Here is a 72,089-nt window from a genome sequence, read left to right on the forward strand (position 1 = left end):
AATTCATGCATCATTAACATATAACATGCCAAAACTCTTCCTCCCTCCCTTTAATCTATTCTCTAACGAACTTGGCCTAAGTGGACTAAGGGTCCCCTTTTCCTTTCTATACAATGGTTTGTCTCATTTACTTATTGTTCACATCATAAACACATACCCCAAGGTTTATCAAGTATAAATTCAGAATTTCTTTTCCTCCCATTCAACCCTCACACGGCGACCACTCATGTCCCTTGGTCATTGATTTTTCTTTGGTAATTTTGCACAATTTTCATGTTCAAAACAACTTATAATAGTTTAATTAACTTCATTCTAGCAAATTATGCAATTCTCCCAATTTTCACTCAAGAACCCTAATTTACAAAATCTGAAATTGGTGCACAATTCCTAATCAAATTTCAAATTGGTTTTCATAATTACATCTAAGGTCCTTACCTTGAGGAAATTTGGATTTCAACTCAAATTTGGTTAAAGATTTTTAGCTTCTCCTTCTTTGTATGCAGTTGACCCTCTCCTTCTCTTTTCCTTACAATTTCTTCACTTGTTGATTCCTTTGTCAAGGAGTATTATCTCTACTTAATAGTTTAAAGTTTGTGTAGTCCTAAAAATTTTGGTGTTTTCCCCTCAATTTTGGTGGACAAATAAATTAAATTGCAGTTGGCCACATGAAGGAGAAAATGGGGGTATTTATAGTCCCATTCTCTTTTATCTATACTTTTGCCCATTCTTTCCTCTCTTTTCTTTTTCTTTTTTTTTTAAAAAAACAAAACCCTAGCAATTTAATTTATTTAAATTTTTTTTGTAGAGTTTTATTCTCGGGTTTTACACGGGAAATTCATACCAGAAAAATTTCTGATCCCTAATTTATTTAATTTGTACATTAATTATCTCATTTTCCTTTTTCCATCTATATTATTTTCAATTTATGTAAAAGTTTATTCTCGAGGTTTACAATTATGCTCCTTCCTTTGCAATAAAAGTGGATCGAAATGGAAAGCATCCATGGAGTAAACACTTCTCTAATCGCAACACATCAATGTTTTTGGTTTTGAAGTTGAAAAATATCACGTCAGGAAAATATTCTCCCATCAGCACAACATCAACATTGTAAAAGGCCAATGGACTTACATGAGGTTTTTTCCTTGTTAAAATCCCAATGTTTATTGAATGCCTTTTGTTCCATTGTTTTCCATTATAATCCTTCATGACCCATACTTTCATGAAATCACTTTTCCAATCCATGTAGGTTATGGCAAGTTTTTTTTTTTTGTATTTGACAAGTCCAATATCTATGCTATCATTGCCCTCAGAGATTGGTAAAGGAAGTGGAAACAAGCAATAACCTTCTCTTTTCACATCAAATGCAAATACATTTCTTTTCCAAGTAAGCCAGTGAAGTAAACCATTCACAGATACTTTTGTCATACGATGAAAGGACTCCTCTTGTAGCAGCTTCACTTCATTTAATAGCTTTTATCTCCAATTCTTTGAGTCAAACAACTCAGCTCTAATGTAGTGGTACATATAGAATTCTTTATCATGCGGGTAGAACTTGAGCTTTAAGAATCTCATGATCTTACAGTGTAAAGGCTTTGATCTTTCAACCATCATGTCAAATTCCATAATATCATATTGTGTATATGGATTCGAGATCCTTTTCCATTATTTGGTATTATGGTTGTACATATAATAGCATGGTCCATTATATGCATGGCAAAGTAACACTCCTTGATTTGTTGATGTCATAATCTGCACATAGCTAGGAAGGAAATTAAATGACATTTTAGGATGGTGCATTGAAGTGTCAATTAAAACAAAGGAAACCTGATATTCATTTTTTATCATGCTTTGTATAAAGAACCTAGAGACAGTGTTGATTCTTTGGTTGTGTAGATTTGTGAAAGTGAATTCATAAGTGGACTTGTTGCACTATTTGGAAAGAACCCTACATTTCCCTATAGTTTTCATTGATGAATACGTTAAAACTTTATAGATGATATTCGAGCATAGGTCATGAGCTGAGTTCATGATACAGCAAAGTTGACATTGGCAACTCTTGACTCTTTAGGGAAAAACTAGATTTAAAGGACTTATATTTTAACTTATGAACATGCATGTAAAATGGAGACTATGTTTGTGTTCATATGATAAGCTCACCTTTTAAAGGGTGACACATGATCATTACTCTTGCATGATGAATAAGAATTTTGATTCTTTCCCAAACTCTACATTGAAAATGTCTTGAGTAGCGACCATTATGTCACTCGCAATTCCTGAACTCAAGATGCTATATAAAGGGCTTGCCTTGATGTAAAACATGTGTAAGGAGTGGAGCATACACCCTAAGGATAGGTTATAGTTCTTTTACGTGAGACAAATGGTAAGTTTACTACTTGGTCTCTAAAAAGGGTCTCTTGTTCTCCTAGTGATCACCTTTGTGAAGGTAATATGAGGGCTCAGTAGGCAATGTGATGGCATGTGTATCAATCATTACCAATCTAAGCACCCAATGAAAAGTTAGGGTTTATACAAACTTAAACCTTGACTAAAATGCATAAGGTAAGCTGTTAAGCCCCTATTTAACCTAAAGTTTCAGTGTGTGCTCTCACAAATAATATAAGTGACACATGAATGCCTTTCATCCTTATCCAATATACTATGCATGACAAGATGTAAATAGAATGCAAGTTAAAGCTCTTAAACAAAGTAAACCAATCATAGAAGAAAAATAAACAAACATTGGTTTTCATATAGCATAAACAAACAAAACATTAGTTCAAGGGTCCCCAGTGGAGTCACTGTCTTGTCGTACCTTCCTCACGAGGGTGTGACGTCGCGACACACTTCCCACGCGGTGTTTTGGAAGGTTTTTAGTTGGATAAGGGAGTCGTCACTTAGTATTATGATTAATAAGAACCCTAACTGATCTGTCTTTTAGATATTCTAGGCAAGAGACTAGTTGCATAAAAGGAAGATATTAATACCCTTAATACTCTTTACCTAAGGTAAGTTGCATTGTTTTTTCTCTTTGTTTGCTATGGTGTGATGATGTTTCTATTCCTATTAGCTTACTATGATAGGTTCGCTATAGTGAATAAACCCTGGTTTCCTTGGTCAAGAACTTGGTCTGGAATGGTGAATTATCCTCAATTATTATTCAGACTTCTTTAGGGATAAAAATGGAATTTTTAGCTATTGTGTCATTAAAAATAATATTTCATGTTGCTACCAAAATTTTGACTTTTTTTCAAAAAAAACCAACAAAAACCCAAAATATATGTTGACATATTTGCATTATTTTCAGTATCTTTTCTAAAGAATTTAATTTTTTGAAAAAACATTTACTTTCAAACGCGTTCAGTTGTTAGCGTGTTTTTTTTAAGTCAATGTTGATGTTGCCTTTAAAAAAATCAAAATACAAAAAAATAAGAAAAATTAAAATATAATAAATGGGCAAAGGGACCAAAAGTGAAAAGGAAAAAAATAATGGACTAAAGAAAATTTAAATTGCTTGGTGACCAAGTAATTAAGGGGAAGAAGACAAAAAAATTACTTATAATAGGTGGTTATACACACACAAAATATGGGGGATTTTAGGGAGTCCATTACATAAAAAAAAAAAACCCTCTTTCTACCTCACATACCAACACAACACAAAAATACATAGACCCTATCTTTACAAAAACACTAAGCCGCCAACCCCAATGACTAAAAACATTCCCAAAACAGCCCTCTCTCCCTCAATCCAAAGAATGGAAAAATAATTAACTCTTTTCTAGCCATTTATCTTCAACTTGAGCCTCCCACAAAACCTAAATAAACAACCAATCTTCAAAAACCCATTTCCTTCTCCCTCGTAATCTTGAAAAACACACCATATTGTCCTTTCATTTTCAACATTTTCCCAACTAGAAGCCTCATCAACACATATACCTTTTTCTATCAACAACAACCATCAACCCTCTCTATCATCTACCCCAAAATTTTTCTAACCCTGTTTGCTACCTATCTTTTTCTCCCTTGCTTCTGGCCACCAGCAACAATCATCAACGAATGTAACCTCACTTGCCCCACATTCCTCTACCTACAAGCACCAGCTCCTCAACATCATAGCAACCTCCGCTAGTAATAGATTCGATAACGCCAGCTGTAGCAGCATCATCGCTATGAATACCAATACCAACAACTTCTTCTCTCTTTCTAGCCGTGAATTAATGAACTATCAACAACCACTAAACTGACCCTCTCCACACACAATGCTCCACCCGTGGTAGCAATGACAATGACCATTTAAAGAAAAAAATAGTGAGAGATAAGCAAATCTAAAAAAGGGAGAAGAAAGAAAAAAACCGAAGTTTGTTGTGTTTGTTTCTTGTTTTTATTGGAGTGAAGAGGAGAGGAAGAGCTGCCTAATCCACGATATCACATGCCTCCAAAGATGCTGGAGCATCACTTGCACGAGCAACCAGTGGCAGTGGTGTGTGAGACCCACGCATCAATACTGTTCCGACGATCCTAGAATCTTTCAGTGTGCTTCCTGAGTTCCCAACAATCTCTCCAACTTGTTTCCAATCTTTGGAAGGACTATTTTGCATATATTTTTTTAATTTTTAGCTTGTGATTTAAATTATTTTTAAATTTTGAATTTTTGTGGCTTGTAAACATGTAATTGTGGGGGTGTGTAAGTACAAATATAGTTAAAAATTATGTATGCATGTTTGCATTTTATTTTATTTTGTGTTAAATGAATGATTAAAAAAGGAAAAATGATAAAAAAAAATTAACCAAATGTTTTAATTACATATGACCTAAAAAAGTAATTTTTATTTGTTGCATATAGCTCAATTCTTATAAAAATTACATTTTTATTTATAAAGAAGAGAAAAAAATATTTTAGCATTGTTTTAGAAAGGTTTTTTGTATTTCTTTGTATTTTTGTGGAATTTACAACAAATTTGTAAAATTCCTTAAGGATTTGGCCAATATTTCAATAACCCTAAGTTTTATTTTTTTCTTTCTCTGAAAATTAATAGTCAACATTTTGGTATAAATGCTGGACCTATAAAGAGGCTGGTATTTAAATATCAGGATTTGACTAGAAAATTCTCATAATTTTTTTAACATTTATCAATTTTAATGGAAAATATTTTTCATCATAATGTATGAGTTGTGAGAAACATTTTCGCCTTCCAGGATAAGTGAACTCTGTTAGGGCACCTATATGGACTCTTCCCATAAGAATTTATCTGGGCATACGAGCCTATAATAAATTTGAAATGCCAGATTTATTCATTTGAATAAATCTTTATTCTGAGCCATAGATATACCATCGATTATAAATCCATCATAACACAATATTCTCACACTTATTACCCACGATATTCATGATATGCATTATATAACACAATATCATTATGGATGAAAATAAAAGTAAATACTTAGACATGAAAGATGGTTACATGAACTACAGAGATTAAGTTCATTCAATCAAGTTTAAACATTAATTATACAAATTAAGTTATACAAACATTTTCATGTTTACCCCTTGTAACCTAAATTACAAGAAGGGAAACATAAGCTAGAATCCACTCCTGTCATGCATATGATGTTCCTGAAACAAAATACATATTATTGAAAGGTGACTATCACATAAAAAGAAATAACAATATGAAATCAAGCAATTTTAAAAGGGTAACATGCATTCATATTTTGTTCCCTTCTCCTTTCTAGTTTTCATTAGAATCTCTTCCTTATTCAAACTATTAATAATTGTTCCCTCTTTCACTATTAACCTCCATTCCAGACTTTATAAGATCAAACATGTTTATCTTCGTTTAACCCTTTTCTGATACCCCTTTCACTGGTATCATCATCATCATCCTATAGGAGTCGATGTAGGGTGATCCCCTTACCCGGGATCCTAACATATACTGAATGTATGCTAGCCGAAATATGACGATCCCCTTATCCGGGATCCTAACATACACTAAATGTATGCTAGCCCAAAACATGACGATCCCCTTATCCGAAATCCTAACATACACTGAATGTATGCTAGTCCAACCATGGCGATCCCCTTACCCGGGATCCAAACATACACTAAATGTATGTTGTCCAAACATGGCGATCCCCTTATCTGGGATCCTAACATACACTAAATGTATGCTAGTTTACGCCTCAAATCACACTTCTCATATTTCATTTGTTAGTGATAATTTCATCACTTAGTAATTCACACAACAACCTTTCCCCTTGAGTACACATACATTCGGTAATTCACATTTCACATCAATAATATATATTAAAACATGGAATTTACGTAGAAGGTAAAGGTATGATTTACCTACCTGCAATAGAAGGTAAAGGTATGATTTACCTACCTGCAATAGAAGCTCTACTCGTGCTCCCTTGCTGCTGTTGTTGCACCACGCCTATGGTCCCTCCTGCAAATCACAGGTTTATCTACATTCGGTAATTCACATTTCACATCAATAATATATATTAAAAACATGGAATTTATGTAGAAGGTAAAGGTATGATTTACCTACCTGCAATAGAAGCTCTACTCGTGCTCCCTTGCTGCTGTTGTTGCACCACGCCTATGGTCCCTCTGCAAATCACAGGTTTATCTCATAAATTTTCCCCACTCAAGGATATGTTTTATAATAACCATATCAACAACCAATAAGTCTTTCTTTCAGTCATTTCTTAGTACTTTATGTTTTTCTCATTTCACTCATTATTACTGTCGTTCTTTGTCCAATCCTAGTTATCATTCCTTTCTTTATATTTGGATTATCACTGTCCAACTGTTACTGCCTCGTTTTTGAACTGTTACTGTCTGACCTCTCCTCAGATTTTTAAATATATCTGGAGTTATAGAACTTCGATTTAAGCGAAATTTATGTTGTTAGAAAGGTAAGACATGAGGCTTTGAGGAGAACCCAGTTCTACCTCTAAGATAGTCAAAATTGCTCATCAACAAACACCTGGATTGTTACTGTCCATTTTTGAACTGTTACTATCTGACCCCTCCTCAGATTTTTAACTATATCTGGAGTTATATAACTCCGATTCAAGCAAAATTTATGTTGTTGGAAAGGTATGACATGAGGCTACAAGTTCTATGTTTTGAGGAGAACCTAGTTCTGCCTCTAAGATAGTAAAAAATCGCTCATCAACAAACACTTGGATTGTTGTTGTCCAACTGTTACTGTCCGTTTTTGAACAGTTACTGTCTGAGCTCTCCTCAAATTTTTAACTATATCTGGAGTTATAGAACTCTGATTTAAGCAAAATTTATGTCGTTGGAAAGGTAAGACATAAGACTACAAGTTTTATGTTTTGAGGAGAACCTATTTCTGCCTCTAAGATAGTCAAAATCGCTCATCAACAAACACTTGGACTGTTACTGTCCATTTTTGAACTGCTATTGTCTGACCTCTCCTTAGATTTTTAACTATATCTGGAGTTATAGAACTCCGATTCAAGCAAAATTTATGTCATTGGAAAGTTAAGACATGAGGCTACAAGTTCTATGTTTTGAGGAGAACCCAGCTCTGCCTCTATGATAGTCAAAATCACTCATCAACAAACACTTAGACTGTTACTGTCCGTTTTTGGACTGTTACTGTCCGTTTTTGGACTGTTACTGTCCGTTTTTGAACTGTTATTGTTTGACCTCTTCTTAGATTTTTAACTATATCTGGAGTTATAGAACTCCGATTCAAGTGAAATTTATGTCTTTGGAAAGCTAAGACATGAGGCTACAAGTTTTATGTTTTGAGAAAAACCCAGTTCTGCCTCTAAGATAGTCAAAATCACTCATCAACAAACACTTGGACTGTTACTGTCCAACTGTTACTGTCTATTTTTTTGAACTGTTACTGTCTGACCTCTCCTTAGATTTTAACTATAGCTGGAGTTATAGAACTCAAATCTATAATTTAACATCCAGGCATCAATTCATAATCAACTTTAAAACAACTCATAAGACAATGTTCAGAATATCTTACCCGATACGAATCAAGGTCTCGATCCCCTATTTTCTTTCTAATGACAGCTGACCCTCCCATCTTCTCTTCTTATTCAATTTTTTTCTTGTTAATCCCTTGCCTACCAGTGTTTATTTTTTTTTTACCTATAACCCTAAATCTTGGATGGGTTCTTGAAATTTGATGTTTCTTTCTTGATCTGTAAAAATAGATACCAAAACTCCCTCTCTTCTTTCTTTACGATAGTTACAAATCTGTTTTTGGTAAGAAGAGTAGTATTTATGCTCTATAATTATTCTTATTTGCATTTAGACCCCATTTTCTTTAAATGTATTTGTTTTGCCCCCACTTCTTTTTAATTTAGTTTATTTTCTTTAATTTAATCCAGCCTTGATTATCTCGGGATTTATAACAGTTCATCCAGGTCTTCTAGTGACCCGAAACCAAACAACTAGATGGCGACTCATCGACCCCGACATCTCGTTATGCCACTTGCCCACGTGCAACATTTTAGATAAAATTCATTGTAGTCTTTTATCCTTATATTATGAGTGAATGAGTTGTGTTATTCTTAATAATATCGTGGATATTAACCTCATACAAGTTTTTAAATCCTTATATTAAAGTGAGTAATAATATTATTATCCTTAATAATATTTTGAATATTAACCTTTTTTATGTTTTTTTATCCTTATATTAAAAGTAAATAATATTTTCTTGCCAAAAAAAGTCTAGGACAAGAGTTGCGCTACCTCTTCTCCTTCCCTATTGTAAGGCAAGGCCCTTTCTAGTAGTCATCTACGAGCCCTTTCTGATATTCCTACAGGTACCCCTAACACATAATCTCTCACTTTAGTGCATTTTCTTTAATATACATCTTCAACATCTTGTCACTTGAAGGAAACTAATATTGAAGAACATATAGACTTATGGTAGTTCTGCTTAATCGGTTATGTTGCTGGGAAATTCCCAGGATTTTCATCTCTATCAAAATTCATTACCAATTCCTGGAAACACAAAGCAAATGTTATTATGCCTGACTCTGGCTGGCTAATTTTTGCCTTTTACTCTAAACTGGAAATGCTTGATATTCTTGGTGACGATCCCTACTTTGTCTTTAGCCGGCCTTTCATTCTGAAGGTTATGCTAGAATTCTTTGATTTCACAGCCACTGATATGATGCATATGCTGATTTGGGTAAGATTTTCCAACTTACCTCTCAAATGTTGGTCTTAAATCTGTCTTTCAAAAATTACTAGTATGATTAGGAAGCCTGTTCATTGTGATGCTCCTATTGCCTCTATGACTCGGTTGTCAGATGCTAGAATTCTCATAGAGGTTGACCTGCTTGTCGATCTACCTACTTCTATTAATCTAGTCATGCCCAATGGTTCCCCTTTATCTCAGCAAGTAATGTATAAATCACTACCTCGCTTCTGCAAACAATGCAAGGTTCTCGGGTATACAATCTCTACCTGCAATAAAGGCACTAGTCACAAATATAAGAAGAGGTCCCATGAAGCTCTTGTTTGCTCTGGATGCTCCAACCCTTCTGCAGAAACTATTGTTGTTAAGAAACAACAACCATACAATGAAGGCCTTCATGATGAACCATCCATTGATCTAATATCTAATGAAGTTTCCACAACTGTGGATAAGAGACTTGTATCTCTTAGGAGCAAAAGGACCAAGATAGCTGAAATAGGACATTTTGGTGCTAAACACCCTACTTCCTCAAATGTTGTTCATATCTCTGATGATCAGAATGTTATTACAAATGTGGAGCCTCCTAAGAGGCAATATCTAACTCGTAGCAGAGTTGCTGTGGCCACTAGCTTTGGCTAGTAGGGGAGAGTATCCAAGCCCTCTGTTGCGGCTGATTCAAGGCATCAGAGCCGCTCTGATGATTTTGTTGCCTCATCTTCTCTTTGATTTTCTCTTTTTCTTTATATTTGTGGATCTCTATTTGTAAGGGAGCTTGTTCCTTCTGTTATCCTTTTGTGTCTCTTGTATTGGCTTTGTTGTGCTGCTCGTGATCTTGAGCTGATCAAGTCCCTACTGCCCTTTGTTTTGGTTTTTAGTTTTTTCTTGCTTCTTAATAGGTCTGTTCTGCTTTTTGCTGGCTTGCTGATGTCTTCATACAGCCATGTTCTCTATACTGGTTCTTCTTACTTGCTTTCCTTTCTACCTTGTGCTGGGGTTAGCCTATTGTTACGTTACCACTTTTGTTTTTGTGCAGGCTCTCTGTCTGCTTACCCTCTTGTCTTGTTTACTTTCCTTTAGGCCTTGTGCTGGGGTTAACTTGTTGTTGGGTTTGCCATTTGTGTAGGGTTCCTGCTTGTTTTCTCTACAATCAGGTTTTGATTGTTGTTGCCGGCTGTGTTGGTTGGTTCAGTCTGCTGCTGGTTTTGCTGTTGCTTTGCCCGCTTGGTTCACATATAGGTGTTGCTAAATGGTTGTGCGGCTGGCTGTGTTGGTTCTGCTGCTTAGTATAGTTGTGCTCTTGCCTATTCTGGCTTTTAAAGCGGAGGCTACCTTGTCGCAGTGTTGCTGGTTTTGTGTTGGTGCATTGCCTGTTTGCCTCCTCAATTGTTGTTCATAGCTTCAGTTGTAGTCTAGCAGGGCAGTTGCTGCTTGTTTAGTTTCTAGTTTTTTTTGTTTAGGGTTGTTCTCGGCCTCGGTAGTAGTTTGTTCCCAAACTATGTTCAAGGGAGCATGTTCCCTTTTCCTATTTATATCTGTATATTCTTGACTTACTGGTTCTCCAGCTATGTTTCATTTGATCTATAAATTACTTACATTTGATAAAAAGAAGAAAAAGATAGGGTCTAGGTTTTTTTTTGTGCCCGGGTGTGTGTGAGAAGGGATCAGAGAATGTGTGCGCCTTTTTCTTTTTATTATTTTTGTTAGTTTTTTTAATGGTCTCTCCCTTTTTTATTTTTTATGGCTCCCCCTCCTCTTGTGTGTGTATAATCACCTATTCATACATAATTATTTTTTTTATCTTTCCCCCCCAATTGCTTGATCCTGAAGCAATATAAATTTTCTTTAGTCCTTTATTTTCTTCCTTTTCACTGTTAGTCCTTTTGCCCATTTATTATATTTATATTTTTTTATTTTGATTTTTTGAAAAAAAGCAACTTGAACGTAGACTCAATAAGAAGAATTAATCAAAGATTTTTAAACAAACACGTTAAAAACTTAAAGCGTTGAAAGTAAATTTTTTTTAATTATAATTTTTTTGAAAAAGATGCTAAAAATATTGAAAATAATGCAATTACATCAAGAACATATTTTTTTTGGGGTTTTTGTTGTTGTTTTTGTTATTGTTTTTTTTTTCAATTTTTTTTTGAAAAACAGGGTCAAAAATTAGGTATCAACAAATATAATATATTTCTTGTACTCCTTTTAAAATTGAGTTATTGTATTGTAAGAATGTGAATGATATTTTAAATATTTGAAACTAAGTAAGTGCATCTAAAGAGTTTGCAAGTTTGAAATCGAATAATGTAAAAAGTACGATATTTTTCTTAAAGAAAACCTAATTAGTGGGCATACAACTTGAGAAAATAAAGTAGACAATTGATAATGAACTATTATAAAATCAACGTTTTCAATTTCTTTTTAATTTCCAAACAATTTTGATCATTTTGGTGGTATTAATAAAAAAATATTGCATGGTTATATTTTATGAAAGATCACATGTTATTGGGTTAATTAAAAAGAGAAACTATATATCAAGAGTTGTATTCTCTATCTCACATAAACATGAGGTTTGTTATAAAAATTGTTTATGAGTCTTATTTTTATAAAAAAGAGGGGAGTACACTCCCAATATTGAATAATTTTCTAATTAAATAGTCATTAATATACTATTATGAATAAATTATATTTCTATAATTTCTATTGGATAAAAATCATATAAAAAAACTAAAAAAATCAAAAGTTTTTTATGGTGCTTCATTCTTCTCTCTTATTCTTTAAAAAAAATTTTCATTTTCATTTTTTTTTCCCATTTTTTTCCTCCAACTTTTTTCTTTGATTGAATCCTTTTATGGCCTAATTAAAAGAGCTTAAGTTCGAAATTATGATAGAAAGATCAAATTAAAAGACAAAGCTATGAAATGTAAAGCATAAAGAATACATGATAATCCCAAATATGTGACAATTTTTTATTTTGGTTCAGAAGTTCATTTTATTTATTTTTCAATCACTTAGCTTAAGAAATGAGAAAGGAAGTCGTTGAAAAATAATGGGAAAAAAAGTTATTATTTGTAATGAATAAGGCAACAAAAATGGCCAAGTTTGGTCTCAAAATATTCTATTTAACGAGAGGAGTTTTATGATGGTAGTTTTTGGCCTTCATTTAAGGTACTTTTTAGGTGTTTTTATATGAAAAATTAATTGAAAATAGGGTTTTTTAGTTTGAAAATTAAAACATAACTTTCCAGCTAGTTTTAAGCCACCTTAGAAGGTAAAAAAACTATGTAGTAGATAATGTGTTACATGCTTAATTTTTGTTTTTGAAAATAAAAAGGGTGGACCTACAAAAAAACAATATAAACCTCGTTACTTGGCCTTAGGTTTCAAGACCCTATTATCAGTAGTTTTTCCACAATTGATTGATTGATTTATTTTTTAAATTTATTTTATTAAATTTAAATGACTTCTTTATATTTCTCAATTAAAAAACATGATATTTCAATATGCCATATAGCTAATCAGTTGGTTACACGTGGTATTATTATGTTCGTGTACATACATATTTATTATTAATAGAAGCTTAATTTATCTTTAATATTCATATAATATTATATTAATAAATTTAGAGTAAAGATAAAGTCCAAGAGACAAAAAATAATTTGCAAAAGAAATTATAAAGTTGTTATAATTATAAGATTCTTATTGTCTCAAAACATTGTTCCTAAAATATTTTTGGTCGATGTTCTCTTAAATATTGAAAATTTATTAAAGTCTTCGAGATTGATAAATAATATGTTCTTTCTTTTATGAAAGGAAATAATTGTTCTTATAAGCTAATGTATAAGGGATACTTGGAACTAATATATAGGTGTTTGTTATAAGAAATGTACACTGAAATGACCCGCATAAGAATTCCATATAGAAAGATCACCTATGCATATAGAAAGGCTCATATGATAGTTGTGTAAGTGATCCTTAAACTTGAAATCACCAAGTTATCTTATATAAAAATATTATGTTTTGATCATGTTGCATGCTATTTTAATCGAGGTAACGAAATGGTAGACATTAGATATAATATGAACTATATGAAAGTACTTGAGTGGTTAAGAGTATATTCATCATCCTAGGTGAATGAAGGAAAATATTTCATCTATTCTCAAATAGTATTGACTAAGAAATCCTTGGCCAAGTGGAATGAAATTTGAAAAGAGTTTTAAATTTTATTCAAATAATCAATGATTATTATGTAGAGAACAAACATGATTTAACATGAAAGACATATTTTATGCTTTAATGTTAAATCAGAACATTATTGTTGAAAGGATATTAGTTCCACTGAGAAACCGATCACTGAAAAGTTAAGTCAAATCACTAATGACTTTTTTAATATTTGGGGATCATGACACGTGCTAAGTGATACACTTGATTTTCAAATATTAATCAATCAATTGTTGAATTATTAATAAATTAAATTGTTTTATTTATTTAATTATATTTAATTTATATTTGAGTCTACATATTAAAAACCTAATGGATCATGCACATTAAGAACCATTAGTTAGAAATTAAACCGGGATGACTTAATTAAGTATGACTTGATTAAAATATATTTTAGAAATTAAGGTCTAGAATATAATTAATATAAGGATTATATTCCTAGAACTAGAAAAATCAAGTAAGGACTTGATTGAGTTAATTTTTAAAATTATTATTATATATATATATATATATATATATATATATTATTCAGAGGGCAAATTGATATATTTTTTTAATTTATAAAATTTTTCAGATTTTTTTATAAATAGTAAGCTATAGCTATACCTCTTATTTTTTAAGTGTGACTATCTATTAGACAGAAAAACTATATAGGTCACAGAATAAAGAGTTAGCACTCTAAACATAACAATCCATCTATTCTAAATAAGGATTTAAGAGATTTCTTATTAGTGATTCGTGTTGATTACTGTTGGAGGCTGGACAATTGAACAACTTGTGGTTTATGATAATCTAGCATTTAAATAATTATTTAAAGTCGAAAAAGATCAAATCTTCAGGTAATAAATTCTTTAAACAACTCTAAATTTGTGTAATAAGATTTTAAAGACTCATGAATAATTTTATTTTATTATTTTTATTGCTATGACATTTGAGAAACTTAATTTATGATATTATAATAGACATGCATAACATTTATATATTTTTATGTTATGATAAAAATCAACTTAGAATCTTATGTATGTAGCGTAGGTATTAAATCTAGTAATTATAAATAAACGAAACATTTAATAATTCTTTTTAGGTAACAAAATAAAATCTTAAATTTGGGACCCGGTTTGTTTTAAATCCCGGTCCGGGTTGCATTATTAGGTTTTGGCTTTGTTGAGTAGTCGGCGTTAATCTTCAATAGCAAAGAAAAGATAGCGACGGCCCGCTGGAGAAACTGAGATACAGAGAGAGATTGACATTCAATAAAAAAGCAAATTATCGACCATGACTGGTAATTTCCTTTGATTTTCTTAATAGGTTTTTTTGAATATATTGTTTATGATTACATATATTGATTGGTTGATAATCAGTTCCTTCCCAGTAGAGGAGTGCTGTGCTGCGCTGCAGCAATGGGGCATGTTTATATCTATGTGTTAAGAACTGATTGATTGATTGAATGAAACGAATTGGCAGACTATGGACAGGAGCAGGAGATGGAAATTGAAGCATTGGAAGCCATACTCATGGATGAGTTCGAAGGTACCTTATTTCTTTCTTTCTTTTTTCCCCTAGTAAACAAACTAATGATATGCAATGGCAGAAATTCATTCTAGCGAGAGTGGCTTAAATACTTCTAATCGTTGCTTCCAAATAATAATTTCTCCACAGGTTGGTTGGTTTGTTCTTCTTACTTTACATCCATTCTATCAGATTGGATCACTCTTTTAAGTTTTTTTTTTCTTTGTATTTTAGCACTGGCTGGAAAATATTAATTTGTTCGTTTTTCTTCACGTGTAATACTTTGCTCTGTGGTCAACAGGATGATGACACGGATGAGTCTACTGACATTCCAGGTTATTCTCTTTATTTTGGTGCAATAAACATGTTTTGATTTTTGCTAGATCAGTAAATGAAGGTTATCCCAGCTTCCTACAGACTTTAAGAAACTGCCATAGCCATCCTGTTAAATTCAACTTCATGTTTTGCTTTTAGGACTGTTTTGGTGGGTGCCCTCCTTTGATCAGACTTGAGTATTTATTTATGAAGTTCTTTCCCATTTCTTTTGCAGTTCAGCTAGGTCTAGTTTTCTCCCACACGGTAAAGTATCCAGATGAACCACCACTTTTGAATGTGAAGAGGTTAGTATGTACATTTTGCAGACATTCCTATTTGGAGGTGTTCCTTTTTTGATTTAGTGTTCTCCTTCTCTATTCAAAATTAAAATGTATTACTTGAAAGAAAATTACTTTTTTTTTGTCTGTGGAGCTCGACTTTGCTCTCTCAGTGCTTTCCTTGATTTGTTAAATGCTTCTCAAATACCACACAAACATGTAACAGCAAAGGACCGCTGTTTTCCTATTGGCTACCTTCTTCTGAAATCCAATTGAGTTGAAAGATTAAAAAAGAAGAAAGAGAGAAATAAGAGAGGGGGAGGCGAAGACATTAGAGGCACACGTGCCTTGGACCCAGATTATAATATTGAGAGTTTTGCCATCAAGGTTTTGAGCAAATAACTAGAAGGCTTGAGTATTTATGGACATTTCGGAATGCTGTATAGGAAAGTTTATTGTCAATATCAAGACTGACTTGGACCTAGAGAAATTAAACCTCAGATTCATAAAACCCTTAGAAAATTGACCAAAGTGCCAAAATACAGAAGGAAATTGTGGTCGCAGAATTACCAAAAATTGAAACCTGAAACAATAAGATAATTTGATCATGAATCAGTAAGGTAGTGACCTTATTGAAAGACTTGAAGCTTTTTATTTATGATGCTCATGTGTACCACTCACCACTCACAACTCACAACTCATAAGGAGAAGCTGCATTTGCCAATCTGAAAATTGCAAGAAAAACTAGCTTCCTTTTTCCATGGTTGCATCGACTTGTGTACATGTCTCTGCTACAATGTTGTTTCCACTGCTGCGCTGTCATCTCCAAAATCTAGTTACAGCCAGCAGCTCGTGAAAAGGCCTTTAATGAGAGTGGTGCAGCAACCAGGTTACCTGCAGCAAAAGTGACTAGATATACAGTTATTGCATGCTACTGGTTTCTTCATCTGTAGAGTCTCCATATCAACCTTGATATTTCTCTATGTTGACAGTGTAACGGAAATTCTTTGTAAATTCATTGTGGCTTGTGCATAGATTTTCATTAAAATGCTATTTTCATGAAACCATAGAAATCTTAAACTTAATTTTCATGAAACAGAATCCCTTGGTGTTTTGCAAGTAGACTTTTTTTTTCACATTTATTTTCATTATTTTATAGTATAAGCACTGACAGGATATCAATTTTGAAGTGCAAGCCATAGAGGCAGCTAATCTGCACTAAGTGCTATTTCGAAAGTATTCTTTTCACTCATTAGAAAGTCTGACCTACCAAATATAATGATCATAGAAAGGCTGTTGAGTTCTTGCCGCTTTGCTAAACGTTCAAATGCACCCAGAAAGTGTTTAAACCACCTATCTTGTTAAGTCAGTTGATGGGCTGTGTGGTGCAAGAGCTGGGTGATACTTATGTAACATGTATCAAAATGACTACTGTGAAGTGATAAAAGTATGAACTATAATTGGAGTATTATATAGATGAACCATGCCCAGAGACATCTGATTGTTGTTCCTCTCTGTTCCAGCATACGAGGTATCCAAGCAGATTATCTTAAAATTTTGAAAGAAAAGCTTGAGCAAGAGGTAATTACTTGAACTCTATATTTTGATTTTTTACTGTACCTTTTAAGAATGTAGTCAAGCTATGGAGGTATAATTCATATGATGGAGCTGTGTCTAACAATTTCTCATGCTTGGAAATGCTGAGGAATGTTAATGCACTCTCTTCATGATGTGTTACCTGAGACAGTGATTGGGTAAATACAACAGAAAAAGCCTCAAAAACACTTAAGAAGAGCAAGAACTGAGATGACATGGGGCACTACAAAAGTGTAAATTCTGTAGAGCAGCAAAATATTCAAGTCTACATCCTTGATTCCCTGAGATAAGGATAGCATAAGAACTAAAATCTATCCTCTAAACGTATAAGCTGTTTATTTTGGTTTGGTAAAATATGTTTATACCATAAAGTGAATATACAATTCAGGAAACTGTGAGGTTATGCTAATAATTTGACTTGATAGTCATTCGAAAATCTTGGTATGGCGATGGTCTACACGCTAGTTACATCTGCTAAAGAGTGGCTGTCTGAAAGGTATTGTCAAGATGCTATCAATGAGGACATTGAAAACGAAGAGGCAGCTAAAGATGATGTATGTATTCCTCTGTGAATTTTTCTTTTTTGTTGGCTGCATTCTTACTAGATTTAAGTGAAAACATAATTTAGCATTCCAAGACATGTCCACTTGATCTCAAAAGCTTACCAAATCACTGTGCATTGATAATTTCAGATGTTTGCTGATGTCATTGTTATTTTCTTAAGAAGCCACTTCTTGCTCGTTAATCCATTTACAGGTAATTGTCCCACATGGAGAACCTGTTACTGTCGAGACATTTCTGGCTTGGAGAGAAATATTTGAAGCAGAGTTGGCCCTTGAGCGAGCCAAGTAAGTCCTATTATTCGAACACTATATTTCAGGGTCAAGGTTCCATTTCAGTTCTGTTATTTGGATATGTTTCTAACCTTGAAACCTTACCGTCCACAGTTAGGAAACAAAATCATCATATTTATTGTTTGTGTTTGTCGTTATTGTGTCGTGGTGTTTTCCTAACCCTAAATAAAATTTGTTATTTGGCATAGCTACCCTTTTTTCATAGGGTCGCCTATCATGTTCATGAGGTTGACTTGGAAGAATTTAATAATTTCTGTGAGGCCGACTACCTTTGTCTAGTTTGATGGTGGGTTTGTCTTGACACAGTTCAATTGCAAAACCTGTGCAACGGATTGTTGCTACAAACTGATAGTTGAATGATTTTAAAACTTGATGGGTCTAAAGCTAACTATTTCTAATTGAGATAAGGTTGCTGGTTCTCAATTTGCTTTTTTGTTAATGTTCACTTTGAAAACAATTCGATAGAGGGAGGTGGTCAAACCTTGAAGAAGTTAGCATCATTTGCTACTTTTAGGAGGGAACTTTCAAAATATTTTTTTGCTCTCATGTGCAAGAGAATTGTTGACTTCATGCGAAGCAAAAGACTAATCATACAGTAGACTTACCATGCATTATAGGATGGACAACCCACCTATAGGTTCTATTTGCTTGTATAAAGAACAGGAGAAAAGAAGAGAATAAAGGTGCTTGTTCATCGGAGTTTGCCAAGACTAGTTGTGGAACTTCAACAAGAACAGGTTTCATTTCGAATACACTACAAGAGTGAATTGGTTTGTTCATCTCATTGAAGAAGCCTTCTTTTATGTTTATACTACCCCCAGTGGTGTCTTGAAATTACAAGCACTTCCCAAAGCTTGAATGTTTGATAGATGTCCCCTTCTATATTTTAAATAAACAACAAAAACGGCGTTTCATATCCAAAATGACCTTAATAGGTTTAAAACTACCCTATTTGATGGTATGAGCATTTTGGCATAAAAGGTGATTTGTGTAATATTTTCTTGAATGGGGAGGAGTTTCTTGTCAAACTTTGAAACTTTCAGGAGGGGGGGAGCGGTATTGCAATTTACTCATTAATTTAATTTGTCAATTTTCTATTTAGCACTAGGTTTAAATCACAAACAATCTAGAAGCCTTTTTTTTTTATTCCAAGTGATGTTCTTCATGTTATGGGCAATATATAGTTGAGTCATTTGTTTCATAGATGTCTTTTTACATTTTATATTAGCAAGCATGTGATGCTACCGTGTAAGGAAAAGTAGATATGCAGTTTCAGATGATTTTCTTGTACATCTCACCTCACAAAAAACCATGTGCTGCATTTTATGTAAAACTCTTTTTTTCTTAGATTATAATCGGATCACTGGAATAAGTTTTTGTTCAACCATTAATTCATGACTAATGTCTAGGACCATTTTTCAGGCTGATGCCGGAGTCTGCCCTCACAGCCCCAAAGGAGAAGAAGCTTACAGGCAGACTGTGGTATGAAAGTGGAAAAGCGGTATGCTATCCCTGACTTTTCCTCCCTCTTATAAAGTGGATGCACAATTCAATTTCCCATGTTAAGATTTGATGATATTCCCAAAATGTGCACTTAATAGACTGCTCTAAACCATAGCATCTAAAATATTTAGTATCTCTGATGTGTATGGTTTCTTGGTGGCTGAGCTGTAGCAGTCATCCTGTTCGCTAATAATGCTTCCCTACCTGAGCTGTAGCAGTCATCCTGTTCGCTAATATTGCTTCCCTACCTGCGTTAGAGATGATATCCCATTTGCTCAATTTCAACTAATGATACAATAATGTTTAATCAAGTTTGGACTGGATGATTAAATAACATTACTCTTTTCCCCCCAGTGCTAGCCCTTGGCTGATGAAATTTTATTTTAGATCAAGAATATGGATCAAGAATATGAATCAAGATGAACCATCAATGCTCTTAGACGTCATTAATTCATCCTTTCATTGAGTTGGCTATTTGATTAAAGGCATTTAGTAACATTTGAGGTCAACTCTGATTTAGATTGTTAGCACTGGGATGGCTCGATATATTGATTGTCATTTTTACTGGCCACTCTAAATCACAGACCCGAGTCCATAAGATAAAAGCAATATAGTTTCTAAAATAATTTGAATTCTCTCATACATCTTTTGCTGGCACATCTCAATAGCAAGTTGGGTTCTACTCTAGATGTCTATCATAGAGAAGGGTTCATTTTTAGATAGAAATTGCATTCCAATTTCTAACTGAACCTCTTTTATGCTAAAAGGTAAATAACATGTTGAGTCCCTTCTGCAGAAAGGTGCAGTAGCAGTCAATGAAGGATCTGACGAGGAAGATGAGGAAGAAATTGATTTTGATGACGATGATTTTGAAGGTGATTCTTTATCTTCTTGGTCTACAATTTATAGTTTTGGCATTTTATTGGCATGGAAATTTTATTTGGTAACTTGAATTTCAATGTTGGAACTTTATCACATGCATCCTTTTGAAGTATGTCCTTTCTTTGATGTAATGGCAGATGATGAAGAAGATATGCTTGAGCACTATCTGGCGGATAAATCTGACTCTTCTCACGCTTCAAGGAGAGCTGCATAAATGAAAGTATTTGGTGTTGAAATTAAGGTTGTCGAAGGCAAGTGGATGGGCATTATCGGCCGAAAATTTAATTTCTTTCTGGGCATTGTCCTACACGTATTTATCTCCTTCTCCCCTATATATTTATTGAGTGAGGAAGAGGGATGTGTGGATCCGAGCGATTTCCTTTTGTTCAAGGGAGGGGCAGGAGGGGTTAATGTAGAGATGCAATCCAGAATTTAGAACATGTTGAGAAAAATCTAGCACATGAATCGAAGTACTCTATTTGCTGAGTTAATCCATTACCATTACATGTGGACATTGTTAACGTGAAAATAAAGTCATGGTAAGGCGTGACATATCCAGCCTTCCAAGCCTCTCACAAGTCTCAATCCCGAGCTCCAGCACATAAAGGCTTCATTCCAATAAATGGAAACCTATACTGAAGATGCAGATATGGCAATGGCTGACAAACAGCAAGGATCTGTTCGTTTCTACTGTTTGAGATGGGGCTCCGATGGATGGATGAAGGAGAACATCAGATACATGTAAATGAGCATTTTTCGACTTATCGAGCTGGTTAAAAACTACTCCAGCATGACAAAATTCATGAATTAAGTGTGTTGTTGATTCTAAATCCATGAGTTGAAAAGATCAGAATATAAAGCAAAGGAGAGCATTTTCTCGGAATAGCAACGATGAATGTTTGATTTTTTTTCTAATCACAGTATTCTAATATTTCACGAGACTGCAACATCTGGATTGATTAATGGGTCCAGAATAGAACAGACACCCCCTCGGGCTCTGGCGTCCTATTCTCCACAAGAACTGCGGATACTTTGACAATAAATATGTTGTAATAACCCCCCACCGATTACCTTTTTGTGTCTCAGTTGATACTACACAAGTCGAGATACAGATCTTGGACCTTCCCTGGCATTAAGGATCCGCACGGTGCACATAATGATCAATCATCTTTATGCCAAGGAGTGCCCTCTTCAGAGATCATACAACTTGCTTCTATACGCATCCTTGATCAGACATGGCTTGAGCAATGGTTAGAAAAGCAGAGAAGACAGCTCCGTGCACCAACGCCCTGAGAAGAACAGAGGATGAAAAGGCAGGTAAGGAAAATGATAGATCTCTCGTGATGCAGACTCAAAATAATTTCATGCATCGCATCATTTTGGCCTTCGGTGGTCTGTAGAATCTCCCTACAACGATACAAATAAAACCAAACACTGACGCGTCTAAACTAATTTCAGTGAATAGGCTTTTTAAACCTATCACACTTGTTACACTTACAAAGTCACTAGACGTGTTCTCAATTCATGAATTTGTGGACTGTAAACAACATCATGAAAACCTTCACGGATTCAACTTTTGAAGAGCGTAGTAGATTGAACCAAGTCACCAGAACATCAACTCTTCTAACCATGGCGTCTCAAAACTGTACTTGTTAGACTTAGACTCTTAACGGAAAACACCTCAATAACTAGTTTCTGATACATAGCACACCGTGTGATAATATCATATAGTAAGAAACAAAAATCAAAAACTCATTGCATAATAATATAAATCGTGAAACATGAGAGCTCTCAAGTTGCTTTACGTTGGAATTTTCAGACTGACACTCGTTCCCCCAACTGCTTGCTATGGGTCGCTTGGATCACAACTCATATAGACATGATAAGGCGCTTACTCGGGACTCTCCTTTTGGTAGCCAAAATCGCTTGCTGCTTTCCGGGCTCTTTGGTAGATCTGTTTCATTGCTTCCTACCATTAGGAGGAGTAATTGGAAAATCCACATAAAATACATCAATAAAAAAGAAAATCCAACCAAACTACAATGTATAATGTTCATGAGGTATATTTTCATCAGTCATCAGAATGGAGAATATAGGAGTGAAGTCCAACCAACAACCCACAAAGAGCGGATCCACCTACTGAACCCCAACACAGACCTAAACACTAGTCATTATGTAGTAATGTAGTGAGAAGGATCCCTTAAGAACACTTCAGGCCACTTCAAACATTATAATCTAATTTGCTGTCTGGTCCAGAAATAAATATTTTACAACTTTGAGTTGATTATTTTGGAGTCATTTTAGAAGGAAATCTGAACAAGGTGGTTCTTGCAAGCAGATGACATAGCTTCTCAGTTTGAGCACAAAGCTCCAAGCTTCAAGAAAATCCCATTCCAGGTAGAAAATATTCAAAACATGAAAAATATAAAAGCAAAATAGCCTTACCTGCAATTTAGATTCAAAGTCCTCAGGTGACCAGTTCAGCAAATTGCACTCATGGTTTAATTCAAGCTCCCCAGCAACAACCTGCGCCCAGGTGTATTACTGATTTAGCACATATAAATAGGCTGAATAAAATTGTGAAGACTCAAACCCATCTTGCACAAACAATGATAAACTGACCAGTCTTTTCAATCCACCTTCAACTTTCTAACATAGATTGCAAGTGCAACACAGCTTTGAGACCATATTTGGCCACAGCTACGCTTGACGAAACTAGTCAACCCTAATTCTGCAAATTACAAACCCCGGCTCACCACAACCCTTTGTGGGACAAAAATCCAAAGTAGTCCTGCATCAAGCCCTGAAAAATAGCACTCTTCAGAGAAGTTGGAACTATGACAACTATTCAAGTTTCAATGATTTTTGACACCTACGCCCCTGGACTTCTACAATCTTTTGAATAGTAGCAGAGCCTTCCCCATGCAAAAAAATAAAGGAAACAAGCCTACTTCATAATCATGATAAGATGCATTTCTTTTCAAAAGTTATTCTTGGTCAACATTCATCCCCAGAGCATGGGGTGGAGTCATAATATGTCAAACATAAATTCATGTCATTGTTCTTTTTCAACGTGTATTGAATATTTATGGCGTCCAAGTTAACTGGAATAACCTATCCCTCCAGCACCAGTTTGAAAGTCATGAAGGAGGAAATATTAATTCCATAAGGGATTACGCTGGTAACTCCTACCTTGTACAAGGATACGACAGCCTGAATTAACCAGATTAATGGCATCAGATTGATCGATTTCATTCTGGTAAGTGGTAACCACAAGGAAATGCAACATCACCCCTTACACTCCAAGGTTTCGCTTCATCATAGTACTTTGATCGAGCATAATTAGTCTTTGAGTAGTCTCTGCAGGTTCCACATTTATAATAACACCATAAAATGTTAACAAATCACCCCAGCAACAAGATTAATGATGACTAAAGAAAACACACCGCAAACTTCTCTTGCAAGTCTTCTACATAAGATGGAAGAAACACTTTTGAGAGATGCAGTTGAAATAGAAGAGCCTTACATTCCTTATCAACTAAAACTCAAAGGTCATATAGATATTGTGAGTTGTGATGATCAACATAGCTTGTTCTTGTTGAGGTATTTTGACTTGGGAACTAATTTGACATGCTGGAGCCCATCACTCAATTTGATTGTATAAAATATTCACGGACAACTAAATATACCTGATACTGTGATTGGAAGAGCGCCATAACCAATAAGCTTCTCTAGAACAAGCATTGTAATCTTTCCAGAACCACTTACAGCACATCTGAAAGGGAAATTAGAAAAAAAAAAAAGCTAAAAATTTGCAAAAGAAGCTCAGCATCAACTGAATGCTTTATGTAGTATATTAAGCAGCTAATAAACCTAATAAAGGTGAGAAATATTCTGATATTTGAAAGAATCAAACGCAGTCATGTCTCAAACACAATACATCTCACCGTGCATTATGGAGAATGTAAGAATATATTTCTATAGGCCTATACTATGCCATTGGCTTGAGGGATACTGTCATCAACAGCAACAAGTTTTTGGAGTCAAGGGAGGAACCTTAGTCCTTTGATTTCTTTATTCATGCCAGCAAGCATAATAATAAGTGAAAAATACCCTTGGCCCTGTAAAACTTCCCTGCATGAGTCGGGCATGAATATGAAAGAGGCACAGATAAGTCTCTTTCCATGATGAATACTGACATAACAATAAAATTCAAGCACTTATAATACAAGGTGGAAGATACATTAAAACTTCTGTACAGGAAGCTATAGGAAAAACAGGAAAAAGGCATCTCACATAATAAAATGTCAGTATGGTTAGATTATTTAGAACTAGCTACCTTCAGTTCGAGACTGTAAGGCTCTCTTTTATCCCAAGAAGAGCAGTATTGGCAATTTGATTTTAAAAGGAGAAAAGTAGTCTGTCTGAAGGTAAAATACAAAGGTCCAAGATTTTGAATCAATTAAAATAGACATGGGCATGATATAAGATTCTGACAAGAACAATTCTCAGTCCCTGTTCATTGTGAACTAGAGTTCCTAAACAAAGCTATGGGTTAGAGAAATCATTTCTTTCCTGTGCGCTTACATTTAGTCGTAGTTCAATGAAGTTCCAGAAATAGAATTTTTTCAATTGAAACCTTTGGTCTTTCTCAATCTAATTTTTTTTCTTTTTCCCTAAATCTTCACGACCTCATATTACCCTTACAAGTTTGAATTATTGTGGATTTGAGTCCAACCCTTCCATCAATTGAACCCCAAATGAATTTCATAAATCTTTTTTTATTTTTGAGTTACAGATAATTCTTATAAACTTTTTATAATGCAGAGCCTCAAAGGACCCTCATAGATTTTTCTTAACTTTCGAGTCGAAGACTCTAGCAATTTCTTATAATTGAGTATCAATACTTTTAATTTCTCTTGTATTTTTTTTATTTGATTATTTATTAGAAGACTCTCTTTAATCTTTCTTTACTTTTGAGTCTTAGAAAACTCCAGCATTTTCTTCTACAATCGAGTCTCAAAGAACTCTTACAACTTTTTTTTTTTTATTTATGAGTCTGAAGTGACTTTCACATATCTTTCTTTACTCTCAAATCTTAGAGGACTCTTATAATTTTCTTATACGATGTTTCAAAGGATTCTTACAAGATATTTCTTTACTTTTTAATCTTAGAGAAGTCTTGCAAATCTTTATGTGTTTACATCTCAAAAGACTCTTACAAAATTCTTTGTTTTCAAGTCTCATAAGACTCTTGTAAACTTAAGTCCAAAGCATCACTCCTGTGAAATTGAATCCCAATTGATTCTTTTAATTTCAATTCTTGAGGTTGGTCACCTCTCGTTTTGAGCACCTTTTAAATTTTTCTCTTATACACCATCTTTTTTTTATAAGCTTATTAAACAAGCCTAAGAAAAATCATTATTTATAGACTTTCTACTATAAACATTGTAAAAAGAGTGTAGCTATCATAACTCAATTTTAATCCCCCTGTTTCGATCATATATTAAAAAAATCCAATAAAGTGCATTTTTTACGCAATATGGCCAAATTCTCTGCCATTTCATGATTTTCGACAACCTTTTCATTTATCATTTTTATTTTAATGAGTTTTCAAAAATTAAAGTTTTGAAAAAAAAGGTAAAAGAGTAATGACAATAAAAGAAACAAAAAGCTTAGTGAGCATAGTAATAATTAAGGATGACATAAAGGACTAATATGAACATTTCTAACCCCTTCCCTAAGCAATTTAAAGAAGAGAGAGAAAGAGAGAGATAGAGAGAGATGTAGAAGGTTAGAGACTGAGATAGGAGAAGAGAGAATAAAGAGTAAGAAAAGAGAATATAGGATAAGAATAAAAAAAATATCAGGTAATATAAAAATGGGTGGATAATAGAGAGAAAAAAATAAAAAAATAAAAAAATCGAGTAGAAAAAAGAGAGAAATTTTTGTGTAGGGAAAAAAAGAGAAAGAAAAAGATAAAAGAGAGTAAAAAAAAAAGAATTGTGACAACCCTCCCCTCTTATTTTTCTTAGCCATTAATACAACAACCATCATTATAGATAGCATTACTCACCCCAACACCATTGACAGCACATCCTTCACATCATAACCATTATCCTTACTAATAAAAACTTAACTCCTCACATAGACAACAACAATGTCAACTCGGTAGCCATCATCATGTTTTTAGTCGACCTGAACCAGCCTTCTTCTGTAAACCAAACAATGACAACACCTTCTTCATCTTGCTCGCCATAATAGCCTCCACAAAAAACATTCAATAATAGAAATAACAACATGACCTGTGATGGAGAAAGAGAAACAAAGAGCAAAGAGAAGACTAAAACTTCAAGTGACTTAATCTCCTCTCCTAGGTGGTGGTATGCATTACTGTTAGTGCAAAGAGGAAGAGATGGTGACAACTATTTCAATTTGCTAGGTGATGCTCCTTTAACAACATTAGTGTGTGGTCCAATATGCCAGCAATAGTGACGACATGTGAATCCACACACCAACACTGTCTAGATTGATGTCACTATTCTAACCATTTTTCAGCTTCTCCCGGGTGATCCCAACAACTTTTGAAGATCGTTCTCAACCTTAAATGATTTATTATTATTATTTTTAATGCATTATTAATTTTTTATCATTGATTATGATGAATATTTAAAGTGTTAGGGCCCATACCTTTATGTTACAACCCTAGGGGTATGAGGTCATCAGGGCTTTATTGTTTTAGGTGGAATAAAGTTAGAACCAAATCTCCATGATGGGGTTAGGATGATAGGTTGCAATAGGTTTATTTGAAACATAATGGTTTAGCCTCGACGTTGAAAGTTTTGCGTATGTATGTGTGTGTAAATATTTATTTTCAAACAAATAATGAAAAACAACATCGACGAGTTTTTATCAAGTTAGAGTCATGATTGTTTTATCAAACTTGGGTATTAACAACTAGGTCAATGTGTCTCTTAATTTTTATGGACCGACATAGACCTAGTGATTTAAAAAAAAATGAAATGAAGTAAGATTTTAGGAAGTTATTGAAAACTTTTTCATGAATTTAAGTAGGCAAAATGTTTATTGACTTTAGGGTTAGAAATTTTAATTTTTTCTTGTAATGATAATAAATTGTAATGGAAATAAATAAATTAATAAGAAAAAAGGTAATAATTAGGGGAAAGAGTCTCAAAAATTTAGTTGAGAAATATTAAAATTTGTTTATAAATTAATATGCGAAAATACGAGTGATCGGGAAAAACTACAAGGAATAAAACAAATTATTAAGGAGGGGAAATTCTATAAATAATGGCAAAATAGCCCCCTTCTATTTTAAAAGAGGTGGTTAGCCCCACTCTTAGAGAAGAATGGTTTGATCTTCATTTTTCTCTAAAAGTTTTGAGAGATTTCTTCTTATAAAAACATGTTAAGCATGTGTTGGATAGATTATTAGGAGAAAACGAGATTAATATGTGAATTTAGGGGAAAGTTTAAGAGATAAAAAGTTAGAAGCATGAGAGAGAAACATAGGGTTTTAAAGAGAGAAGAATTAAAGGAGGAGAAACCTGCAAGAAGAGCCATAAATTAAACTCAAAACCAATTTTTAATGTGTTTCTCACCAATTATTTCGTTTTGTTTTGGATTTGGGATAATTTTGGGTGAAAACTTCATTTCAAGTTAGGGTTTTTGAACAAAATTTAGGGAAAAGTGTGTTTAATTGTAGAATTATTATAATGACATGGAATACATGTTAGCTAGAGTAAAAATTAGTTAAAATTAAAAAAAAAAAAAACAATAGATGGTAATAATCTTTAGGGCTGACTAAGGTACATGTAGGGGGGATGAGAATTTAGTGGAAAACTAGTGAAATCATGTGTTAGTTTAAAATAAATATGTGAAAAATATATTTTGAATCGAGTGTTAATAGTCATTCTATAAATTGTGTTGTAGATATTCTAAGAAAAATGATTTACATATTATGAAAATAGTGAGAAGTGTTGAAATGATATGTAAATGTGATAATCAGAGTGTGTTTTGAGTATGTGGCATACAAAGACAGAAGTGTAGAATATAATTTTGAATACTAGCTAGATTCTTAAAAGTATTGAGTTTAACTAGGTATGGATTTTGACAGTTGCTAGCTTGTGTGATTTCATGAATATGGAATTGTTAGATTCTATAATATTTTGTGTTTAGTAATGTGCTAAGAAAGAGTGAAATATGTTTGTATTAAATGAAAAATTGTTGACTTGAATATGGACGAATCCATTTAGGAGACATATTGATTGGTGTTGTGTCTCCTTCTTGAATTGGGGGAGGTATGAGGAGTTGGGCCATCAGTTGGAGGAGTTATGTCTATAAAAAGAGCATGTAGGTGTTCAGCACCTCATTCTTTTTAAATTTTAGTATATTTCTTTAATATTGTTTTCTTCATTATTGCATCATTATTAATTAAGGGTTGAAATGGAAGTTGTGGTGTTATGTTTTGAAATGGAAATAATGTATTACTTGATTGAACCGAGAATATATAAATCAATTATAGAAGATATATTTTGATATGAATTAATTAAAAAATATTTCTTAATTATATTAGTTGATTGTGTTGACAAAACTAAAAAGATGTTATGATACTTAGTTAATTATGTTAACAGTAATTACAGATATATTGTTGATATTAATCAACCATGTTAATAGAACTCAAGAGATGTTTTGATATGTAGTTAATCGTGTGGATGGTAACTATGAATATGTTGTTGACATTAGGTGACAATGTTAATAGAACTAAATAGATGTTTTGATGCTAAGTTGACTATGTTAACGGTGACTACGAAGATGTTTTAATACTTAATTAACATTGTAGGTGGTAACTAAAGAGAGATTGTTGATACTTGGTTGACCATCTACACAATAACTAAATAGATGGTTTTGATACTTAGTAGACTATGTAAATGATGGATAAGGTAACAAGTATGATACTTAGTCATCCGTGTTAACGACAACTAAGGAGACTAATGTAAATTTTAGTTGGTTATATTGGTAGTGACTTATTCAATAAGTATAGACATGCTAATTATTAATGTTGTGGTGAGAAATTTTGAATTATTACTAGTATTTAATTGATTTTTTTTTTTGTTAATGATAATGAAAGCTTCTTGATAAGGTTATATATATATATATATATATATATATATATATATATATATATAAACTAATAATACTTTTAATGTTATATTGCTTGTAGGTCCATCTCATTCAGCTGGACCATGGTGTCTTGTGTGTTTGGTATTTTGTGGTTGCAGTTTGAAAAAAGTTGTTTTACAAAAAGTATTTTTAGTTAAGGTTGGTTTGATATTTATATATGTTTGGTTAAAACTGTGGTTGAAATTGAGGTTGAATAAAAAGTAGTTTAATGTGTTTGGTTAAAAGAATGCTTTTCAAATTAATGTTATAAAATAATTAAAATATATATATATATATATATATTGATGGTTTTTTAATTTAAATATTGTAGATTTAACTATTGCTATTACATCATAAAAGAAATAATATTGATATCAAATATTTTTTATTGTTCTATTAAACGATCTACAATTTCATCATGTACGAAATCCATCCGACAAGCACTACAGTTTCTTTGGTTTCTTAAGCGCGCAACAACATTAGGTAAAATATTATCAGGAACAAAATTGGGATTGTGATCAAATTCTGCAAATGCGCCCGTATCAAGCGATCTCCTTCTAATTTTTGGAATAAAACACAATTAAAAATAAAAATAAAAATTTATTTTTTTTAACTGGGTCGAACCCGGCAAGAACAAAATTGGGATTGCGATCAAATTCTGCAAATGCTATGTCATCAAGCGATCTCCTTTTAATTTTTTAAATAAAACATAATTAAAAAAACAAAAATTGAATTTTTTTTAACTGGATCGAACCTGGTTCAATGCATTTATCTTTGGACCGGACCCGGTCCGGTCAGAACAATGGATAATGACTTCATTGCTCACGTGAACAGTGGAGTTTCACTCTCTACAGTTCACTTAAGTGAATAATGAAGAGTGAAACTCTCCACTGAACGTCTGCAGGATACTTAGTAGACTATATAGATGATGCATAAGGTGACGAGTATGATTCTTAATCATCCGTGTTAACGACAACTAAGGAGACTAATGTAAATTGTAGTTGGCTATATTGGTAGTGACTTATTCAATAAGTATAGACATGCTAATTATCGATGTTGTGGTGAGAAATTTTGAATTATTACTAGTATTTAGTTGATTTTTTTTTTTGTTAATGATAATGAAAGTTTCTTGGTAAGGTTATTGAGTTTTGTGTGTGTGTGTGTGTGTGTGTATAAAATAATAATAATAATAGTTTTAAGGTTATATTCCTGGTAGGTTCATCTCATTCAACAGGACCGTGGTGTCTTGTGTGTTTGGTATTTTGTGGTAGCTTTTGTGGTTGTGGTTTGAAAAAAGTTGTTTTACAAAAAGTATTTTTAGTTGAAGTTGGTTTGATATTTATATATGTTTGGTTAAAACTGTGGTTGAAATTGAGGTTGAACAAAAAGTAGTTTAATGTGTTTGGTAAAAAAATACTTTTCAAATTAAGGTTATAAAATAATATATATATATATATATATATATATATATATATTAATATTGATGGTTTTTTAATTTACATGTTATAGATTTAACTATTGTTATGACATCATGAAATAAATAATATTGATATTAAATATTTTTTATTGTTCCATTAAACGATCTACAATTTCATCATGTATGAAATTCATCTGACAAGGACTACAGTTTCCTTGGTTTCTTAAGTGCGCAACAACATCAGGTAAAATATGAGGAACAAAATTGGGATTGTGATCAAATTCTACAAATGCGCCTACATCAAGCGATCTCCTTCTAATTTATGGAATAAAACACAATTAAAAATAAAAATATTTTTTTTTAACTGGGCTGGACCCGACAAGAACAAAATTGGGATTGCGATCAAATTTTGTAAATGTTATGTCATCAAGCAATTTTCTTTTAATTTTTTGAAAAAACACAATTAAAAAAAATAAAAATTGAATTCTTTTCTAACGGGGTCAAACCTGGTTCAATGCATTTAGCTTTGGACCGGACCCGGTCCGGGCGGAACAGTGGATAGTGACTCCACTGCTTACGTGAACAGTGGAGTTTCACTCTCCGCTAAACGTCTACAGGATACTTAGTAGACTATATAGATGATGAATAAGGTAAATAGTATGATACTTAGTTATCAACGTTAACGACAACTAAGGAGACTATGTAAATTTTAGTTGGTTATATTGGTAGTGACTTATTCAATAAGCATAGACATGCTAATTATCGATGTTGTGGTGATAAATTTTGAATTATTACTAGTATTTAGTTGATTTTTTTTTGTTAATGATAATGAAAGCTTCTTGATAAGGTTATATATATATATATATATATATATATATATTAACTAATAATAGTTTTAATGTTCTATTCCTGGTAGGTCCATCTCATTCAGCAGGACCATGGTATCTTGTGTGTTTGGTATTGTGGTAGCTTTTGTGGTTGTGGTTTAAAAAGAGTTGTTTTACAAAACGTATTTTTAGTTGAGATTGGTTTGATATTTATATTTGTTTGGTTAAAATTGTGGTTGAAATTGAGGTTGAATAAAAAGTAGTTTAATATATTTGATTAAAAGAATGTTTTTCAAATTAAGGTTATAAAATAATTACTATATATATATATTGATGGTTTTTTAATTTAAATATTGTAGATTTAACTATTGTTATTACATCATGAAATAAATAATATTAATATCAAATATTTTTTATTGTTCCATTAAACGATCTACAATTTCATCATATACGAAATCCATCTGACAAGGATTACAGTTTCTTTGGTTTCTTAAGCGCGCAACAACATCAGGTAAAATATCATCAAGAATAAAATTAGGATTGCGATCAAATTCTGCAAATGCACCTGCATCAAGCGATGTCCTTTTAATTTTTGGAATAAAACATAATTAAAAATAAAAATAAAAATTGATTTTTTTAAAATAGGTCGGACCTGGCAAGAACAAAATTGGGATTGCGATCAAATTCTGCAAATGCTATGTCATCAAGCGATCTCCTTTTAATTTTTTGAAAAAAACACAATTAAAAAAAATAAAAATTGAATTTTTTTCTAACGGGGTCAAACCTGGTTCAATGCATTTAGCTTTGGACCGGACCCAGTTCGGCCGGAACAGTGGATAATGACTCCACTGCTTACGTGAACAGTGGAGTTTCACTCTCCACTGAACATCCGCACGTTTGCAGAAAGCAACTGAGAGCTGCTTTTCACAAACCTGCGTTTTACATTAAAATCTACATGGGTCCCACATACAAGTAAATTGTGTTGTGGGATTATTGAACAAGTTGCGCTTGTGTTTTGCTTCAAACGCAGACGCAACCTTCTAAACAAACGGACACTTAGTTCACTAGATTTTGTTAGGTATATAGCCTATGTAGTTTAATTAGTTATGTTGTTGTAATAATTTTATTTTGGAATGAGTTTAATTACAAAACTTTACTTAAAATATTATATACATTAAACTCTTTTGTGTTAAATTCATTTATGCATCCATACTGTAGATAATATAGTATACTAATGAAAGAAAAAAAATTAGAATTGTTATAGTTGATTGTGGATAAACTATGAAAAAATCTCTAATAAATGAACTAGTGGTATGTATAAGGCATATGTGTGGAAGTTACTAAAATGTGTTTTATTTAGGATACAGCGAGATGAAATTTTGGACAAGGCCCCGTATAAAGGAGGCTCTACCAAAATTTTGTTAAAATAAAATAATAAATAATAAATGAATTGGTTGAATTAAAAAGTGTATATAATGTTCAATGGAAATGATTTATGAAAAGAAAAATTATGCAGGTAATATCTAAAAATAGTGTGGATGAAATAACCACACTGATAAATGATAGTTAGCATGAAATGTTGAAGAAGTAAATCATTAGTAACCGATGATGAATGATTGGTAATAATTTAAAGGAGAATTATCTCATCACTAATTAAAAAAATAATTGTCCCTATTTTCATGAATATCATATGAAATGTTGATTTTAATGCATATAAACTAACAAGATGTTACATATGTGTTCATCATATTAGTATCATGTTTTGAAAACTTGAATTTTTATGTTTAGGTTAGCATCTCTTCTAATTTTAGAAATTGATATAAACCTAACATGACATCTTTAAACAAAAAACAAATAAGGTTAATAATAATTCTATGAGTCTCCAAAATCTTTATGATAAATCCATGTTTGTATTTGGACATCCTTTCCAAGTAATCTCTATCCTATAAAAGTATTTTGAAAAAACTGAACAGCAGATGGAGAAAAACATGCACTAAAATAAAACCAAATTTGCTATAAAATGGGGAAAAAATCACTAGAAAAAAAAGGCTAAAAATCATGCCTAAATGAGGTGTTTGATGGGCTCAAAGTTGTGCCCATTGAAACAAAAACCAAGCTCATTGCATCTAAACCAAGCCTAAACTTGAAAAAAAGTGGTGCAAATTCAAGTAAGAAGACGGAGAAGGCAGAATCAAAATTGTGACGGTGCTCCTCCTTCATAGACTTTCCATTAACACATGTCAAATAAGAAGGGTCATCTCTTCAAAAAGAATCTAACGCAACTAAAAACTCCTTGATTAGCTACTAAAAGTTGCCATACCCACCTCAAGTATATAAGAACATTATTCTAGATGCTAGTTCATGGGTGTCATGTGTTTGACATTTTTTTTTGTTTTTTTATGGTTCTAGATTCCATAACTTCTCTCCAAATTAATCCACGGTATTAGCCACCTATTAAAATCACCCTTACAAAAATATTCTTCATCCTAGGGGCTTCCTTAACCGAGTTCTCAACGAACAACTCTTTCAATTTCTTCTAGTATAAGCATTGAACACAGTCCACTTCTTAGTCAAACTTCTCTCATTTGTAATTGATTCTTCTCCCTACTTGACTTGCTATAACACTTATGACACCTCATAAAATTGAGCAGTTATCTTCAACTTCTATGAACATAACTCAAATAAGATCTTTAACTCTCCTATAAAAGGACTCATATATGAAATATTTCTTAAAACTATTTTCACTTGCATTAACATAAAGTTACAACACCTCATAAACAAGTACAAGTATTGATATTATATTTGTTTATTTGAGTGGAAAATGGATGATTTGTGCAATAACTTATAGTGAAAGAGATAAATTCCAAGAAACACAAATTGACTATCCTACCCTTTGTGATTATTAGCACTCTAGTAATATATAATAATTTAAAGAAAACCTATTTGAAGTTGTAAAAGGAAAAAAAAAATTAGAGTTATGTAATTTGTATTTGTTATTAACAATAAACTAAAAGAGGAGGGGGTTTTACTATATCTCTCCTCACAAAGCATTATTCTTTAGAATAATGTTTTGCTTTTTTTTTTCTTATTTGATTTTTTTTAATTTTATCCTTTAATATTATATTTTTTTTCTATTTAGTTATCACACTTCCATGACACGAATTTTAAGTTTAACGGGTTAACCGAGTTGACTCAGATTTTTTTTCTTTTTCTTAATTTTTTTTCAATTTCATCATTTAATATTAATTTGATTAAGAATTAAACTTTATGATTTGTTTTATTTACTTTTCATTAGGTTATCATGATCTTATGACCTGAAAATAGTGCTTAACAGGTTAACTCGAGTTGACTCAAGTTGTTTATTTTTCTTTTATTTAATTTTTTTCAATTTTATCATTCAACATTAGATCGGTTGAAAATTAAGCTTTATAATCTATTTTGGTTTGCTTTTTATGAGAATATCTTGGTCTCAAGATCAATGTCATAGATTTTGACATTTTAACCCTAGTTAAATCAAATCATATTTTTATTTTCTTTCTGAGAGGTTATATCAGTCTCACGATCCAGGTCACAGATCTTTCAACATTGGACTTGCTTTTTATTAGGTTGTCCTCATCTCATGACCCAGGTAGCGGGTTAACCTAATTGACTTATTTTTTTAATCTTTTCAATTAATAATGTTTTTGATTGAGAATTAGGTTTCATGAGTTGTTTTGATTTTTTTTTCATTAGGTTATTCTATTCTCATGACCTAATAATAGTGCTTAACAATTAACTTGGGTTGACTTGACTTATTTTTTATGTCATTTTTTTTAATTAAGATTTTTATAAATTTCATCGTTTAACATTAGGTCCAACATGAGTAATTGAAAATCGAGTTTTATAATTTGTTCTGACTTTTTCTCTATGAGGTTATCTCAATCTCAAGATCAAATTCGCGGATTTGATAGATTGACCCGAGTTAAATCAGGTCAGTTTTTTATTTTTTTCTATATGGTTATCTCGGTCTGATGACATAGGTCATGAGTTTAGCGGATTGACTTAAGTTATTTTTTAGGTTCTTTTTTTAATTGATTTCTTTTTTAATCTCATTGTTCAATATTGGGCTGATTGGAGGTTGAATTTCATAATTTATTTCGATTTGTTTTTCATGAGGTTATCTTGATCTTATGAACCAAGTTGGAAGTTTGATATGTTAACATGGGTAGTTTTTTAGGTTTTTTTTTAATTAATTTTTTTTTCAATTATATCCTTCAACATTGAGTTGATTTGGAATTAGATTTCATAATTTATTTGGATTTGCTTTTTATATGGTTATTATAGTCTCATAACCCGGGTTATAAATTTAACATATTAACTCGGGTTGTTCAAAATCAATTTAATATGTTGTTATTTTTATATTAAGAAAAATATTATCTTTAATAATATTTGAATATTTTTTTTTACATCCAAGAAAAATTTAAATTAATTCGCAGCATAGTACAGGTAAAACATATATTACAATAACAATTATAGTTTTACCTTTTCTCTTTCCTCTTAATTATAGCTGCTTCCCTCCCTCTTGTTCGATAATCACGATAGATTTAATAACATTCTTAAAACAAACAAATGATCTGCATTTACTCTAATCAATGTAGCATCGTTTCGTAAACAAGCTCTAAAATTATTGGGGTTTATGTCATATGGACTGCGCGAAGAGCGCAAACTTCAAAAAACTTTACCAAATCACCAAACAATATGAGCGCTCTAGATACCACCAAATAATGCAGATATTTGTGTTCCAGTCCTTACAGTCTCCCCATTATGTCCCCCTAACCCAACACAAATAACAAAATAAATGGAATGGAAGCAAACTAAAATGGTACTTACAAAATACCACATTAAACGGTTCAAATCAACTTAAATTATTAATTAAAGATTGAAGTCTATTTTAAGAGATAAGATTGTTCAAGCGGAAGAAGAAGCAGCATTACAATGATTAAAGCCATACCAAACAGCATTAGGGATGAATGTGTTGTAGTAAAATGTAACAGAAGAAGTGTAATAGCCAGATATGGTGATAGACTCAGGTTTCCAGCCATCGTAGCCATTTCTGTAGAGGTACACATAGCAGATCTGGTATGTACACGGCCCATCAATGTGAAATGTATCAGCTGAGCAACTCTCAAATGTTCTTGAACGTGGATCATCAAGTCTCGGAACATATACCTGGTCATTCACATATAAATTTTTTTTATCAAGAATTGAATGCCAATGACCCAGAACATAAATTAAACCTCAAAGAATTAGGTAGTATTTTGCTGCAGCATTCATTGACAGTACTTTGGCATGAATAAGCTTAAATTATCGGTATCTACTGAAGGTGATCTGAGGCTAAAGTTCAATCAGAGCTGGTTAATTTTCAGTTTACCTTCTTATGAAAAAAGGAATTGTATTGATAAATAGATGATATATTAAACAAGTATATTATTGAAGAACAAGCTTCAAGGGGTGAAATGAAACTAAACTTGTATATATACACCCATAAGCATATGCTTCTAATAAACTAAAAATCACAGATTGCTTCTAATAAGATTTTGACTAAAAATTAACTATCATATGCTTCTAATAAACTGCTGATGTGGAGCCTTGTTTGGACACCAACCTGATACCCATAAGCATCTCCAAATGCAAGGCTGATCCGATCACGTGTATACCGACTTGAAGAACAGCTTGTTCTTATTGTCACCGTGTAAGAACAGCTGCTTGCAGTATTCTAATAATCATATACATTTACGCCATAAGAATAAGAACAGATAGATAATTAACTAAAGAATTAATAATTAGAGTAAACAATTTCATCAGATCTTCTTAATTTATACATACATGTATAAGAAGAAGAATCTACTATACAATTTACAGGTTAAATCCTTTAAATTTTTTGGACAGTATCTCTATGAAATAGTTATATGCATGCATATATGATATCAGTCATAAAACTAATTAACTTGTCTTGAAAGAGCAAATATATAAAAATCCTCTAATTATCTACAGACTACTTCATACCTGCAGTGTAGTGTTGATCTTGAAGGAAGTGAGGGGCTGTGGCTGTGTAATCGTTGACTTGGCTTGTGGAGGTGTGAATACAACAGCCAAATACAGCCAAAAAGTCACCAGTGCTTTGCCGTCGATCATTTTTTCTCGAACTAGGTGGCCAGAAAGTGAGAGGGATGGGTAGCAACTGTGCTTTAATACAATTAATTTTGCCTCTGTATTTTAGGGGCACAAAATAGATGAAGGGCATTCCAGAAAGAGAATAGGGGTACAGCAGTCTTTTGCTTCTCTCATCTAATTGGTTGTGTTTTTTCAATTTTAATTTATTCGGACTAGGTTGTTTATGAGTCAAGATTAAGCTATTTTTAAGTAATTTTAAAGACCGACTTTTAATTTCTTAATTTCTTAAGTTTTAATTTAAAAATATAAAAATGAACAAATCTCGTTAATGATAAAACCACTCTTGAGTTTATTATCCTATTACATAATTTATTAATGTATTTCATATTGCGGTACCTTATGAATTAAAAAATAGATTTAAAAAAATTATATATATATATATATATATATATATATATATTTGTAACCAAGATTTTTAAAAGGAAATTTTAGTAGGATTCATGAAAAATTATAGTATATATTAATTAATCAAATATTTTTAAAATTATAGTAAATTATAGTTAGAATAAAATATATTTTAAACCACTCTTTGTTACATTACCAAACAAATCGTTTGTTATATTTGGGATATTGTGACCAGTAACTTGTCTCATTTGAGCCACAATGACCTGGAATACATATGTCCTATTTGTTTTTGTGATTTTGTAAAATTTTAATTTTTTTTAAAATTAATGTATATTTTTATATTTTTTTAATATATTAATATCAAAAATAAATTTTAAAATAATATATATTATTTTATTATATTTTTAAATAAAAAATTATTATTATCACAGTAAATACGATTTGTCTAACCTCTGTATATCGGAATGGCGGAAACACAGCTAATACGATATGCATTGATTAGAAATAAATGAGTGACACATGTGCCTAGACATATACCATCAATATCTACCAACAAATCTATACATAACATGGCCTCGACAGATAAGCCGAGACCTAGTCAATAGCGCACAGTAAATCTATAAGAGGCTAGACCCAAAACTACTAAACAAAGTGTCGGTATTACATTAGTATTTATCCGGTAATAGCTATTATTTTTTAAAATATATTTTTATTTTAAAAATATTTTTTTAATATTTTTTTATTTTAAAAAATTTATTTTTAATATTAGTATATCAAAACAATTTTAAAACTTCAAAAAAAAAATTAAAGCAAGTAAAAATAAAAAATTTTCAAAAACACGATTTGATCGCAAAAACAAACACCACCTACATCTCTCCTGATGTTGCATTCATATTTGAAGTTGTGATCAAAACTTGTATTTTAAATTTTATTTTTTATTTGAAAATATATTAAATTAATATTGTTTAAAAATATTTTTAGATAATTCTGATATATATAGAAAAAATTAAAAAAACTATTATTTTAATACATTTTTAATTGAAAAATATGAAAAAAAACACTGCATTGTAATATCAAACACTTATATAACAAAAACATCCCATTAAAATCGATTAATTATTATATTATTCTTATACATGTGTTATGATACGGTTAGGATTCTATGTTAGTTTTTTACATAAAAGAAAGTAATTCTTATGTTATAAATGTGTTTTTGGATATTATAATTTTTAATTAAAAAGCAAAATGATGATCATGTTTAATAAAGTAAATTAACAAAAAATGATAAATTGAAAAGGAGTTGTTAATTCTAATTAAATAATAAAACATGACGTCGTTATTTTTAGTAAAAGTAAAAGATAGATGCAAATATAAATATTTGACACCAGTTATCCATTTTGTTTTACACATTTTCATTTATTTTATGTTAGAAGTTAAATATCATTCCTAAGAACAAATTATTTTTATATAAAATATAAGAGAAAAAAATTGCATATAAATTATAATAATATCTTTGAAGCTTTGTAAAATTATAATATATATATATATATAATTATTTTTGAAAAAAAATGAACTAAGTACTTAAAAAAAAGATAGTATTAAGCAATATCTAAATAGAAAACATTTATGAAAAAAAATAAAGTTAAATGCTACAAAGCCTAGCAGACGAGCCCCAAGTACTTAGCCAACCATAAAATATTACAGGGTTGCGCCCCTACAATATATTTTTTAAATGAGCAACTGACTTGTTGTACACTCTATTTTTTTTTCATAACCGAGTGATAGATCATCTTCTATGGAAGATGACCTGTCACGTGTTAGATAGGAAGTGATTGAAAAATTAGGATTCAAGTTTTTTAGCCATAAAAGCTATTATTTTTACTCTTTTTCACTTGAAAACACCTAAAATCATCTCAGAAACCTCTATAAATCTATTTTCAACCCCAAAACACCCTAAAAAATTTACAAACCTCAATCTGTTTTTTTATTTACATATAAAAAAACACCACCTTCAATAAACTCTTCTTAAGAAAACTAAAACACCATCTCCATTGACCCAAAAATTGAATTTTTTAGTGGATGGAATGTGACTATATGAGAACTTTATCTATCCTCAATATTTTCCAGGGATTTTCTCTATTCTCTCTCAACACTTAAGGTCTAAAACATGAAGAAAATCAAGTTCCATACCAAAACATGAATAGCTAAAATAACAAGGACAAAATGATAAAAAAAAACTACAACTTTAGAGACTAAACTAAAGTTTTTTGTGACCGATTAGTAATTGAGCCTTTTTTTGTTCTTTGTCAAATTTGATTTTTTTTTTTAATTGTTATTTTTTACTATAGTTAAAGCTTGATTTCACAAAATTGATTTTCAATCAATCTTTGAATATTGTCAATATCTTTATACATACAGGGTAATGTTAATTGAAAGAATGTAAAAAAAATAATAATCATATTAATGTAAAATGGGAGGATAAAATTATAAAGAGCAAAAGTTTGATGATTAAAATGATTAGATAAAAGGATTGCATTGTCCATATAAACAATGCTATCCACTGTGACTTGTGTCTCACTAAATAGTTCATGTCGCCATAATGATTTACCATTATGTTTTAGTTATATTTCTAATAGGTCTTCATACTCTTCTAAAACTATGAGACTTATCCATAAAAATATAGATATTATTGGCTAGTTGGCCCGTAACTCGTTGCGATTCATATCAAACATTTTTTAACACACAAAAAGAATGTCAAGGCGTTGTCATGTGTTTTCTAGCACCAAGAACAATTTTAATTGTGAACTAAGAAATTGATGTGTGCATTTAATAAAAGAAATTGAGAATCATGTGCTAATAAATACTAAAAAGAGTTGTTAACAACAATTAAACTAGGTGAGAGTTACCTTGATATAACTCGGTCGACCCAACAGGCTCAAACATGACCTGATCAAATCCTAGTTTGACTTAAAAAAAATTCAAGACGACACCATCTTAGCTTTTTAAAAAATATCAAGACAGTGATGTTTTGGATTGACCCGAGTCAACTAAGATTAACATATCAAACCCACGTCCAATTTTGTACTCTGTTGAGTTTAATAACCTTATTTCATGGAATCTATGTTTTTTAATCTTATGACAATAAAAATAGACATGCACAAGTAAACTAAAGAAAAAATTTAAGGAAAAAATCATGAAGAGTTGTTCAAAATGAGCATTTTCTAACGTTATAAAAATAATGTCATAATCTTATTTGAAAACTAAGTAAAAACTGAATTGTATTTAATAAAATAACACCCTTAATATATATATATATATATATATATATATATATATATGTATATTTTTATTAATTAATGTTGACGAGATTTAATTAAATAAAAGAAAAGATAAAAAAAAAACCTATAAAGACCTTAACAAAAGAGACTAGACGTCTAGGCCCAAGTAGGCTAGCACGCCTAGCCCATAATGAAGGAGGTTAATTGCACATGGGCCTATAAGGCCAAGCTTACATGTCTAGCTATCTTTTTTATTATTATTTTTATTTCAAATGAGTGGATGATGGGTCATCCGTTTTTTTGTTCTAAAAAAAAAGATGAAGATGACTTGTCTTTTACTAATATAATCTCTAGCCATTTTAGGTGGCTAAAAAGGTGAGCTATGCCTTATTTGACTCAAAATATCAATTATAACCCTTCTTTTCTTCTAAAAACACTTAAGAAACACCTCTACAAACCTCAATAAAACCATATATAGAACCTAAAATGATTCTTTAATTGGTCAAAAAACTAGGAAATCACCCAGATTTAAAAAAATGTTTGATCCACGATGTACCTTTTCCAACAAGATAAATGGTAAAAAACATCTTAATAGAACTCCTCTCATTAAATGGAGAACTCGTTGATCCCTTTTTTGTTGAATTTCAGCCAACCCACAACTTTCTCTCCTTCATTGTTTTTCAATGACTTTCTATTTCCTCTCTCAAGCTTAAAGATTGAAATGTAAATAAAATAAAGTTTTGGATAAAAAAATAAAATTCTAAAACTAAAAGAACCAAAAAAACTTTAGGGACTATATTTTTAAAACTCACACCTTATGTACAATTAAAAAAGAGAAAATTACCCCTATCATTATATAGTTTAGTTGAAATTGCATTTTCCTATTGTGTTTTGAAAAATTACAATTTGCATTCTAAACTTTAGTAAGCGTGTAACAATATGCATCCTGTATTTGACAAACCCAAAAAAGTCAATAATTTTTTTTATTCACAAGTTTGCCATTATTTTTCATTTAATGATTAAAGAGTCCTTGTTGCGTTAAAATAATAAAAATGTCATAAATGGTTATACTTTAACTCCACCCCAAATCTGAATCTACATCGTTTATCTAGATCCACGCATTAACATTTCATGATATAAAAATAAAAATAAAAATAAAATCAACATCCTCTTTTATCTCTCGCTTTCTCACACACATGTATCATATATAGTTCAAGCTGCTCCTGACGCTTCTCAAGCTTTTTAAAGACATGGTTGGTCTTTTTTATTTATTTTGCAATTGCTTCTCCCTCTTGCTAATATACAAGATGGAAGATATAATAAAAGATAATAACATGTTAAACCAAATCAAGAAATAAATAGAAGATAAAACATAAATTACCATGCAGAAACAATTATTAAAATATAGCATGGTATATATATATATTAATTATTGACAAAAACAATTAAAGGAGTGGAGCACAACCATAACTACAACAAAAAAAATGGGAGGACAAAGAAGAGGGCATGGATTAATCAATCACAATTCACATAATAATCCTTTACTTCCGACCTAAAAAGGAGAACCCTGCTAGCCTTAAAAAAAAATTCATTTCCAAAGTGAATGGGCAATAAGTGCAGAGCGACTACTTCTCTTCTCCTCAACCACATAACCACAAAATCTTTTAAATTTCTTTCACCTAAAGTCCCCGAACCTATTTATCACTCACACCCTTCAAATTTTAGTCATTCTTTGCAATCCCTTATTAAGTTATAGTTTACAATAATGAAATTAAATTTGATTCTCATGATTTAGCTATTAATTATGATTTGGGACCTAAAGAAGATGAAGAAACTGGAAAGACAATTTTTCAATTTGATCTTAGTATTGTATACAAATATCATAATGGAAATCAAACCTAGTGCTAATTTATTTTGAATTCTTCTAAAAACCATAAAAAATGTTAAAATCATCACAAAAAATGCTAAATAGAGTTTCCTGATCATCCATAAACCTATTAACGGAATTGGAATTATAGGTTGATTTAGAAGAATATGAGGAAAGCTTCGGGTTTGACAAAGAAAAATTTGAATAACTACCTGCATAAAAGATTCCACCACCTAATATAAATAACAACACTGAAACATGAATTCATGCGAGAAATCAATTTCAATACTAATTTTATTGTTCAAATTGGAAGAAATCACAAGTTCTTTATTGTTTGTCAAATGAAGAGAGAAACGGAGAAATGATATGTATGGTGTCTTTGATTGTTATATATAAAAGAAGTGTGGTCATTTCATCTATTTGAAAATTTTCTTTGATCAAGTTGCAAAATATATTTTTTTCAAAACTCAATAGGCAAGTGCAATTTTGAATAAACTATAGGATCTTATGAGTAATTTTCCTAAAAAATAAAAAAGAGATTGTTTTCATTTAAGTGTTTAATTAGGCCCTCAAAGTTTCAATTATTTTTAACAATAAAATTGCATTACATTATGCCACATCAAACATCATTTTAATGTTGGAACATTCTTTCAAGACCAGGAGAACCTCATAGCAGGCTAATCAAAACCAAGGTTGTTAATTTTATTTCGGTAGGTGTTTCATTTTTTCAATTAGAATGGAATGTTTCAGTTTCAAAGTGTTTCGGCGTGCCGTTTTGAGGTTGTACTGTTCATATATATATATATATATATATATATATATATATATATATATATATATATATAACAAATATAATTCAAATTCAAGATAAATTAATTATAAATTATGCAATACAAACACAATGTCAAACAAATATAATTTCAAAATTTAAAATATTTCTAAATAGTCAAGATTAAATAGATCTTTAACTTAAAGTAATTCAACTTAAACAAAATATCAAAATATTATGAAAGTAAATTTTTTAACACAAATATTTTAAATATAAAGTTAGGTCAATGTTATCAAGGCTAATGGAATCTAAAGCATCCCTTATTTTGCTCAAATTCCTACAAAATATAAACATGAAAAAAACAACATGAATATAAAACATATATATTAGTGATAAATCTAATTTTAAAAAATTAATATCATTGTTAATGAATATAGTAATAATAATTTTCAATATTATTATTAATATCATTGTTATTGAAAATAGTAATGAAAAAAAGCTTTTTATAATTGGGTGATTTAATTAATTAAATTGAACAAGGTTCAATTTGATTCAATGGCTTTTCAAGAGCGGAACGGAACATGTGAAATGAAACCGGAACGTTCCGGGCGGAATTTAGCCGAAAAATCCGGAACGGACCGAGATTTAAAATGAGATGAAATTTATTTTGTTTTTTGAATTGATACAGAATGTTTCGGCCATTCCGGACAAAACGGAATGGAATTGACAACCTTGATAAAAAAAAATTAGTCCCAAAACTCAGTAAATGCAATGTTTAATAATGAAATTGAAAAAGAAATAGTGACCAAAATAGAAAATGATTCATGAAAAAAAAAGAGTAAAAATAAAAAAACATTTCTCTAATTCATAGTGTTTTCTCTTACAGTCTATAATGAAATTGGTAGTTTTTTTACAATTATAATTGTAATATTAATTAATATGAATATGACAGGAGGATACAATATGCTTAATGATTCCTTGTCAAAACAAAGATTTCTTTCATAAATTCATATTATGTAAAATTAAAAAGATAAATACAAGATTGTATTATATCTTTTTAACTTTTAACTTTTTTCATGCCTTCAAGATTTTCCTTTCACATTAGTATTTCAATCATATTGTAACACCCCGAGATTTCTTCATGATAAAAGCAATTTTCATGAGTCTTGAACTTAAGAAAAATGAGATTTTTTTTTTCAATATCTATAACGTCTTAGTTTCACACACAATATACCATGATGAATAATAAATGGTTAAGGAAATAAATTAGCATTTGATGTAATAGAAACACAGTGACTAAGAAATGAAAAAAATATAAATACTTTTTTCATTTGGTTACAACTCCCAGAAATTTAATAATATCTGAACTACTCCTAAAACAACTGTCTAGCAATGGAAAACTTCTTCTTGTCATTCATGGTAGGAGTCTTGCGTAGAACTAATAGTTATATAAATTTGAACAACTATAATTACATAAAAGTAGAAACACTGATTCCCTAGACTTTTATGATATTGTTAGGTTATAAGTCACAACATGCTATTTGTTCGCAAGACCTTGACATGTTTTTTCCACAAAATCTCAGTTCATTGAAGTATACTACACCTCTGTATTTCTACAATTCACTCACTCTTGCTCATGCTAGTTGGGTATACCACTCATCCTTTCTGAAATAGTTATCCCTTATCTTTACGCAGAATCACCCATTTATTTCACATTTCCTAGTAATGAAATCGACTAATCACTTTAGTCCAGTCATCGCTATGCCAATGACCATCTCAATTACTCTGTTCGGCATCATCTCAAATATCCATCTTGAGATCTATGCATTCATCCATTCGATCACTTAATCCTGCTAACCAACATCATAAACTTGTTTTACTATCCGTCATATTTAACGGGAGTACTCCCCATTACTGATACCTTATACTATCACATCACATCTTTAATTCTAACAATTTCATTTCTAACATTGAATAAACACTAGTTCCTATGAAAAGAAACTAGGTTCCCTTTCGGTTCCATCAATTATGATTCATTTCTCTCTGTCCGAGTCATTAATGCCTTACAACAACTTTATAGACTAAGACACCAACCCTTCAATCTAAACGTTTAATTAGAATTTGTGTTTAAAGCCTCGTTCCCTAGTGCCCTTCCATTAACGTCTTTAGTAATTTCAGACACTAATCAACAATATCACTCCAGTAAATAATGCCATATACTAACACTAACCGATCAATACCAAGTAATAACTCCTCGTTCAGGATCACCCTAACAATTCTATTCGGCATGTCCCAACTACTTACGAACATTTTTTTTTCTTAATCCAAGTTAGGCAATAATTTCTTAATTAGACAACCACTATCATTCCTCCTCACTAAGCATTCAACCCTCACCAGGTAGTGTTGCTCATCGCCTAGAACGGAGTATAATGTTGCAATAGTCCAAAAATAAGAATTATCATGACATCACAATCATTTTCACGTATTCATTCACAATATACGTTTTCTCTTTCTGATAAAATGTTTTTCCAAAAAATTTTAAGATTTCACATTAACATTATACAATGTATACCAATTATCTACTCGATAATTGCTTCTATTAGTAACCCTTTAACCAGGACACTACTCCTAAACATCCGGACAACTAGTTCCTTTCATTATGCTTATTTACCAGGCATCTATCACATTTACCCAAACTCAGTAGTGACCCTAGGTCCACTCAATTACTTCTAACCATCCAAAAATCCAACCATCCAACATCTATCATTAACCTCGTTACTGAGTCATTAACCCATCCATCCAATTAGCGGGCATCAACCCTATCACCAGGTCTTTTAATTATTCACCTAATTACCGAGCACTAACCCATTTACTGCACAACTAATTCATTTTCCCAATCTACTGGCACCAACCCCCTTTATCAGGCCATCAATTCATATGCCCAATTTACCAGGCACTTACCCCATTTACTGGGTCATTAATTCATCTGCCCAATTTCTCCAGGCGCTAACCTCTTTATCGGGTCACTAATTCATCCACCCATTTTCCCGGGCACTGACCCCTTTATCGAGTCACTAATTCATCCGCCTAATTTCTCTGGGCACTAACCCCTTTACCAGGTCACTAATTCATCCGCTCAATTTCTTAGGCACTGATTCAACGTATAAATTTGTTCTCAATTAGCACAACCACAATATACATAATAATATCACAAAGTTACTTTATTATCAACTTTAAAAGCATAACGTACAACAATCTTCTTCCGAAAATATACAATATTGTTCGTATAAATTATTACAATCCTTCAATTAGTTCCATCACCGCCAATTCCTCACTAGGTAACTAAAACTTTTCAATTTTCTTAATAATAATATCACATCAATGTTTATATTTACAATGGCATTATAAGAAAAATTACAATATCTTAACATTCATAAAATTTTCTAAATAGATTAGGTGTTGAGTACCTACCTGCAGTCTGGTCACGGAATGTACGACCCTAATGTTGTCCTCCAGTAGACAACTCTCCAGTACTAACGGGAATTACTAAATCACTTATACAATTATTTGTTTCCAAAGTAATTTAAATTTATTTTGCCATCGTGAAATTAAATTTAAACTTCACATTCATAATTAACTAATAAACTACTTCCAATTCATATACCCATAATAAGTTATTTTATTTATAATACATTTATCGCTATGGTTTATCCAACTAATAAATTGGTTGTATTATCCATTCCATGACTTCAATTCCACCCTTTTCCCTAATCCTTATATATTACAACAATGAGATTAAACAAGGATTTTTTCACAATTTAACAATCAACTTTAACAACCCAATTCATTTATTTTCATGAACTTGGCCAAACCTTTATAAGATGGAAAATTAAGATTTTCTTTCCATCCTATTTAATTTGCAATTCAATCCTTCTCGCCATGTTTCTTAATGTATTTCAACACTAATTTTATCATTACCCACATCCACATTCCATCCTTTTATTTCTTTCCTCACTTTGCCAAATTTCTTAATTTAGTAAGGATGATATTTTTTTTTTTTACATCCTACTTGTTTATGCATTACTTAACCCCATTAAATATATTTCCATCCACACTAAAATACTAACTTAGTCCAATACAATTTTCCTCTTCTTCCATTTAGCCTTGTTGATTTTGTTTTTTAACATTCAAGGAGGGATTAATTCTTCTTTTATTCTAGTTTTCAAAATCTCATCTAAGGTTAATTTTATTAATTTGAGCATGGTAATTTTCCATTTCATCAATCATATACATTCCCTACATTTTTCTACCAATGCCAAAATTTAAAGTAAAGGGTAGTATGCAATTTCTTCAACTTTTTACTCAATTAAACACTAACCCATTCAATTCTCATGCCACCAAATAAAATTTCATCACAATATCACAAATTACTAAAACCAATATGCTAATCACAAAGTTCCATAATCAAGCACATCATCACCCAAGCATACATGTATGGAATTTCTACAATCAACACAATAAAATCATACTTACTGCTAAGATAAAAAGGAATTTAATTAGAAGAAACCTTAAGGTGAAACCACTCTTTATCTCCCTCCTTCTTCTTCCTTTCTCCACACTTCATTTTTCCTCCAAAAGCTTTAAAACCCTTAGATGACTCAAATATTTAGTGTAGCTCACCATAAACCTTCTTAATTATCTTAACTCTCCATAGTCATACATTATTTTCAAGAATTGATGAGAGAATTATAGAGAAGATGTAAGAAAATCCCTAACTCCCCTTTCTCTCCCTGTAACCCATTGGACACCCCAAGCAACCCATTGGACACCCCAAGCAAAATGGGATTTATATAGTAAAATTTTCATTATTTGCATTTAAGCCCTTGCCTTTTATGTTTACATGTATCTAGTCCCTATGAGTCATTTTTTCTTCTTCTTTTCTTTTTCCTTTTGGTTGGCTGGAAACAGCCCTTTGAAGGCTGACTTTTCAACTAATTTATACCATCTTTCTTTTAATTATATCACCATGTGTCTCTGGTATATTTTTTTTTACCCGGCTACCAATACTTTTTCATGAAAATTTTAAAAATCATCAGAAATAATATTCTAAAAATTCTAAAACTTTACCCCATGGTAAAATAATATATTAGAATGCTTCACACAAAGTTTCAACTCAATATTTCAATCATATTAAGAGTTATGCGCGATAGTGCAAAACTGGTCAAATTGTGATTTTTCTAAAAACTCTCAATTTATCCAAAAATTCTGAAATTTTAACCAAAACTAAGAAAATATATTACAAGTCTCCATGCAAAGTTTCAGATTTTTCTGACAACCTGATCAAGAGTTAAGAATTTGTAACGTAAAACTAGTCGATTTATTATTTTTCACTCAAAAATCAAAATCTCCTTATTTCATCTCTGCCCAATCATTTTACTGTCTCCTTGGAGCCACTTTTCTTTATTTCTTTTCCATTTTTAGTCGTTTATGGCTTATTCCCGTTCCACGACAACATTATCGATTTCTCGCTGGTGTTGATATCAGCACTTTTCATACAATTCTTTTCTTTTTTACCGGGAGTTAACATATATTAAATTTAAAATTAGTAGACTAAGTCCATGTGAGCTACAAATTTATATAAACTAATAACTCCTTAAACATGAGGAAACATAAAAAAGAACATAAAATTAAACGATTCTATACCTCAATCTCATTTTAACCTAATACTACCATCCAATACAAAGACACTCAAATTTCAATGACTTTATGTTTTAACAAAGGTATTATATAAATTATCTAGTAGAAGAAGTTATTATTCTTCTACTTGTTAAAATATCAAATGACTTGTAATTTTATGCTATTGATTATGAATAAATTCATGAAAAGAAAATCAACTTCATCACGAGTTTCTTCTTTTATTTAATGATAGGTGTTGATGTCGTGCAAACTTAAACTCTTAAATTCAATAATTTGTAGTATAGACAGTAAGGGTATCATACCACAAAGATACTAGTATTAGAACTTAACTACTCAATTAAGACAAGCTATTTAAGTTTAGATTAAAGAAAACCAAGTAAAATGCATGAAATATACTAACCTTATGAAATCAACTAATATGCAATTTAAACGATAAATAATTGAAAAGAGGATTTTATTTATAATCTAAACTAACTAAAACCAATTTAGAATTCTAAGAAAATGATGGAAATCAATTCTGAAAATAAAAAGGCATATTTAGAAGAATATAAAATATATAGAGAAAAAGGCTTTAACATCAATTTTAAGAAAGTGTTTCTTAAGTATAATTAAACATCAATCATTGAATTAGATGTGTTTTTTTAATCCAATTTGTGATCATAAATAAATCAACCTTTTAAAAAAAAGTTTTTCTACCTATCCTTACATTTTAGTTAATCTAACAATCCTAATGAGGGTTTTGATAGTTTGTTCATCTTCTTCTATTTCACTTTTCCTTTCTTTCTTCTTCTACTGCACCAGTCGGCCCCTAGGTTCCTTTTTCTTTCATGGTTTTAGTTGCCACCCTTCTCCTTAACTCTCCTTCACTCAAGTACCCAAAGAAGACAATATGCAACTGGGTTTGATGGTCGATTCTTTAAAAGAAAGGGAGGTTGTTTCACTAGAGCTGTAGTTGATTTTGGGGGGAAAGATCTAGGCTCCTTCTTCTTTCCCAATTCACTGCTCACTTTACACTCATGGGGCTTGGCATGCAGGCTGTCTGGTTCGGTTATCTTCTTGAAAGGGGTGGCTTATGTAGTTGCAATGACAGTTGTTGTTTTTAGGGAGAGCAAAGGTCATTCTCTCTCCATTACTACATTTATACCTCCCTTAAAAGTGGATGGGTGTTTGGCAGGCTGATTACCCTTGTTCTTATCCCTATTTAGTTCATCCTAGGGCTGGTCATATCATTCATAGTTCCCATTAGAGTAGGCCGGTTCTGCTCCCTCATACTTCCCCTTAGAACAAGCCGGTCCATACTCCTTAATTCTTCCTAACATGGGTCGGTCCAAGACTAAATTTTCATCGAGGTTTTACAAAATGCATGGATTTGTCAACGCATATAACTGCCATTGACTCAAAATCATCAACGAAAAACTGTGTCGCTCTCGATTTAGAAATCGACAACAAAATATGTGTCACTACCGATTCAGAAATTGGTGACGTAAACTGTGGCGCTGCCGATTCAGAAATTGATAGTAACGGTGGAGTCGTTTCTGGCTTTACTTCCTTTTTTTATTCGGTATTTACATGTTATCATTCAAAAATATACACGCAACTAGATGGCAAGACGTGCTTATTTAAAATTATTATCAGCTACTACATTCATACCATGTTGTTGCAGGCAATTGCGTGTAAGAAAAGAACTCCAAAGGCTTTAACAAGAGGCTAAGGAATTTTTCATTAAACCTGATGGTGATTCGAGGATGAATCATCTTGAATAGAGAGGGAATGATACAATCTAAGGAAGGTTAGATTTGGATTTTATCGTAAAATTTCTACTATCCAGTTTTACGCTTTTGAGCATAATTGAAAATTCAATTATTGGATCGAGCTAAAATTTGACCTAAAAATCCTAGAGGTATTGGTCTATATTGGGGTAAAGTTTCAGATGAATCAGTGTTCGGGAAGGACTTGCGATATAGGTCAGAACAGGTTCTATGAATTTTGTTATTTACTTTCTTTTGACCTGTGAACTTCCTATTTGGCAAGGATCCTTTTTCTAAAAGGATGTGATAGTTTGTTTTGGAAATTTTCTAGTTCTACAAGAATCTTTAATGAGCTAAAACATAATTTCCGAGAGGTAATGATTCATTAATGTTTCAAAATCTTTTTCTTATAATGATTCCTTATTCATCCTAGCTACACAAGGGAAGAAGGGCTGGTGCTATTTAATGTTAGATTAGTTATTTTTATTATTTTCTTTCATATTTAGGCTTAATTAATACTTTGTTTTCAGTTAGGATCCAAGACTTATTTAGATCAAGTTATGAGCTTTTCAGTTTAGGATTTTTGGGTCAGTTTTGAGTGGACCTCATATAAGTCCATATAAAGGGTCCATTAGGGTTAATTTTTCAAGAACTATTTAAACTCATGTAACCAAAATTTCAGCAGCCATTGATGAATATTACTTCTGAATTTTTTAGTTTTAACGTGTGAGAGTGATTCTTGTATTTTTCAGTTCTTTAACGAACTGAATCTAACTTATCGAAGATTAACTAGCTTCATTACGTCATTCTACTTCATTCCAATAGTGTTGATGTATTGGGGCAAGTTTCTATTATGTCACACTCCTATCAAACCTATCTCATCTTTTCAGGATCAGATTTCAATCTTGATTGTGGGTTGTGTGACCACGTGATCACGAGGTTCACATCAGTTGGTATCAAAGCTAGGCTTCGAAACAAGGTCATATCCTTTGTTATTTTTTATTTTTTTAGTGTTCCTTTAATTTTTTCAGTGTTTGCATCGTTCATCTTCTTGTTCTTTTTGTCTGCGTCATCTAAGCAAAAAAAAAGGTATTATATTTCATCTTGTTTTGTCTCTAATCATATCAGTGACATATAAAAAGAGAGAGAGATTAAATAAAATTTGAAGGATGATTCAATTCTACCGCATAAACACAACTCTTGGTGACCCATAACCAAACCACCGTAGAATCCATTAAAACTACATATTCTATTTACTGGGGGTGAGATCGCACTACATATTAAATTTGAGCTTATTTTAATATCGTTTGCTTAAGGTTTTAATTAGATGTTCAATTCTACCATATAAACACAACTCTTAGTGAATCATAGGCAAACCACCTCAGAATCCATTGAACTCCATATTCTATCTATTGGGTATGAGATTGCACCACATATTAAATTTAGGATTATTTTGATATCGTTTGCTTAAGGTTTTAATTCGAGGTTCAATTTTACTGTAAACTGATCATACAAGGGGTTTAGGTACCTAGACATAAGAGAATGATCTATAAACAAATATTTGTTGTGTGTTTGATATCAGAATATGAAATATTGAAATTGAGGTCATTTCAAGATCGTTTGGTCTAGATTTCAATTCTGTTACGTAACAATTACGTAATAGGTCAGATTTGCGTCAAGTTCCAAAACATGATCCTTACTGTTTATTTTTGTCCAAATCTTTTTGTTTATATTATAATTAGGTTATTTAGGATTCAAGTAATTTTTTTTGCTATTATTCACTTCTGTTTTATTTCGTGTCTTTGTTTCGTCCATAATTTGTACGAATTTGCATGGCTACTCGCAAAATCATAATCGTAGTTTTGTTTTGCTTTGTTTTTAGTATATTTATTGATTTTTGAGTCTGAAAATTATAATTGGATTGCACTACAAAGGCTACTGAGTTTGATTTGTTGATTTCAGTTTCTAAATAGCAAAAAAAAAAAAAAACAAACAAACAAGTTGTGAGGTAAAAGGTGTAGTAAGCATATTAGAGTGAAAAACCTTGATTTTTGTGTGAAACACGAGAGGTGTGAAGATATATTTTATGCTACTAACCAAATTTTACATATTCAAAGAATGTCTGAAAACAACAAATCAGTAACACAAAACGCTAATGTCGCTCTTCACTTGCGAGCCATAGGCCAGCAACTCGAGCTCTTATCTAGGACGTACAAGCATCTGAGAGATGAGGTGAATTTGATAAAGCAACAGAACAATGGAACTGATTGCTAAGGAAATACAGTCTATAGGGCCATACAGAATGTCAGATCTGATTTTGAGGAGTTTGTTGATGAAAATGCAGACGCGGGTGAAGATGACTAATATTTTGCATATGCTAGCCAAGAAATGAGGTTTGGACCTAATAGGGCGAGAAGGAATGCGATTTTTCATTTCTTGGGGAATTATGAAGATGTGGACAGGGACTTGGACTCAATTAAACTTAAAATTCCTAACTCTCAAGGTAAAAATGATCCGAAGACGTACTTGGAGTAGGAGAAAAAGGTGGATTGAGTTTTCGATTGTTGTAGCTATTCGAAGGTGAAGAAGTTGAAAGATGATATGGATTCGATGAAGCAGCAAATTATTGATTGGAGGGGATTCAATATGATTAAGGAAGAGAAATGGAGGTTACGAGTTTTAAATATTTATGATCATAATACTTCTATGAGGTTAGATAAAGAGCGCGAGGCAGAATGACTTGTGATGTAACCATATTATTCGATAGTTTCACCCACATCTACCTAATGTTTTGTCCATGTTTTATATATAAAATGCCTTGATATTCTTTGTTTTATATTTTGAAGGCATTTTTGGATGAAAGATGCAAAAAGGAGTAAATTGGAGGTAATTGGCAGATTTGACGTTCAGTCGATGTTTTGTGCAGACCGTGAGTTCTAGAGATCAAAATGAAGTGATTCCAGTGGCACTAAAAAGCTAACATCCATAAATTTCTGGAAATGTAATGCAAGAAAAATAAAAGGAGAAAGATCATGGAAATCACATCCTACAAAGTCAAATCTCGCATTCTGCCAGTGTTGACCTTTGGCCATTAAAAATTTAATATCTGGAGCTACAGAAGTCCAATTGATTCAAACTCAATTTTCTTGGATTCCTAATTCAAAGACCTATCCACGCTCCAAATTTCAACCAAAAACGATGTCATATGTGGGAGATATGATTTTCCAAAGATGACAACTGAATTCTGCCAGCAAACAGGTTTCGTAAAGAAACGAGTCCAAATTACATTCCGAAGCATCTAAACCGACATCCAAGTTTTTATACCAGCAATTTAGCTCCTCTAAGTCAGAGTTTGAAGATTTCATGCAAGGCTATTTCTCCTTTTTAGGAAAAATAGTTATTGAAGTACTTAAATGTAAACTGTCAACTTAAGGAAGGACTATTTTGTAAAATAAAGACTAGGGTTTCTTAGCATATAAAAAGAAAGAGAGAAGGGGCAGCAGCTAGCAAAAAGGAGGGAGAGCAGAAGGAGGCAGCAGCCAGCAGAGAATAAACACAAAATTCTCTCCTCTACAAACCTAAAAATCATGCTCTTTTCATTCTTTAAAAGTAGTTGTTCAATAGTTATGCAAAGTTAAGCTCTTTTCTTGGTTGCAAGGACACAACAAACCTTTGGATTTCAAGAACCGTGAGATTTATTCTTCCTTCTATTTTCAGTTTATGTTATGAATAAGTATGATTGTTTTCCTATGCATATTTCCTATGATTGTTGTTGATGATTGCTATAGCGGACTCTAAGTTATTGTTGTGAACAATCTATTGCTAAGTTTAATATCAAAACCGGAGTTGTGATATATGAACTTGTGAAGCAACTAAGTTTGATAATTGTGGCGGAACTACGTTATTGAACCTAGGGAGAACATTTGAACAAAGTGACACAAGCTGCGGACAATTTGTATGTTAATCTTGATGAAATTATCTAGTTCTTAAAGCTACCATTAAATTGAATCATTAGTGCGGACACTTTGATTGTTTGTTGGTTAGGATTAGTTATACGGCGGATCCGTTAATTAATCAACGTTAAGAAAAGATAAAATTTCAGAACATAAACTGTAATTTTTGTTTCAAGGATCGGTTCTAATTTCCGTTGGTGGATGTGTGCTTGCGACCAAGGTTTGTTTTCTTGATAAGTTTAGGTTTTAATTGATTTTGTTTGCTAGTTTATTTGCTGCCATAGTTTAGATAATCACAAACCAAATCCCCTCAATTACATAACGTACAACATAAAAATCTGACTTGAAACTTCCTCGTGGGATTGACCCCTTGCTTGCTCTATACTATCTTGTGTGTTTTAAGTTAGGGTAATTAATTTGTGCAACCGCGACATCGCAACAACTTGCAAAGGTTTATATAGAAATAAATAAAGAACGTAAAGAATGGAGAGCTTTAGTTTAGCGCCAAAAGAATGGAAAATGAAAGAGGGCAGTAGTGGTTATCAATAAAAAAATATACACATAAGTGGATGGCAAGAGTCCTTATTTGAAATTATTATCGGCTACTACATTCATACAATATTGTTACAAGCAATTACATGCAAGAAAAGAACTCCAAAGGCTTCAACAAGAGCTAAGGAATTTTCCATTAAACCTGTTGGTGATTCGAGGACAAATCATCTTTAAGAGAGAGGGAATGATACGATCCAAGGAAGGTCATATTCGGATTTTATCGTAAAATTTTCTAATTTCCAGTTTTACATTCATACAATGTTGTTGGAGGCAATTGCGTGCAAGAAAAGAACTTCAAAGGATTTAACAAGAGGCTAAGGAATTTTCCATTAAACTTGTTAGTGATTCGAGGATGAATCATCTTGAAGAGAGAGGGAATGATACGATCCAAGGAATGTCAGATTCGGATTTTGTCGTAAAATTTCTTGTTATCCAGTTTTACACTTTTGAGCATAATTGGAAATTCAACAGTTGGATCGAGTTGACATTTGACCTGAAGATCTTGAAGGTATTGGTCTATATTGGGGTAAAGTTTCAGATCAATCAAAGTTCGAGAAGAACTTGCGATATAGGTCAGAATAGGTTATATGAATTTTGTTATTTACTTCCTTTTGACTCGTGGAATTCCTATTTAGCAAGGATCCTTTTTATAAAAGGATGTGACAGCTTGTTTTGAGAATTTCTTAGTTCCACAAGAATCTTTAATGAGCTAAAACATAACGATTCATTAATGTTCCAAAATCCTTTTCTTATTACGATTCCTTATTCATCATAGCTACACAAGGAAAGAAAGGTTGATGTTATTTAATGACAAATTAGTTATTTTTATTATTTTCTTTCATGTTTGGGCTTAATTAATATTTTGTTTTCAACTAGAATCTAAGGCTTGTTTGGATCAGGTTATGGGCTTTTCAGTTTAGGGTTTTTGGGTCAATTTTGAGTGGACCTCATATAAGTCCACCTAAAGGGTCCATTAGGGTTAATTTTCCAAGAGCTATTTAAACTCATGTAACTAAAATTCTGGCAACCATTATTAATTCTAATTTTTTTAGTTTTAAAGTATGAGAGTGATTTTTTTAGTTTTAACAAATTGAATTTGACTTATCGAAGATTAATTGGCTTCGTGGTGTCATTCTACTTCATTCTAATAGTGTTGGTGCCTTGGAGCAAGTTACCATATGTCACACTCTTATCAAACCTATTTTAGCTTTCCGAGATAAGATCTCAATCTTGATTGTGGGTTGCGTGACCATATGATCACGAGGTTCGCATCAAACTACATGGATCAGACTTACCCACTTGCTATCTAAAATAGGGTAGATTACTCTAGAATCCAAAAGCTTTAAAATCTCAGCCTTCACTACCTCTATCATACACAGATTTAAACTTTTTTGTATCTCTCTTATTGGCTTTGAGTTCTCTTCTAAAGGAATATGATACAAGTGGAAGGGTTAATTCCTTTAATGTTAGCCAAATCCCATCCAATTATAGTTTTATGGTCACGAAGCATGTGCATAAGTCTCATATATTGCACATATGTCAAGTTCTTTGTAATAATCACAAGTCTTATTGTTACCTTAAAAGATATACTTTAAGTGATTGGGAAAATGTTTCAATTCAAGTTCGGGTGCCTGAAAAACAAAAGGTAAAAGCCTCTTGTAGGAGATAAGTGAATCATAAAAAACCTTGTTATACTTATGCATCATGGTTTGCAAAACTACAATGTCATAAATAAATAAATCAAATCATTATCAACAGTTGACCTTCTTTTTGTACAAGTTGAATCCAAACTTTGGCTTATCGTCACTTTCAATTTATCATCACTACTCAAATCAAATATTTATTGCATAAAAAATCTATAATATCTAAGCACAAAACATAATATACATCACTAGGAAATCACATGGCATTAAAAATATTGAATTTAACTATTTCACCATCAAACTCCATAGTCAATGTTCTCAGATGCACATAAATATTAGTTTTAGTTGTCCTAAGGAGTGGTCTTCCTAAAAGAATGGGTGATGAATTAGGTGAGTTGCATCTTCCATATCAATAATGTAAAAATTAGTAGGAATTATCATACATCCAACTTGCACTAACATATCCTCAAGCACACCAATAGAATAAACATATGAATGATTAACAAGTTGAATAATAATACTAGTTTTGATTAAAGGACCAAGGTTAAGAGTTTCATAAATAGATCTTGGCATTACATTAATTGAAGTTCCTAAGTCATACATAGACTTTTAAAAATTTATATTACCAATTTGGCAAGGAATAAAAAATGAACCTTTATCCTTTTCTTTGAGTGGGAGTTTCTTTTGAATAATAGCAAGTACATTCTCCCCTATATTTACGGTTTCATTACCTGTGAGTTTCTCATTTGTTTTTATTGTACACAACTCTTTAACAAATTTTGCATAGCGATGGATATGCTTAATTGCGTCCAAAAATGGAATATTGATTTCAACCTTCCTAAACATTTCTAAAATCTCCTTTTCTTGCTTCTTCTTTTTTCATGACCTAGAAGAACTTAAAGAAAAAAGGTTGATTTAGCTTAAAAGAGGTATTGAAAGGTTGAGAATCTACCTTGAAAGGCATGAAAATTGGTTTGATTATGTTTAGAGAAGTCTTATAAAGTTCAGCTATAAGTGGGGAAGTTTCAGCCTCAATTTGTTTTTCATCCTTGAAGTCATCAATGTACTTTTCAAATCCTGCCAATGATTTTTCACTTCTCAATGTGATAGTGTATGCATTCTCTCTACTAGGCGTAACTCGCAAATGCAACTTTCCAGAACCTTGTAATTCCAACTTACCAACTTCATTAACAAGTTGTCCTACTTGTTTATCAAAGTTTTGGATACTTGACCTTATTTCTTGCTAAAATTGCATCTCATTTTACTGCATTATCAAGGTATTAGAAGCAAATGATTTCATCATCTCCTTCATATCACCCATTGGTGTGCCATTCTTGGATTGATTCATTTGGGATGGTAGAAGTCTAGTTTGATATTGGATGTCTTTGGTTATCATCTTAATTTTATGATGCAAAACTACCTCATTGATTCTCATATCTCAAGTTAAGATGATCCCTCTATCTAGGATTGTAAGTATTAAAATATGGATCATATTTGTGTTGTGGGTATAAGATTATTCCTATAACATTAACTTGATTTGTGGAGTCATCTTAAAGAGTTGGGCAAGAATCGGTAACTTACCCTTGCATCATGCAAACTTCATAATTTTTTAGCCTATTGTGAGTTATTTGTCACAAAAGAACACATAAAGGATGTAAGAGTATCTAATCTTTGCTCAAAGTTAAAAGAATTTACCTCATTAACGCATTTAATAGGTGCATCAATCCTTGGGCTAAATTATTGAGTATTGATAGCCATGTTGGATATTAATTGTATAGCAGCCTCAAGTGTTTTGTCCATTAAAAATCCTCTACTAGATGCATCTATCGTGCTCTTATCTTATGTATTAAACCCATCATAAAAATATTGAATGAGAAGTTTCTTAGAAATTTAATGTTAAGGGTAGCTAACACATAGTTTCTTAAGTCTTTCATAATACTCATGCAAGGATCCCTCATTCATTTGCCTTATTCCTTAAATTTCTTTTCTTATACTTTCAACTCTAGATGCAATAAAGTATTTTTCAAAGAAATATCTTTGCATCTCTTCCCATGAAGTCATGAATCCAGAGGACATATAATACAACCAATCTTTTGTCAATTCCTTTAAAGAGAAAGCAATGGCTTTCAACTTGATTTGTTCCTCTGTAACCCTAACAAGTTTCATACTTGAGCAAACAACATGAATTTTCTTAAGATTCTTATAGGGATCATCACCTGCAAAGCCATGGAAAGATGAAAGTAAATGAATAAAACTAGACTTGAGCTCAAAAGGAACATCAATTTGTGAAAAATTAATATAAAGTGGTTGTTGATTGAAGTTTGAAGCAACAAGCTCCTTAAGAGTAAGGTTATCAGATGGTCATGTTAGCATGTTCATTTATTAAATTTGATGGTGGTACTTGTTCAAGAATATATGGTGTCATAACCTAATTTTTTACAACAAAAAAATGAATGAACAAAAATTGAGGTGGATCAAGACAACACAAATAGGAAGCTTTGAGGGGTTAATCATGTTGGTTTATGACTTTGAATGTTAATTTGAAAAGAAATTGAAAGAATTAACTAGTATGGGGTTTCAATTAAACTTTGATTGGGTTTAATTAATAATATCGGGAGTCTAATTGAAGAATAGATAAGTTTGAGAACTTATTTAGGCTTAGAATTAGTTTAATTAATGAAATCAAGGGCATAATTGAATAAATATTAAATTTCTGAGTTAATCAAGGGCAAAGTTACAAGTAATTAAGGTCCAGGGATCATTTTGTAAAAGGTGCCGAAATTCTGTCAAGGGGCCCGATTAAAAAATGTCGAAACTCGGAGGACCAAATGGAGAGATCGCCACTTCCAGTCAGAAACGACGCCGTTTGTCATTTCCATTCTTCATCTTCTTCCCTTTGGAAACAGAGGAAACTCCCTGTGACCAAGCAACAGTGCAGAACACCACCAGACACAATACAGTGCACACGACCTCCACCACTAGCTGCTCAGTTTGTGTTCATGTCCCTTGCCGCAAGAACAAACCATTGACGCGTGAAGAAAATCACTTCCAACAGTCCGACAATGGCAGGACTGTTGGTGTCCCCATCGAACCAAAACACGGAATCTCAAGCCCTATCCTCATGAAGATCAATGCCCCAGGAAGATAACGATCAATCTAAGATATCCAAGTCTTAGTGAAACACCAGCGCATCCCCTATAAAAACAGAGTTGAAGGGGAGAAGCAGAGGAGAGGGACCGATTAAGAAAACAAACACAAGCAGACAGAGGGGAGACCGAACAAAAAAAGAAGAGAAGTCGAAAGAAGGAGGAAGAAGAGAGAATTCTCCAGGAGTGATCGACTGTTACTGTCGCCCTCGTCTTCGTCATCTCCAGGTAAGGCCTTCCTTTTTCCCTTCGTTTCTGTTTATTTCATTACAAGAAGAAGAAAACAGGGCGAATGTATGCAGCGCATGCGTGGTTTGAACCACGCGTGCCTGCTGCCCACCGGGTCATTGGCTTGGGCCAGTGACCGGGCTGGGCCGAATGAGTCCAACCCAGCCCATACAGGCTTGGCTAGACTCAGCCCTAAAAAGAGAGTGGGCCGGGTCTGGGCTTTTAGGCCCATCTGACCCAAAATGTGTTTGGCAAAACACACCCTTATATCTTGACCATAATTTTTATGCCCATGTTAGTTTGATATTTGGCCAAACGAACTCCTTTTTAATATCAGAAAATTCCAAAAACATTTGAGGATCTTTGTTAATTTATTTGTAGGCCCCTCGCACTTTGACTTATTTTTTTTCTTTGCATTTTGTATTTTTTTTAGTTATGTGTTCAATCTGTGGCCTATTATTGTTAAATGCAAATTTTGTGCAATGTTTTTTTTTTTACTTCCATCTAAAAAGGGTAAATAATAATAAAGGATAAAAAAAATGACACAGAAAATTTCTTCTTCAAATTCATTTTTCACGAAAATATTCACTAACGTCAAAGTCAAGAATATCGTATTTTTGGATTTGTGCGATATTTACCAACTCTAGAGTTGGAAATATTCGTAGAAATTGTTCACTGACGCCAGAGACAGGAACTTGAAAAGAAGAATAAAAAAGGAAAAAATAAGAACAAATTCTTAGCAATTTTAGACAAAACCAGCAATGCAGCCTGCCTTAAGTAGGACACTTAAGAGGTGATAGCATCTTCTCTTTTGCGTAACCAGTCTCGCACTATAGAATCTCTGTTGACCAGTTAGGGTTCCTAATAACCATAATACTAGGTGATGACTCCTTTAACAAGACCTTTTCCTCTAAAAGAATAAGATATCAGATATCTGTTCTTTTTCCATATAGAGATTAATTTTTAAACGGTCACCACAATGTCTGAATGTGACATATGGTATGAAGCCTTCTTGTTGATTCACGTTCTCATCTAACTCATTTGTCAAAGGATGTGCATTTGTTGATACATAAGTTATGCGTATAACAAACTAGATGTAATCCTTTTTCTTGGTAAAATTTATTTAACTCTTTCTTTTTAGGTTGTCATTTTTCTTTGGAGTCAGAGTTGAACATATAACCTATAACTTGTAAGCTAAACTAAATAAAAACACAAGTTTGATTCAAATAAACAATGATTAGTATCCTAACAATAGCGCTAAAAATTTGACAAGTGTTGTAGTCATGCAAATTTAAACCTTTAAAATTAATTATTTGTAACATAAATAGTTAACGTATCATCTCACATACATACTAGTATTAAAACTTAATTATTCAATCAAAACAAGCTATTTAAGTTTAGATTAAAGCAAACTAAGTAAAAATACATGAAATATGCTAATATGACAAAATCAACTACTATGCATTTAAATGATAAGTAATGAAAAAGGGGATTTTGTTTATAATCTAAACTAACTAAAAGCAACCTAGAACACTAAGAAAGTAAAAGAAATCAATTCTATAAATGAAAAGGCAAATTCAGTATAATATAAAATATAGAGAGAAAAGGTTTTAATGTCAATTTTAAGAAAGTGTTCCTCAAGGATAATTTAAAGTCAATCATTTAATTAGATATATTCTCTAATCTTATTTATGATCATAAATAAATTAACCATGAAAAACAAGTTTTTCTACATATCCTTACATTTTAGTTAATCAAGCATTTGTGCATCAATTAACCTTAATCACATAATAACCTTCATTAAGCATGCAAGAATTAATTATGTGGCCTTCATTAAGCATGTAAGATTTAATTATATGGTAGTATTGAGATCAAGATAGGCGCATTTGATTCATGATGATTAAACATGTATAGGCGAGCTAATTTAATCAAGACTTGTGTTTTCTAAGTAACAAATGATTAAGCATGATTCTAAAAATTAGATACTTCTGCTACTTAAGTTAATTAGGCAAGAATCCATCATAAACTAATCACTAACAATAAATTTAAAACTAAAAACATATGTTGGGCATCATATAAAGTTTCAGTCATTAATCATCAAATTTAATCATAGAAAAACACAAGTTATTCATATATCACAATCAAATTTAGAATAATTTTAAGCACAAATCCTCATAATAATTTAAAATTAAAGAGTACTAACCTTTTAAAATTGAAAATTAAGCTTGCATGAAATTCATGATTAACGTAACTTTGAATAAGGAAAATGAAATATAATTTTTTATAACCATAAAATTCCTCTCCCTCTCTTCTTCTATGTTCTAAATGTCTTACCTCTTTTTTTTTTGTTTTTTTGATTAAGGTCTATTATGTGTATGTAAGGTAGTAAGAAGTTTCCTAGTTAAGAACTAATTCCAAATCAAACTAGTTTTAGGTTTTCTTATACTAATTTTATTATAATGACTTGTACATTAACTTTGACCTTCTAGAGAGGTTTCCTGGTAATATAAAACTCTTACCACATCATTAATGAGTTGTCATGTCATCATCCTAACATAGAAAGATCGAGCTGGACTTGCGCTAGTTTGATGGCAGATTTTAGATTTGATTTCAAAGATGTTGTTCAATTTTATCTAGACAAGTTAATAGGTCTATCATAAATAAATGGAAATGTAACATCCCCAAATATTTGAATACAATTTCCACTTGATTTCCTTGGTGATAGTTGCAAAACAGTGTGTCTATATATATATAGCAACTCATTAATTCAAAGGATTCTACAAATTCATTATTAATGAATCTACTAAAATTTCAGCAGAATTTCATCTATAATTATATCATATCAAGTTATCAACAATTTCAAAACAAATCACAATTCAACACCACAATCCTATCCAACCATCTTGGACCAATACCATAATGTTTCACACAAGAACAAACAACATCCATTCTCTCAATTCATTTTTGTGATATTGCACATTGATTATAAAATTATTTGATGCTTGGGAAATAATAAATAAAAAACATTCATAGAAATAATAAAATTATCAAGAAAACTAAAACTCCTCTTGGTTTTATTGTTCACCTAAACACAAATCATTATGGATTGCAGTAGTGTAATGATGTGGCTTTCCTTGCTAAAAAAACTTGACAGGCATGCAGTTGAGGGTGAGGTTGTCCTTTTCATGGAATAATTTGGCATTGAAAAAATAGTTGACGTTGGGGACATAATGGTCCATTCAGGTTTTTTAGGATATGGCGCTAGAGAATAACATGATTGCCAAACACCTAGCACTGAGATCAGGCATGTCTGCCAGACTAGTGCGCCTAGGTCTGGCATCACACATGGTTGTCAGACCCAAGCAAACATATCTTCATTATTATAAACAAATCATAACAAAATTATAATTTAACATTTTAGATCTAAAAATTCAAATCATATCTTCCTATTAAAATAGTTCATATTTTATGTTTATGAATTTTTTATTCATTCAATAAAAATTATATTTTTTATTATTAATATGATTATTGTTGTTGTTGTTGTTGTTGTTGTTGTTGTTGCTGCTGCTATAGTCATTATTGTGATTATTCAAGTAAACTTAGATTAGACATGTTTGTCAAATCTAAGTAATGTGGGTCAAAAATTATTTATAAACAAAGTATAAATAATTTATAAACAACAAACCATCACAAAAATCTAATTTAATATTTTATATCTAAAAATTCAAAACATATCTTTCCATTGAAATAATTTATTTTTTTATGTTTATGAATTTTTTATTCCTTCAATAGAAATTCTATTTTATGGTTGTTACCGATATAGTTTTTGTTCAAAAGTATTTTTTTAAATATATTAAAATAATTTTTTTATTTTTAAATTTATTTTTAATATTAATACATTAAAATAATTTGAAAATATAAAAACAATAATTTAAAGCAAAGAAAAAAATTAAAATGAAAATTATTTTTTTTCAAAAATATTTTTGAAATGCAATAACAAATATTTTATAGTAATCATGTTTTTTCTTATAAATCTATAATAAATAAAAATATTTTTTAAGCTATCATAATTAAATTAATTAATAAAAATATTTTTGAAATGCAATAACAAGTGTCTTAGGTCTAGTATTGCCAGCTCTTGGGTCTGGCATAGTGACATGATCAAAAGATTGATGTCTTCTCCCAAATGCAGGAGTGTCGAAGTAATAAATAATCCGGCAAGAACGGGGTCGAACCACAAGGAGGTTAACTATAATAATAATAACAACAACAACAACAACAACAACAACAACAATAAAGAGAGCTTTGAGATGTGATATTGATATAAGGATTAAACAATGATAAAAAATTTTTTTGTCAATGTCAGAGGATCCACTAATAGTATTTCAAACAAGTATAGTATAAACTCTTATTACTTAACTGGAAACCACACACAAAGGAGGTTCCAATCAGATTATAAATTGTTAACGTGATTACATTAGCTATCTTATTCGAATAATGCTAATACTTGTAAATGTTGTCAGGTATTCAAGATTATAACTTATGTTAACAACAAATCAAGTTCCTTTCATAGCACAGGTGTTGGTTATACCATACGGTTTGGGCTATGAAAGTGCCAAGTATTTGTTGTACCAAGGGTTATATAACATAAATCTAGATTAACCATTTAACAAGCAAAGTATTAAGAGTGAATAAGATAACAAATACAAAACATGTTAGTATCAAACATTAAAGTCCATGTTGAGTTTATACTATACTTATTCTTACACCATTAGTGTAACATTTTCACATTGACATAATAAACTTAGCTAAACATAATGAAGAAGAGAAACATAAATAAACAAGATAAGAACATAAATAAGATATAAGTTAACTAAGTAAAGGAAATGAAATGAAAAGTATAAACAAGAGATTAATATAAATAAAATTTAAGCATTACAAATATAAAGAGAGCAAGAGCATGATCTTGATCTGAAAACCAAGATGCCTAAATGCATGGCATATGCCTCCTTTTATAGGTCAAAATTTGAAACTATTGATTTGATGACTAATTGTTGAGTGGGTGGCCACATCTTGACTTAGTGACAATCCTTATCTTCTTGTCTGAACAAAACGTCATTGCTAACATCAGAATTTGAATAGCTTTAAATCATGAAAGTTCTATGAAATTGTCTCAGCTTTCCAACGAAAAAAGAATCAGTGCATTTGGACTTCTAGAACTCAAGATATGGGCTGAAAACTGAACAATATCTAGGCTGTAGGACAGATTTCGACTTCTCCGTTGTTGCTGAGCTTTGGACTTCCAAACAGTAGAATTAAGTCTTGTATTACCATGAATGTTTTAGGCCTATGTCTTAGCTTTCCATCCATATAAAGAAGACCTAAGTCCAAGATCTACAGCTCTAGATATGACTCGATGATCAAATAGCGTTCCAGTTTCAACTGAACCAACATCTCTTTTTTAAGTTTGACCCTCTCTTTATCCTTTCAATTTCAGTACTTAAACTCATCAATCAATCCTTTCATTTATGTGATAGGCCTGCATTTAAGATGAACATTTACCATAAATTAAAGGTATCTTATGGTATCAGACTTGTTATTATAAAACATGTTTTAGTTAAGGAGTTATTGATACTTTAAGTGCAAAATAATGATATAAAACCTTAATAAAAATACACTTTTAAGTACTAATCACATAGCCACCAAACCCAAGTGTAGACACTTAGGTGTGGCTTGGCCACCAGACCCAAGTGTCTTGGGTTTAGCATTACCACCAGACCCAAGTCTCTTTTAAAAATATATTTTTTTTACATTTAAAAAAAGAATTATTATTGTCCACTGTGGAGCTCAGGCCAATACACTAGTACTTTCTAATTTAAATAAGAGACAAACATGGATATGGTTCGATTATGATTAGGGTGCGTTTGTTTCCCGGAAAATGATTTCCGGGAAACTATTTTCTAAACTTTTCTATGTTTGTTTGCCATTAAGAAAGTTGATCAATGAAAAACACTTTCCGGTCATAGAAAAATTTGGCTTGGTTTTCAGGAAAGTGTTTTCCTTTTATTTTGGGCAGAAAACACTTTCCGGAAGTTGTGAAAAATTTAAAAATATCATATTATTTACTGATTATATCAAATTTGATCCTCAAACTTTTGATTGCTATATATATTTTGTTTTGAATATTTGTTTTTCAATTTCATCCCTTAGAATTTAATTTTTATATTAACTTTTGTCCTTATTTTTATAATTATTATTTGCTTTTCCCTTATCATTTTTTAATTGAAAATTTTTATCTATCAAATTTGGTTCTCATTCTTTTGATTGTTACTAATTTTATTTGAAATAATTTATGAAATGTTAATTATTATTATTTTAATTTCTTCATCTTTCAATTTTTTATTTTTTAGATTTGATCTCTATTATTTTGATTATTATTTATTTTATTTGAGATAATTTATGAAATTATATATTTTTTTAATTTCATTCTCATTCAACCTTTTAATTTGTAAGATTTGTTCCTTATTATTTTAATAAACTTAAAAAAATAAAACATTAATAAATTATTTTCCAGCTCATTTTCCATGACATAATCAAACACTAGAAAGTGTTTTCCAACTTATTTTCCATTACACTACCAAACATAAAAAAATAATTCACTTTTCTAGAATTCATTTTCCATAAGGAAACTACTTTCCAGCAAACAAACGAGAAACTTAATTTATTTAACTAATTATAATAAGCTTGTTCTAATTCAATTAATAAAAATATCACTAAGTTTAATTTTATATATATATATATATATATAGATACACATGACAATTAAAATCCAAAATACATAATATTATGCCTATTACTAATCTATCAAAAATAGTTATGCAAAGGACCAACTATTCTTCATAGGTATGGGTTTATGAAGGAACTATAATAAATATTGTAGTTCCATTAATATTAATGTAAAGACATTTATAATACATGTATAACAAGTCATGGAAAATTGTTTTTACATCGAGTCAATACTTAAATAATTCATCAATTAAAATACTTTTGTTCTTCAAGAAAATATAATGTGCTTGATTCCAAAATATTGATTGATGATCATATTGACACATTCATTACTCCTTCGAGTAACTAGTGTTGCGATGTCGCGGTCGCACAAATTAATTACCCTAACTTAAAACACATAAGATAATATAGAGCAAGCAAGGGGTCGATCCCACGAGGAAATTTCAAGTCAGATTTTTATGTTGTACGCTATGTAATTGGGGGGGATTTGGTTTGTAATTATCTAAACTATGGCAGCAATTAAACTAGCAAACAAAATCAATTAAAACCGAAACTTATCAAGAAAACAAACCTTGGTCGCAAGCACATATCCACCAACGGAAATTAGAACCGATCCTTGAAATGAAAATTGCAGTTTATGTTCTGAAATTTTATCTTTTCTTAACGTTGATTAATTAACGGATCCGCCGTATAACTAATCCTAACCAATAAACAATCAAAATATCCGCACTAATGATTCAATTTAATGGTAGCTTTAAGAACTAGATAATTTCATCAAGATTAACATACTGTCCGCAGCTTGTGTCACTTTGTTCTAATGTTCTCTCTAAGTTCAATAACGTAGTTCCGCCACAATTATCAAGCTTAGTTGCTTCACAAGTTCATATATCACAACTCTGGTTTTGATATTAAACTTAGCAATAGATTGTTCACAACAATAACTTAGAGTCCGCTCTAGCAATCATCAACAACAATCATAGGAAATATGCATAGAAAAACAATCATACTCATTCATAACATAAACTGAAAATAGAAGGAAGAATAAATCTCACGGTTCTTGAAATCCGAAGGTTTGTTGTGTCCTTGCAACCAAGAAAAGAGCTTAGCCTTGCATAACTATTGAACAACTACTTCTAAAGAATGAAAAGAGCATGATTTTTGGGTTTGTAGAGGAGAGAATTTGTGTTTATTCTCTGCTGGCTGCTGCCTCCTTCTGCTCTCCCTCTTTTTTACTGGCTGTTGCCCCTTCTCTCTTTCTTTTTATATGCTAAGAAACCCTAGTCTCTATTTTACAAAATAGTCCTTTCTTAAGTTGACAGTTTACATTTAAGTACTTCAATAACTATTTTTTCTAAAAAGGAGAAATAGCCTTGCATGAAATCTTCAAACTCTGACTTAGAGGAGCTAAATTGCTGGTATAAAAACTTGGATATCGGTTTAGATGCTTCGGAATGTAATTTGGACTCGTTTCTTCACGAAACCTGTTTGCTGGCAGAATTCAATTGTCATCTTTGGAAAATCATATCTCCCTCATATGACATCTTTTTTTTCTGAAATTTGGAGCGTGGATAGGTCTTTTAATTAGGAATCCACGAAAATTGAGTTTGCATCAATTGGACTTCTGTAGCTCCAGATATTAAATTTTGAATAGCCAAAGGTCAACACTGGCAGAATGCGAGATTTGACTTTGCAGGGTGTGATTTACATGATCTTTCTCCTTTTATTTTTCTTGCATTACATTTCCAGAAAGGTATGGATGTTAGCTTTTTACTGCCACTGGAATCACTTCATTTCGATCTCTAGAACTCATGCTCTGCACAAAACATCGACTGAACGTCAAATCTGCCAATTACCTCCAATTTACTCCTTTTTGCATCTTTCATCCAAAAATGCCTTCAAAACATAAAACAAAGAATATCAAGGCATTTTATATATAAAACATGAACAAAACATTAGGTAGATGTGGGTGAAACTATCGAATAATATGGTTACATCAACTAGTTGTTCAACTAATGGTCACTAAGCGACGTAATGTCTCTAATATCCCACAAATACTAGTCAATTATAATATCCCAGCTTTCAAATAAATTTGACGTCTCTAGTATCCCACGGATACTAACCAACTTCTACATTTCCATTATAACAAAGTAAATTTCAATCCACGGTAATATCTTTAAAAATCCTTTTTCTTATCATTATTATTCACCTAATAATATCATCTCTAATCCCATATGCTAGACAACTATTGTTTTTTTTTCTTTCTTCAACTTAATCAATTAAGTATATTTCTCTTTTCACAATATATGTTTTGCAAGAAAAGAAATCAAGAAAATTTCTTTTATTACTTATTTATCACACTTGAACTTACCAACCATTTCCTTTAATTAGTACACTTAGATTTGATACACATTCAATTCATTCGAAACTTATCACTTCTTCCATTTTATACGTAACCAAATTATTCTCTAAGATGAGAATTATTTTTCTTTTAATTTACACCTTATTTCATTTCACAATACAAAGACTAACACGTTTAAGTATTACTAAATCTTCAAATTCATAAAAAAAAGCACTTGCTCTTTTACCTATATATGTCAGCCAAACTTTTTCCCCCTTTAAAAAATGAATATGTTTATTTCAAAACTCTCACAGTTTAACACCTTAATTGTCATTCAACACTTCAACTAATACAATTTTACATGATTCATCAATAAATCATTCAAATAAACTCAACCCCTAACTTCCATTATTTTGGCCAAAACTTCAAAAGTATGTATGGGTAGATTTTTTTCTTCTCTTTTCTCCATGGTTCAAATCAATCATATTCATTATCATTCATTCCAACCAATACTATTTCTCACAACACACTTGATAATTACCATAATTATTTCCAAACACTATTCCTACATACCTTAGTTAAAACCCTAAACATGACAAGTATTAAATTCTCTTTTTAGTTCATTCAATTGACCCTTTACCCATTACTTAGTTATGTATATTATAATTAATCATCCATAATTTCTACAATTCTAACAATTTAACATAGAAATCCTAACATATCATAACCCTTTTCAATATTACATCTTATATAAAACTACATAAGACAAATAGTTTGGAAGAGTTTATTACCTTCCAATCTATAAAACAAACGAGAGGTTAGAAGCTTAGGAGACCCTCATTTTTTCCACTTTTTTTCCTTCTCTCTTTTCTTCTCCAAATCATCCCCTCCCTAGAGAAAACTCTTGTGTTCTTCAATTTTTCCTTGCCTAAAATTTCCTATAATACCCTTTGATCACTTAATCTAGCTTTATATGTGTGTGTGTGTGTTTTGGATGGATTTTTTCAAGAATTTCTCACCAATTTTTTCTTTCTTCTCACCTCACATGGCCGGTCAAGAATGGCCTTAAAATTACTTTTCCCCTAATTATAATGCCAATTTTTTTTAACTTATTACACCATTGGCCTAAAGTTTTCTTTATTTTCATATTGAACCCCACATGTTTTTCTTTCATTTAATTTAAAGCCAACTTAGTTAATTGAATTATTTTTTTACTTTTTTTTTTCACCAGGGTTTTACATGAAAGTTTGAGATGTCTAGTTTTCATCACATTTCAAATCATAGTAAGATTTCATATGTAACTCTAGATATGATCCAAAAAGTACATGGAGGTCCAATCTAGTATATTTGCTCTAACCAATTTCAATCTCATTAGGATTTCTTATTCAAGTTAGGTTCCTAATGCAATTATGATTTGCACTTCTTAGCTCCAATGACTTATCCCAGTGTGCTCTTTCTAATACTTTGCTTAAGAGTGTGCTAAAAATACCCTATTTATCTTATTTTTACACTTTGTGTCTTTATAGCATTGTTAGACATAAAAAATATAAAATACTAAGAATAAGGTACTAAAAACATAAAATAATACGAGTATATATATATTTTTAAAATCATTCTTAAAAGATGATGTCAACTGAATAATTGACACCATTAAATAAAACTTTTAGGCCGACCAAACTTAAGAGTAGCCTACATGGCTCCTATTTTTTAGCAAAGAAAAATATATTATGTAGAATATAGAGAG

General features: G+C 31.4%; 2 protein-coding genes and 1 long non-coding RNA gene across 5 annotated transcripts; 1 reads left to right on the forward strand and 2 right to left on the reverse strand.

Annotated features, from left to right (window-relative positions):
- Window positions 1–14,540: 14,540 nt before the first annotated feature.
- On the forward strand, window positions 14,541–21,185 carry LOC133670760 (uncharacterized). 3 transcript variants are annotated; one of them, XM_062091365.1, is made up of 11 exons: window positions 14,542–14,700; window positions 14,883–14,948; window positions 15,010–15,077; window positions 15,229–15,262; window positions 15,478–15,547; window positions 17,044–17,101; window positions 17,542–17,670; window positions 17,873–17,964; window positions 19,393–19,471; window positions 20,270–20,348; window positions 20,493–21,185. In XM_062091365.1, the coding sequence occupies exons 1-11, from the start codon at window positions 14,694–14,696 to the stop codon at window positions 20,567–20,569; spliced, it is 759 nt and encodes a 252-aa protein (XP_061947349.1). In that variant the 5' UTR covers window positions 14,542–14,693; the 3' UTR covers window positions 20,570–21,185. The 3 variants fall into 3 exon arrangements, with proteins under 3 accessions (XP_061947358.1, XP_061947349.1, XP_061947367.1); XM_062091374.1 differs by lacking the exon at window positions 15,010–15,077 and having other exon boundaries at window positions 14,541–14,700; XM_062091383.1 differs by lacking the exon at window positions 15,010–15,077 and having other exon boundaries at window positions 14,563–14,700; window positions 14,780–14,948.
- Window positions 21,186–21,444: 259 nt separating this feature from the next.
- Window positions 21,445–23,641, reverse strand: LOC133670776 (uncharacterized). The gene is made up of 5 exons (XR_009834165.1): window positions 23,548–23,641; window positions 22,978–23,158; window positions 22,801–22,881; window positions 22,161–22,324; window positions 21,445–21,644 (listed from the first exon to the last, which is right to left on the reverse strand). It is a non-coding gene; the product is annotated as an uncharacterized LOC133670776 (long non-coding RNA).
- A 13,021-nt stretch (window positions 23,642–36,662) lies between these two features.
- Window positions 36,663–38,038, reverse strand: LOC133700649 (embryo-specific protein ATS3B-like). Its single transcript, XM_062124240.1, has 3 exons — window positions 37,828–38,038; window positions 37,427–37,537; window positions 36,663–36,990 (listed from the first exon to the last, which is right to left on the reverse strand). Exons 1-3 carry the CDS (start codon window positions 37,954–37,956, stop codon window positions 36,730–36,732), a joined length of 501 nt encoding a protein of 166 aa, XP_061980224.1. The 5' UTR covers window positions 37,957–38,038; the 3' UTR covers window positions 36,663–36,729.
- Between the last annotated feature and the right edge of the window lie 34,051 nt (window positions 38,039–72,089).

Source organism: Populus nigra, chromosome 1, assembly GCF_951802175.1.
Source record: "Populus nigra chromosome 1, ddPopNigr1.1, whole genome shotgun sequence".
NCBI classification, from domain to species: Eukaryota; Viridiplantae; Streptophyta; class Magnoliopsida; order Malpighiales; family Salicaceae; genus Populus; species Populus nigra.

Coding starts and splice junctions, on each gene's coding strand:
- LOC133670760 (XM_062091365.1), top strand. Junction 15,078..15,228: donor AAATAATAATTTCTCCACAG/GTTGGTTGGTTT, acceptor TGTGGTCAACAG/GATGATGACACGGATGAGTC. Junction 17,965..19,392: donor TTGGCCCTTGAGCGAGCCAA/GTAAGTCCTATT, acceptor ACCATTTTTCAG/GCTGATGCCGGAGTCTGCCC.
- LOC133700649 (XM_062124240.1), bottom strand. CDS start 37,956: ATGATCGACGGCAAAGCACTGGTGACTTTTTGGCTGTATTTGGCTGTT. Junction 37,538..37,827: donor AGATCAACACTACACTGCAG/GTATGAAGTAGT, acceptor TATGATTATTAG/AATACTGCAAGCAGCTGTTC. Junction 36,991..37,426: donor GAGATGCTTATGGGTATCAG/GTTGGTGTCCAA, acceptor GTGAATGACCAG/GTATATGTTCCGAGACTTGA.